The 71,377-nt window shown below is 35.9% G+C and overlaps 8 protein-coding genes across 8 annotated transcripts in view; 5 read left to right on the top strand and 3 right to left on the bottom strand.

Annotated features, from left to right (window-relative positions):
* LOC118053080 (probable disease resistance protein At1g61300) overlaps window positions 1-2,529 on the top strand; it is a 4,552-nt gene extending 2,023 nt beyond the window's left edge. Inside the window, exons 2-3 of the mRNA XM_035064236.2 lie at window positions 1-2,099; window positions 2,228-2,529. The exon at window positions 1-2,099 is cut by the window's left edge and continues 1,279 nt beyond it. Coding sequence (XP_034920127.1) covers window positions 1-1,833 — 1,833 coding nt within the window. The 3' untranslated portion in view covers window positions 1,834-2,099; window positions 2,228-2,529. The remainder of the gene's footprint in view (window positions 2,100-2,227) is intronic.
* A 2,918-nt stretch (window positions 2,530-5,447) lies between these two features.
* On the bottom strand, window positions 5,448-8,830 carry LOC118053090 (rust resistance kinase Lr10-like). Its single transcript, XM_035064247.2, has 4 exons — window positions 7,812-8,830; window positions 7,296-7,340; window positions 6,848-6,883; window positions 5,448-6,746 (listed from the first exon to the last, which is right to left on the bottom strand). The coding sequence occupies exons 1-4, from the start codon at window positions 8,614-8,616 to the stop codon at window positions 5,617-5,619; spliced, it is 2,016 nt and encodes a 671-aa protein (XP_034920138.1). The 5' UTR covers window positions 8,617-8,830; the 3' UTR covers window positions 5,448-5,616.
* Window positions 8,831-13,581: 4,751 nt separating this feature from the next.
* On the top strand, window positions 13,582-15,808 carry LOC118053103 (rust resistance kinase Lr10). The gene is made up of 3 exons (XM_035064266.2): window positions 13,582-14,351; window positions 14,466-14,492; window positions 14,593-15,808. The coding sequence occupies exons 1-3, from the start codon at window positions 13,721-13,723 to the stop codon at window positions 15,708-15,710; spliced, it is 1,776 nt and encodes a 591-aa protein (XP_034920157.1). The 5' UTR covers window positions 13,582-13,720; the 3' UTR covers window positions 15,711-15,808.
* A 17,083-nt stretch (window positions 15,809-32,891) lies between these two features.
* Window positions 32,892-39,278, bottom strand: LOC118053029 (rust resistance kinase Lr10). Its single transcript, XM_073405526.1, has 3 exons — window positions 39,194-39,278; window positions 34,769-35,311; window positions 32,892-34,015 (listed from the first exon to the last, which is right to left on the bottom strand). The coding sequence occupies exons 1-3, from the start codon at window positions 39,276-39,278 to the stop codon at window positions 32,892-32,894; spliced, it is 1,752 nt and encodes a 583-aa protein (XP_073261627.1).
* LOC118053023 (uncharacterized) lies at window positions 38,752-41,504 on the top strand. The gene is made up of 2 exons (XM_035064146.2): window positions 38,752-39,453; window positions 40,512-41,504. Exon 2 carries the CDS (start codon window positions 40,528-40,530, stop codon window positions 41,278-41,280), a length of 753 nt encoding a protein of 250 aa, XP_034920037.2. The 5' UTR covers window positions 38,752-39,453; window positions 40,512-40,527; the 3' UTR covers window positions 41,281-41,504.
* A 3,892-nt stretch (window positions 41,505-45,396) lies between these two features.
* On the top strand, window positions 45,397-50,054 carry LOC140954909 (probable disease resistance protein At5g43730). Its single transcript, XM_073405998.1, has 2 exons — window positions 45,397-47,583; window positions 49,920-50,054. The coding sequence occupies exons 1-2, from the start codon at window positions 45,478-45,480 to the stop codon at window positions 49,920-49,922; spliced, it is 2,109 nt and encodes a 702-aa protein (XP_073262099.1). The 5' UTR covers window positions 45,397-45,477; the 3' UTR covers window positions 49,923-50,054.
* Window positions 50,055-50,682: 628 nt separating this feature from the next.
* The window catches only part of LOC118052989 (LEAF RUST 10 DISEASE-RESISTANCE LOCUS RECEPTOR-LIKE PROTEIN KINASE-like 2.1), a 52,629-nt gene continuing 31,934 nt past the window's right edge, over window positions 50,683-71,377 (bottom strand). The window contains exon 5 of the mRNA XM_073405525.1: window positions 50,683-51,222. Coding sequence (XP_073261626.1) covers window positions 51,215-51,222 — 8 coding nt within the window. The 3' untranslated portion in view covers window positions 50,683-51,214. The remainder of the gene's footprint in view (window positions 51,223-71,377) is intronic.
* On the top strand, window positions 67,555-69,326 carry LOC118053112 (rust resistance kinase Lr10). Its single transcript, XM_035064276.2, has 3 exons — window positions 67,555-67,849; window positions 68,006-68,050; window positions 68,156-69,326. The coding sequence occupies exons 1-3, from the start codon at window positions 67,627-67,629 to the stop codon at window positions 69,271-69,273; spliced, it is 1,386 nt and encodes a 461-aa protein (XP_034920167.1). The 5' UTR covers window positions 67,555-67,626; the 3' UTR covers window positions 69,274-69,326.

Genomic DNA, 71,377 nt, shown 5'->3' with positions numbered 1-71,377 from the left:
TTAATTATTGATAATTTGTGGAATCATTTTCCTCTTGATAAAGTGGGAATACCTCTTAAAACAGATGGGTGTAAGCTGATTCTTACAACGAGATCATTGGACACATGTCGAAAAATGGATTGCCAAAGGATAATCAAAGTGGAGCCTCTTTCTGAGAGTGAGGCTTGGGATTTGTTCATAGACAGATTAGGGCATGGTGTTACCCTTTGTCCTGAAATGAAAAAAACTGCAGTGTCTATTGTGAAGAAGTGTTCTGGTTTGCCTCTCGGAATCATGACAATGGCTGGAAGCATGAGGGGAGTGGATGATGTATCTCAGTGGAGAGATGCATTGCGGGAACCGGCAAGTTCAGAAATTGGAACATGTGACACGGAAACTGATGTATTTCAGATATTGAAATTTAGCTATGTTCAGTTAAAACATAAAGCGATTAAAGATTGCTTCTTATATTGTGCATTGTTTCCAAAAGGCAAGAAGATCAGGAGAGAGGAGTTGATAGAGTATTTGATTGTTGAGGGTATAGTCCAAGAATTGTGGAGTAGGCAAGCACAATTTGATCGGGGCCATACCATGCTTAATCAACTTGAAAATGCCAGCTTATTAGAAGGTTCCAGGGACGATGAAGATTACAGATATGTCAAGATGCATGATTTGATTTGGGATATGGCTTGGAAAATATTGAACGAAAGTGGGGGGGCTATGGTTCAAGCAGGTGCACAACTAACAGAATTACCCGATGTAAGATTGTGGAGAGAGGAACTATTAAGAGCTTCACTCATGGAAAATAGAATCGAGAATATTCCAACAGGCTTTTCACCAATGTGCCCGCGTCTCTCAACATTATTGTTATGCAGAAACTACAAATTGAATTTGGTTGAGGATTCTTTTTTCCAACACCTCATCGGACTCAAGGTTCTTGATCTTTCCGACACAGATATAGAGAAGTTGCCGGATTCTATTTCTCATCTGACGAGTCTCACTGCATTGTTGCTGGGATGGTGTGCAAAGCTGAGTTATGTACCATCATTAGCAAAGCTTAAGGCATTGGAGAAGTTGGATCTCAGTTACACTGGACTTGAAGATTTTCCCAAGGGAATGAAAAGGCTGAAGGATCTCAGGTATCTTAATCTTGATGGAAGCGGGGTGCGTGTTTTACGGTCGGGTATTTTACCCCAACTCTTAAAATTACAGTTCCTCAAGCTTCATCAGAAACCTGAAGTTGTTCTCTCAGTTAGAGGAGATGAAATTTCCAGTTTGTATCATTTGGAAACTTTGGAATGCAACTTCAGTGATCCAGACGATTTCAGATTTTTCCAGTCTGGACGGAGATTTTCACAAATTGCATGCAAGGTTACTGTAGGACGACCTTGTTTCTCTTCACTTGAAGATCTTAATTATTCAAGATCGAAGTCAGGGTTAATTAGAGAGGCTTGGTTTTATGACCTCAAGCTTGACAATGCAAATCGTCTGATCCCGCCCTTCATTACAAAAGCAGTTTTTGTTAGTTGTCAAAACATGAGAATCTTATGTCCATCGTATGAAATTGAAGGGCTTGAGATTCTACACCTTGATGGTCTGATAATCTTAGAAACCCCTTTTGAAGTACCTTCAAAACTAGGTACTGTTGGTGTCTTTTTCAATCTCAGAGAGATGGTGATACATAAGTGTCATAGGATAAAGGTGCTGCTCCCTCGGTTTTTGTCTACACTCAGCCGATTGGAAGTGATTGTAGTCGAAGACTGTTACAACCTGCGGGAGATAATGGGAGGTTGTGAAGTTTGGTACATGGAGAGGAGCATTCCTCTCGTTTTCGTAGTTTTGGTACAAATTTGAGGGTTTTGGTATTGAAGAAATTACCAAATTTGAAAAGCATTTATTCTGGAAGACTTCTATGCAATTCTCTCGAAGAAATTGCTGTGGGTGATTGCCCACAGCTAACGAGGATCCCGATCACTATTTACCGTTCTCTTAAGAAAATTGAAGTAGATCCTGAAAGTTTGTTGAACACAGTTGAGCATGTTTGAAGACCTTGCCTCTTACCCACAAGAAGACGCATTGCACAGTTAGAAGCAGAGCTCTCTGGTGAAATGCCATGACCGGTAAGCAAGCTTCATTTTCTTCCTCTCTACTTTTCGTTTTTTTTTTTTTTTTTTTTTTTTTTTTTTTTTATTGGGAGAGAAGATTTCGGCATCAAATTCACCCATCTGTTTTAATATTCATTTCACAGCACCCATTATGGTCACGGTTTCCAATCCTGTTTGGTATGGTAATGTGTAAATGGTGACGCTAGATCGATGATCATGGGGCTGAACATTGACAAGAAGGCGTTCGTACCCTCTCTCCAAAATCCATGCATCTTCAGTTGTAATTGCAGCGTGTATTTTCCTAATAGTAAATGTAAGGAATCTTATACGGTGTGAAATAAACACAAGATTTGGCAATATTTTTAATATTTAAGGTTTGGCAAAGCTATCAAAACCATTTGCTATCATTCCGGGATGAAATTAGGATTTTATGATTTCTAGGGACTGTTTTGTATTTTGGTATCGGAACCTTTACCTGATAGTAAATATGTAAGGAGTACTTGTGAGTTTGATAAAAAATAATATTTCAGAATTTTTTTAATTTAAAAAAATATTTTTTATTTTTTTTAAATTATTTTTATTATTAATATATTCATTTGAAATAAAAAAAATAATTACTTTTAATAACAAACAGGTACAGTTTAAGTTGTAACTTTTAAATGTTAAATATTTGAAAGTGTGGTTTTGGTTACTTTTTAAAATATTTTTTTGATAAAAAATATATTAAAATAATATTTATTTTATTTTTAAAAAATTATTTTTAAATATCATCACATCAAAATAATTTGAAAATACAAAAAATATTAATTTTAAACAAATAAAAAAATTAAATACCAAAAAATATTAATTTTAAACAAATAAAAAAATAAATTGATGTTGTCTATGTACATAAATTGTCATTAATTTGTTGTTTATATATATATATATATAAGAAAAATCATTATTATTTTTTTGGTGTGTATATATATATATATAGGGAACTTGAATTTGCAGCTGGGAAGCCAATGGTTCAATGAAAAGAATAGGAAAGAGTGATTTGTAGTAAATGTTGACGATAGAAACTCAAAGTCAGCAAAATTATTGAAAGTGATGAAGATGGGGTGATCAACAGAGCAGTTTCTGACGGTTGGGAAAATGACTTGAACAACATTTCCTGCTGAAAACGACATATCTTTCTAACATCTGAAGGTACAGATTACAGTTTCACCTCAACTGATAAATACTCTACAAAACCAATCCGAATGAATTAAATGTTTTATAAACAGTTATTGTTTGAGTCGGATTTGAGTATAATTAAAAGAACTGATAATGAATACTATACATATATAAAAAAATTTAAACTTAAAGGTTGTTCGTTAGTCTCATTCTCAACCGTCTCCATCTGTGAACACACTGCTCTCAAGGTCAACTCTACTGCTTTCTCTTTTCTTGGCCTATTGCTTTCTCTCCATCTGTGGATCGTGCTCCATCTCTATTGGATGATGGATTGGCGCGGATGGATAGGATGATTGGGGGAGAGATTGTGCTTACTGAAGAGACCATGGTTCCTAGCTAGCATACTTATGCCTGATGCACCTGAGACTGGATTGGGAACAGAGCCAGCAGGTCAAGCATTTGAAATGGATATGAATAACATCTCATCTTCCTTGATGAAGGATGTTGAGTCGAGCAGTGGTATAGAGAACATGACTTGGGAATTGATGCAGTCTGTTGCTGAGAGAGGAAGCTCTTCTAACAGGCCTGTAGATAAGAGCGTGCCAAGTTCAAGCAATAACGAGGCAATTAATGCAGCTTCAACTCCTGTGCGGCGTTTAGAAATGGAACAAGAAGAACCTCCTCTTTTTGATGAGAGCCTAGGATGGATGGATATCTGGATCATGGGGGTGACTGGGATTGTTGAGGAACCTAGAGCTCATGCTGTACTTATGCCAGATGAACCCAAGACTAGACAGAGAACAGAGAAAACATGCCAGGCATTTGAAATGATCTTGAATAACATCTCATCCTCATCAACGAGGGATGTTTTGTTAAGAGTTTGTATAGAGAACATGACTTGAGAATTGACACGGTAAGCTATTCTAAAAGGCCTGTACATAAGCGACGTAGGCCTAAAAGATATGTATTCTCGACAACGAAGCTAGTGGGCCAAGCTATTGAAAGAAATATGAAGGATGTCTGGTCTTGGTTGTTGAGTGGTGAGGTCTCATGCATTGGCATTTACGGGATGGGAGGAGTGGGAAAGACAACTTTGGCTGCACATATCCATAATCAGCTTCAAGATAAACCAGACATTTTTTTTCATGTTTGTTGGATTGCTATGTCACAAGAATTTAGCATTCACGCATTGCAGGATCTCATTGAGGAAGCTTTTGGTTTATGTCTTCCGAAAGGAAAAGATGTGACGAGTAGAGCTGGGGAGCTAAGGACAGCATTGAGTGCGATACAAAACCATGTTATCATTCTTGATGATTTGTGAGATGATTTTCATCCTGAGAAAGTGGGAATATCTCGTAGAACAAACGTCATAATTTGAATAGCATTTATTCTGGAAGTCTTCTATGCAATTCTCTTGAGGATGAAATTACTGTGCGTGATTGCCCGCAGCTAACGAGGATCCCGTTCACTGTTTCCCATTCTCTTAAGAAAATTGAAGCAGATCCTGAAAGGTTGTTGAACACAGTTGAGCATTTTTGAAGACCTTGCCTCTTACCCACAAGAAGATGCATTTCACAGTTAGAAGCAGAGCTCTCTGGTGAAATGTCAAGACCGGTAAGCAAGCTTCATTGTCTCCTCTCTACTTTTCGTTTTTTCATTTTTTGGAGAAAGAGAAGATTTCTGCATCAAATTCACCCATCTGTTTCAATATTCATTTCACAGCACCCGTTATGGTCATGGTTTTCAATCCTGTTTTGTTGTGATTGGTTCCTCGTGGCTTATGCAAGATATGGTAATGTGCAAGTGGTGACGATAGATCGATTATCATGGGGCTGAACATTGACAAGAAGGCATTGTTGGTGGAAGAAAATGAAATTAAGCCGCTCTGTTCAGAATCATCCCTATGATAGCAAATAAATCGCTATTTTCTATCTCCGAAGCTACTTGTAGCGGCTACCTATAAATAGAGACTCGTCTTTTCATGCATCAACTTGTTTATATAATCCCTGTGATAGTCTCTTGTTAATTTGTAGCCAAAATATTATTCTGCTGGAGAAAAATATAGGATAATTAATATGTAGAACATGGAACAGTTATCATGGAGGATGTTGCATCCTCGCCAACTGCAATGATTGCCAAACAGAGTGGAAATCTGATAGTTAAACACAATACAGAACATATTTGTATGATGATTATATAGACCAAACCGAAGAAACAAGCCGCAGCTTGAACTCTATAAATTAGCAAAACACAAATCAGATAAAAGCAAGTATTGCAAATTATCATAATGTTTGCAAACTAAATTATCATAACCAAGTCCGAAAGCACCATTATTCATTTTCCCTGCATGTAAGCAGAGCATTCCACATCATATCACTTAGTATGCATTTTCAATCAAACTGGTTGATGCGGTAGAATCACCTGACAACGATGATGACTCTCCTTCAATGTTTGGTGGCGTCACATCTAGGTTGAAGACAGGCTTAGGAGGCAATTGCAAGTTTTCCAAATCTCCTTCAAGCATCTCCACAACATTCTTCATTGTAGGCCGGTCCATGGGTTTCATTTGTATACACCACAATCCAACCATAATCATCTTCTTGACGATCTTACATTCTTCCTCCGTGGCATCGTCTCCGATTTCTATGGCCTTTCCATCAGATACTTGGTCATGAACCCAATATGGCCAGTAGATTTGACTTGAATTTTCTGCCAACGCGTTTACATTTTTCCTTTTACCTGCCATTTCCAATAGCAGCATTCCAAAGCTATAAACATCAGCTTTATAAGAGACACGTCCAATGTTTTTGTAGAACAATTCAGGAGCCATGTATCCTATGGTGCCCCTTGCTGCAGTAAGAGATGTGATGCTGCCATTCGTTGGGTACAACCTAGCGAGCCCGAAGTCAGAGACTTTTGGAGTGAGATTTTCGTCGAGAAGAATGTTGTGAGGTTTGATATCAAAATGAAGTATTTGCATGTCACAGCCTAAATGAAGATAGTCGATACCACGAGCCACTCCAAGGGAAATCTGATGTAGTTTTTGCCAGCTTAAAGAGATTGATCCTTCTCGAGAAAACAAGTGTCTATCAAGAGATCCATTAGGCATGAAATCATATACAAGAGCTCGCTTTGATCCTTCAGCGCAAAAACCGATTAGCTGCACCACATTAGTATGGTGAATCCTTCCTATGGTAGCAACTTCATTTATGAAATCCTGTCCATTAGCTTTCGATTTTCCCAACAACTTTACTGCTGCAAAACGCCCACTGCGAAGCTTTCCTTTGTTATCTGTACCAAAGCCTCCTTCACCTAATTTGTCCTTGAAACCTTTAGAAATCTTCCTGATATCTGAGTAGGAATACCTTACTGGCATAAGGTTATTCTGACCCTGTAGGAATTGTTCAACTGTATCGTACACTGATAAATGTCTCCTTCGCCATTTGTAGATCAAAAATATAATCACACATGGAGTCCCACAAACAACTTTTAGCCCATGAAGTAGTGCTGTGTAGGAAATTTCCAGAAAACAATCAAGTTTTGTGATCTTATTTGTTGTCTCCACTAGAAATTTGTTGCGAAACTAAAGAAATGAAGGAATTTCTTACCAAAGTAACCGGATATAGTTATATAGAGGTAGGGATCTGCAGGAAATGGTGAACAAAATTACAATTACTATTCAAGAAACAACAATCCTTATTTCACAAATATAGAGGTAGGGATCTGCAGGAAATACGATAGTTTATGTTAGAATTAATTTTCAAGTCTACATTTAAAGTATCTTTTAGTTCTCCTAGATGTCTCCTAAATATATACATGTAACTACTTAATTATGTATTTATCTTTTAAGTCTCTTGAATTATTCTAAACTAATATAAATATATATTAAAAATATTGTAAGTCTAAGTCCAAGTCTAGTAGGACTTAGCAGAGTTTACTATGAGACCATATTTCTCATATTCCTATTTTTACTCTTCTTCTTCAAATATTTCTAACAGTTTAAAGAAACACGTAAGAATACACAAACATGGTGAGATGTAGAAAAAGAATTCGCACCTGTCACTATGGAGAGTATAATTTGCCAGTAGCTTTCATCATGAGCTGTCGAGAATTTAGGTTAAAAAACGAGTTCTAATGGTATACGCAACAGTAAATGCAAAAGAAAATAGAAAAGAGCGCGCACAATTTAATAGTGTGACTTGAACTAATTAATGTGTATCCATGGTCAAGTTAAGATGAACCAAACGTTTCACTGTGTCAATCATGAAATTGCAAAAGACCAATGAATCTGTCCAACTACCTTAAACCACATTATAGTCAGAATATTTTACAATATTAACATGAATGAATCTCATGATCAGCCCACTATAGTAGAATTCACAGGTAATGGATGCACAGAATTTGTACATGAACATCAATCTGGGGACAGTGCAATGTTGTGCTAATGCGCAGAAAAAAATGAAAATTCAAAAGTAAGCCAGAGAAAATATATGAAACCACCTCAAATCACAAGTTATTTATAGTCTTATGAATCAAATCTGACGCAACTTAATCATCAAGTGTTACATGTACCATGAGCTGCGGGAATGCAATATTGACGATGGTCTGAGCTGTTGATGTAGCAACCCCTTGTGCAATTTTCACAGTTGATGTTGTACCATGAAAGCTCAAACCCATATGCCAGGTCACTGTGTATTTCTTCAAAGGACTTGTCTGTGTAGTTCTTCTTTGGAAGCAAAAATATTTTCTCTATGCTGCACAGTTCCATCAAATCCGAGGCATTCATGCCCCCAAGAGTCACATAATTCGAAGGAGTCACAAGAGAAGAGTCTGATCCGTAGTTAAGGCCGTAGGGAGCCGTGTCCACATAAAGAGGAGAATTCACCGTATTTTCACAGCTCATGAAAACCATATGCAGCGATAGTGTAGGTAACTCGTTCAACCAATAGTACTCAACGAAACCGTCACTCACTCCCGGCGGCACCTGCTTGTAGTTATACGATGTGTACGGATCTCCGTAACTGAAGTTGTCACGTGCCAAAGAATAACGAGGGATGGAGCAGCAATTATCTTGTACACCAGCATCTACCACTCGGATTGTGAAGTTATCGTAGTCGATTGCCTGCACGTAGTATTTACCTGAATACAAATATAATACTGTAGAAATATTGTTCTCGCAAATCAGAGTATAATTATAGTTTCCGCAGCTTTGTGGATCAGTGTTTAGTCTGAAAGGGAAGCTTATGTTTTGGATATTGCCGCATGAAGAAGGAGCACAATGAGCAGTGATGGTGCTAGAATGGCAAGTTTGGAAGACTAATAGCTGTAAAAGAAAAGCTATGTAGCAAGCAAAAAGGAAGTTCATTCCTCTAAACATGGGGAAGGCTGAAGATACACAGTGTATACGCAATTTTTGCACAAACTGTTCTTCTTTTTTCCTTTTCTTTTTTCTCCAACAAAAACTATTGAATTTCGGGGTGGAAGCTACCGATAATGCAATGAAGAGGTGAAGGAGAACACCCCTACCTGGTCGTCCTTTGAAATGTCAGAGTCATCGGATAGGAATAGTAGCAAAGCAGACAGTGAGTTATTGATCCACCATTCAACACTACTTCACAGACGAAGATAATTTCCCACCTCCTTCGAAATGTCAGAATCATTAACTTTGAAAAGTAAAAAAAAAAAAAAGTCATCAACTGTCAATACCACAAACAACGACATCCAGCGAGCCTGATATTTTTCTTGGAGCATCTCGTCAAAAACCAAAACACCCAATCCAGTCCAAATCCATGAGATATTCTAAGATATGCTTCCTTCGGTTGTAAGGGAAAGATAGTTAAAATGCTGAAAGTAAACTGATTTCTAGAAATTAATTCAACCGGCCGACTAGTTGAGACAAAGCAACCAGGTTAAAAAAGTTGAAGCAGTCTTTTACATAATTCTGGTAATTTCATATAAATTATCAATAATTCTCATCGGTAATAATCACTCAATTTATTCATTTGCTTGATTCTTTTAACATTAATTAAATAGGAAAAAAACTAATGAAGTAAAAGAAAAAAAATCTGAATTAACTGGGTTAACCCTTCAAACCAGGTTAACCCGTCAAATCTGAAATTCGTGTCATGAAAGTTTGATAACTAATTAGGAAAAAAAAATTACGGGTTAACCCAGAATTAGATGGGTTAACCCGTCAAACCCGGAATCCGTGTCATGAAATTTTGATAATTAAATAAAAAAAATTAACATTAACAAACTAAATTAAATGAAAAAATTAATTAAAAAGAAGAAAAAAAAAATCCAGGTTAACTCGTCAAACCCGGAACCCATGTAATGAAAGTTTGATAACTAAATAGAAAAAAAATTAACATTAACAAAAAAAAAATTAAACAATAAAAATTCATTAAAAAAAACAAAGAAAACAAAAAAGCTTAAAAAAAAACAAAGAAAACAAAAAAGCTTAAAAAAAAACAAAGAAAAAAGCAAAAGAAAAAAGAAAAAAATAGCTTAAAAAAACAAAGCAGTAAAAAAAAGATAGCTAAGCATTTCACTGTGGGCTGCACTCAAAAAAATTAATTAAAAAGAAAAACCAGAAAAAAAAAAATCTTTGTTAACCCATCAAACCCAGAATCTGTATCATAAAAATTTAATAACTAAATAGAAAAGAATTTAGCATTAACAAAAAATTTTTTTTAAAAACATTCATTAAAAAAAAACAAAGAAAAGAAACAGCTTAAAAAAAACAAAGAAAAAAAAACAATTTAAAAAAACAAAATAAAAAGCAAAAAAAAAAAAAGAAAAAAACAGCTCAATATTTCACTGTAAACTTGTACAATAAAACATTATGCAGTTTTAGTTATTGTTATAATTGATTTGGATTTTGGGTACATAAATAATGTAATTTTTCATAATAGCCGATTTGGAACTTGTATATGAGTTTGGATTCCTCCTTTTTTTACATTGACGATGAGAAAGTATTTTTCTAGCATTCTTTTTGGTATAACGAAGTTGCGTTTTTCAGTTCCTTTTCCTTTTATCTCGGCCAACTATCTTTCTTTTTCTTTTTTCTTCTTCTTTTTTTGTCTTGTTGCACTAGTCAAGTTGTCCTAACAAATTCAAATATATAAGTTATTCTCTAAAATAAATTTATGCAGTGTGATATTTTTTTTCCTGGCCAATACATATATAGAATTTAGAGAAATTAATAGAAGCACACATAACCAAACCTAATTAGAGCATAGACCATAGTTTTAAGACCCGGCCCGGTGGTCGGCCCAGTCCAAGGCCCGGGTTCCGGGTTTTGACCGGGTCTCGACCGGGTCGCCGGGTCGGCCGGGTCAAAATTTATTTTTTAATTTAAAAAAAAAATCAAAACGACGTCGTTTTAGTAAAAAAAACAAAAAAAAATAAAAGTCAACGGGTTTGGGGCCGGGTCTTGCCGGGTCAACCGGGTCCCGGGTCGACCGGGTCTGGCCGGGCCAATTCCCAAGCGGGTTTTGGCCTTCACCCGGACCGGTCCCATGCCCGGGTTGACCCGCCGGGCCGGTCCGGGTTTTAAAACTATGGCCCAGACCCAGCAAACAAATTTAGATTTCTGTTTCCTTTTCTCTTGTTAATGGTATGTAGCTTTTTATGAAGAAAAGAATTAATAACACAATTTAAATATAATGCATTCAAATATACATGTTGAGAATTTCGCATCCATAATGACTCCTAGTCCCTTCTGGCATAAGCATTAAGAGGGCGACCATTTAGTTAAAATTCATTTCATAGAATCTAGTTTTTCTGCCTGTTCTAGATTTCCAAATTCAACATGTTACCATATGCCTATTCATATTAGCTGTGAATGCTATGTCAACAGAGAGATTATTGCTAGAGGTGAGCATATTAACCCGATTCTTGCTAGAGGTGAGCATAGTAACCCGATTATCTTGAATATTTCTAAACATTGAGCTAAAATTGACCGAACAAAATGGTTTTTTTTTTATATATAGTAATCGAGAATATTATAAATAAAACGCCTCCATTAACGAGATGAGGGCTGCTAAGGAAGATTACATGGGGAATTAAAAAACATTAAGAAAACAAGGAATCTATAGACCTGACTAGTTAGTCCAGTTCATGATACATTCAGGATTCCTATAAAGATCAGAGCCTGTATAGCTGAAATTTTTAACAAAGGACTTCAACCAAAAGGCCAACTGATGAAAGGTGAGGTCAAAAATCACATCCCAGTCTGGAGTTTTGTTGTCAAAGATCATGTGGTTGCGCGCTATCCAAATTGACCAGTATAATCCTTTACAGAGAAGGGTAATTGCCTGACGCTGAAATTTTCCTCTTACCATGTTGGACCACCCTCGTGTCAATGACGATGAATTATACGCTTCTTAGTTATTTCTTGTTGAGAATTTTGCATCCATCACAACTCCAAGTCCTTTTTGGCATAGGATAAATTAGGAAATTAACACACAAATTAAAATAAATGATGAAATGACACAAAAGCAAAAACAATTTGTGAAATAGCACACTTCACCTTATTGCCCTTTAAAAACATGATATTTATTAAATGTCGCTATTCTAAAGCACGACAAAATAGTTGCCACACTTCAGAATAGCGATATTTAGTAGATGTCGCGTTTCTTAAGCAAATGTTATGCTTCTAAAGCATGACAAGATAGTTTTCATGCTCAACCGATCAACCGGTTCATAATGGTTAGTGACACTAGCTGACCGGTTTCGAAAATAACAAGAAAAATTACAAAATTATCAAAATCAAGTGTCCTTGGTGAGATTTTTTATGTCCAAAAATCTAATGGTTCACGTAGCACAGTAAAGTTACTCTAGGTAAAATGTCCACCAAAAAATCCTATAAAACTTTGAGCACGATGCAACAATCAAATCAAAAGTTATGGCCTTTTTGAGTTGTTATTCTGGTCTGGCATAACTAGACCTCCTCTTGGGTCTAGACATGTCTCACTAGTCCATAAATACAACCATCCATGTAATTTGTTTGGAGTAGATCCTTATTTAGTTATGGTAAACTCACATCTGACTACCTAGAATCACTCATTATCATAAGCCCAATTACAGTAACTTTTTAGATTTTTTTTTAGTCTACAAATTGGATAGAGATGTATATTTTAACTCATAAAACATATTTGGAAGAAACAAAATTATAAAATTATCGTTTTGTGTGAAACAATCAACCAGTTAATATAACTGAATCAAACCGGTCGACCAGTAAATTGGAGTTTCATATTGTCATGCTTCAGAATAACAACATTTACTAAATGTCGCTATTCTAAAGAAGGACAACTACTTGCCATGTGTTGGAATAACGATATTTAGTAAATATTATGCTTTTGAAGCGTGACAAGTTGAAAGTAAATTGTTTTGTTAAATCTTTCTCAAACGGTGTTATTCCTTTAAATTTTTATATTTACTCTACTAATTTGACAAAAAAAAAACAATCTTTTTGCATAATTGCGATCATGCAATTAAAATTCATATGATAGAATCTAGCTTTTTTTTGCTAATTCTAGGTTTCCAAATTAAACATATTACCATATACAATGTGAATACTATGTAAATAGAGAGATTATTATTATTAGGGATGAGAACATTAATCATAGAAATTGACCCAAAATTAACCAAACAGTTTTTTGAATTTTGAATTTTTTTGTTGTTAGAAAAATTAAAAACGTTTCAGTTGAGTTTTAATTTTAAATCTTTTTTAAAAATCAATCCAAACCAAATAAAAAAAAAACTTATTAGAAACTAAAGGTTTGTTATAAGCTCAAAACTCATTAAATTAGGTAGTGTTTGGCATTGTGGTAGTGAGTGTTTTTCAAAGTGTTTTTTTACTTAGAAATTAATGTATCAACATATTTTTTATATTTTTTTAAAATTTATTCATAATATTAGCACATTAAAACAATCTAGAAACACAAAAACTTAATTTAAAAAAAATACTTTTTTTTTAAAATATAATGAGGCGGTGTAAACAAGTGCCCCTAAAACTTGTCAAAATTGCTCAATTAAAGGTCCATTAACTCAAAAACAAACAAACAAACACCAATTAATTTGGTTCTTTTATTTGATTCAATTCAAAAAACAATTAACAAAAATTGGTTCTGTTATATATTTTTTTATCCAAACCAAACCGTTTGAACTAAATATTTTTGTTTTAAAAAACTTCGGTTATATATTTTTTTTTATCCAAACCAAACCGTTTGAAATAATGCTCACCCCTAATTATTATCGTGTATTTAGTGCAATGCTTGCTCCCTCACATCTAAATAAAACGGAATAATTGGATCCCACATGTTTGTGAGTGGAGGAATGTCAAAGGGACGAGCATCACACTAGATCGATGGAGTAAATAAATTATCATGCAAGGACGCCCATCTAAGGACTTCATGAGTTTTCTGAAAGGTCAAAACTATATCAGCACATGCAGATAAAATCGTAGGAGTGTGGAGATGATGAATTATTCATCAGAAATGGTTACGTGTTTGTTCTACTTTTTCATTGTCTTCCTTGCAGGCCATGGAGCAAGCTTGAACTGCACAGGATCATGTGGAAACCGTGGCCCTAACATCCGATTTCCTTTCCGCATCATGGAAAAACAACCAGGCCACTGTGGTTTTGATCTATCCTGCTCGGAGGACAACAACACACTGCTTAAGCTGCCAACTGGATTGAGTCTCCACGTCGAAAGAATTGACTATAGACATCGACTTATTTATGCAAGGGATCCTCAAGGTTGCTTTCTAAGGCAACGTTTAAACTTCAGTTTAGGGGATTCTCACTTTCAAATTCAGAAGGATCGGCCGTATGATTGGACCTTGTTCAACTGTTCACTTTCTAGTGAGAGGTGGTCTGTGCTCACACATAAAATCCCATGTCTGAGTACTTTTAACCATGAAGTTTATGCCGTTGAATCAAGTACCACCATCAGTGACTCTGATTTGTTATCTTGTACCAAGATGTACAACATTTATGGAATTCCACATAGTATGTTGCATGCAGAAAATTATGTTCTTACTATGTCTTGGTCCAATCTAACTTGTGAATCTTCTGAAACTGAATGCTACCTTCAGCACACTAAAGGTATGCCTTTCTATCTTCCTTTTTTTCAAATTAAACTCTTTTCGTCTTTGTTGCTTTCATGATTTTACCAATTGCATCAAAGGGAGAAGCTAATAAGTATTCAATCCCTTACAGATGTGCGGCGAAAGCTACTGATTACTGGTTAGTAGTCTGCTCAAATCTCCATCTCAATTTTACACTTGGTTCAATACATTACTTCCCAAAAAAAAGAGTTTCCTGATTCAGAATGTTTGATATGCAGGTGTGATTTTAGGATTCTTCCTTTTTGCAATAGTGATTACTGCACTCTACCGCGCCTATAGCAACGATAAAACACAAAGAGAATATCAAGCCAGGGTTGAAATGTTTTTGGATGATTACAGATCACTGAATCCCACGAGGTACTCCTACGCTGATCTCAAGAGGATCACAAATCAATTCGGTGATGAATTGGGCCAAGGAGCTTATGGAACCGTGTTCAAAGGAAAGCTGACCAATGAAATTGATGTAGCTGTGAAGCTCCTCAATAATTCCATAGGAAAAGGGGAGGAATTCATCAATGAAGTGGGAACAATGGCAAGGATCCACCATGTCAATGTTGTTCGCTTGATCGGTTTCTGTGCTGATGGATTTAGACGAGCTCTGGTTTATGAGTACTTGCCAAATGGTTCATTACAGAAGTTCATAACCTCAGCAGACTCAAGGAACCATTTCCTTGGCTGGGAAAGGTTGAATCGTGTTGCTCTAGGCATAGCCAAGGGGATTGAATATCTTCACCAGGGGTGTGATCAAAGAATCCTCCATTTTGATATCAAACCACAGAATATCCTGCTTGACAACGAATTCAATCCCAAAATCGCCGATTTTGGGATGGCAAAGCTGTGTTCCAAGGATAAAAGTGCTATTTCCATGACGACTGCAAGGGGGACTGTTGGCTACATTGCCCCAGAAGTGTTCTCGAGGAACTTCGGGAGTGTTTCCTATAAATCAGATGTCTACAGCTTTGGCATGTTAGTGCTGGAAATGGTTGGAGGAAGGAAGAACGTCGATGATACAGCAGAAAATGGTGACCAGATATACTTCCCGGAATGGATTTATAATCTCTTAGAAAAGGAAGAAGACCTGCGGTTTCATATCGATGGAGAAGAAGATGCTAAAATTGCGAAGAAACTAGCAATTGTGGGGCTATGGTGCATTCAGTGGAACCCAGCAGAGCGTCCTTCCATGAAAACTGTTGTCCATATGCTTGAAGGGGAAGGAGAAAACTTAACAAAGCCTCCTGATCCTTTTAGCTCCTCTGTCCCTAAGAGAACCAGCGCAGGCCGCATGCCAGCGAGACGTCTTCACCAAGAGTTGGCAGCCATCTCAGAAATAGAGTGATCTGAAATTTACTCTTTTCAGTAATAACTTAATAATGAGCAATAATGAAGGAAATTGTTGTGAGTTGGGTTCAGAAATTTACTCTTTTCAGTAATAACATATTAGGTTCTTCTTCTTCTTCTTCTTCTTCTTCTTCTTTTCTGTCAATTCACCTTTTAAGTTCTTAATTACTAATGCAGTGTCGATTCACAGATTGAGAAGTATCAAATCAACAAATTAAAATGTGTAAATAATTTTGCAAATCCAGCCCTTTATTCATCATATTTAGGCAGTCCAGCCTAACCTACTTCAATTGCGAAGGAAATCAATATAACTGATGTGTTATTTTATTTATTTATTTATTTATTATAAAATATATGGGTCTGGCATCAATAGACTTGGACTTGACAGTACACATAGACTTGGCAGTCATTTTTTATAGATGAGTTTTTTTTAATGTATCTTGAAGGTTTATTATGGTTATTAAGTACATTTTATTTTCATCATTAAAAACATATAATGCAAATATAACTTATCTAGCTATAAAAAAAATTAATAAAAAAATTAAAATAAATTACAATAATCCCTTTGAGATATTATGAAATTTAAAAACCCATCCAAAAGATTAATTACTATTTAAAATAGTTAAACTAACAGATTTAAAAAAATATATATAATTAAAAACTAAATCAAAGAAACAAAATAAGAAAAAAATAAAATACTCTACAAATACTCTTCATCATCGACCTAAGGGAAAAGTCTTTGCCATAAAAGAAACTAAGAGTGTGGACCAATGTTTCTATCATTATTATTAATGCCACAAAAGACTGAAATATAAAATATTGACCGGCTCCTTAACCTCTCAATCGGTATAAAAATATCTTTTTCGTTGTAGCACAGGTTGCACCATAGTGTATCATACACGTGTCAAGCTATAAATGAGTATGTGACATGGGATGGGATCAGATGATATATTTACAGGTAATACTAGCTGCGATTCGCTTTAACGCTAAGGTTTATTTGTTTTAGCATAAAAATATTGAAAAAAATAAATACTTAAAAAATATATAATATATAGATAATTTGCTCTAATGAGTTCAATTGAAACGGTTAATTTAAATAATAACATGAATCATATCTATCTCTTTAAAAATTAAATACATCAAATATTATTTAAAAATAATTACAATATAATTAAAACATAAACCCAAATTTAATTGATAAAATAAATACAAATAATTATTTATTTAAAAAGGAAAACTAAAAATTAAAAAAAAAATCAGGTCAGGTGTTGTTAGGCCTAGCAAGCAAAGGTCAACTTCTTATCCAATAAAATATCTTTGACGATGTACCACAGGTTGCATCAGAGGATGTCAAGCTTTTAATGAGTATGTGACATGGGATGGGATAAGATGATATGTTTGTAGATAGTACTAAATAAGTGGCTATGATATGCTAAGGTTTTTTTTTTAGCATAAAAATATTGAAAAAAAATAAATATTTTTAAAAAATATATAATATATAAGTAATTAGCTCTAATGAGTTCAATTGACTCGGTTAATTTAATAATATCATTAGAAAATAAAATATCGACAAAAATGAAACAGAAAAAAAAAACCAACGATTCAATGCAAATTATGAACATTTGCCAATATTATAGAACTATATATTTCATAAAATTCTCAAAACATCTCAATGATCTTATTTGTTAACAAAGTAAAAAAAAAAATGAGAATAAGATAATTGCGTAGAAAAAAAAATACAAAAAAATAAGATAAAATAATCAATTACTGTTAACTTTTTAAACCGTGATCCAGGTTATAAGATTGAAATCATTATACATGAAAAAAGCATGAGGGTTAAAATCACAGGAAAAAAAACTCAAAAAATCCAAAAATCAAGAAAATACAATAAAAAGATCCGTGTGAAAAGATAAAAACACCCCAAATATTTTAGTGTTTTCTTTTAATTTTTAAGCTTTAGTTTTCCTTTCAAATTTAGAGCATAGGCTTCATCTTATTGTGAGATATTTGAGTTTTATATTTTTTTTATTCAAATGTTTAGAAGTGCCATTAGAATCTTGAAAAACATATTACAAACATCTTAATTACACAAGTGAGGATCAATAAAACTTTAAGGCAATGAATTTATTCTTGACAACAAACAAAAAACTTATTATTTTAAATTCCTTCAACAAGTAAGTATAATTAAAAACTAAATCAAAGAAACAAAATAAGAAAAAATAAATGAAAAGGTGTGTTGTTATGCTTTGCGCTGGAAATTTGTTTTCTTTAATATAATTTAAATAAAGTATAAATAAATAAAAATTTAATCTAAAGCCATTCTCTATTTAAAGAGTAAAAAAATTATTAATAATAAAAATTAATTCTTTAATCTTTTAACCGCGAAAAGAAGTTGATTATCGAGCATTAATTGTACATAGAATTTCCTAGAGAGATCATGTGCTTTCATCCTCCTTCTGTCATCTCTTTTTATTTACCACTTCTACCCTTTAATATGTACGTCTTTCTTGACAAGCACCCCGTGATAGATTGCTACAAGGCACAAGCTTCTCGACAAGAAGGAATAACCAAGAACCCTACAAATACTCTTCATCATCGACCTAAGGGAAAAGTCTTTGCCATGAAAAGAAACTAAGAGTGTGGACCAATGTTTCTGTCATTATTAGTAATGCCACAAAAGACTGAAATATAAAATATTGACCGGCTCCTTAACCTCTCAATCGGTACAAAATATCTTTTTTGTTGTACCACAGGTTGCACCAACGGTGTATCATACACGTGTCAAACTTTTAATGAGTATGTGACATGGGATGGGATAAGATGATATGTTTACAGGTAATACTAGCTGCGATTCGCTATAACGCCAAGGTTTATTTGTTTTAGCATAAAAATATTGAATAAAATAAATACTTAAAAAATATATAATATATAGGTAATTGGCTCTAATAATTAACTCGGTTAATTTAAATAATAACATGAATCATATCTATCTCTTTAAAAATTAAACACATTAAATGTCATTTAAAAATAATCACAATATAATTAAAACATAAACCCAAAGTTAATTGATAAAGTAAACACAAATAATGATTTATTTAAAAAATAAAAGTAAAAATAAAAAAATAAAAACAAAAAAATCAGGCCACGTATTGTTAGGCCTAGCAAGCGAAGGCCAACGTCTTACCCCATAAAACATCTTTGTAGATGTACCACAGGTTGCATCAGAGAGTAGAAAGAAAAATACAAAACAAATAAGATAAAATAGTCAATTACTGTTAACTTTTTAAACCGTGATCCAGGTTATGAAAAAAAACACGAGGGTTAAAATCAAAGAAAAAAAACACAAAAAATCCAAAATCAAGAAAATACAATAAAAAGATCCGTGTGAAAGGATAAAAATACCCTCAAATATTTTAGTGTTTTCTTTTAATTTTAAGCTTTAGTTTTCCTTTCAAATCTAGAGCATAGGTTTCATCTTATTGTGAGATATTTGAGTTTTATAATTTTTTGATTCAAATGTTTTAGAAATACCATTAAAATCTTGAAAAACATATTACAAACATCTTAATTACACAAGCGAGGATCAATAAAACTTTAAGGCAATGAATTTATTCTTGACAACAACAAAAAAACTTATTATTTTAAAGTCCTTCAACAAGTAAGTATAATTTTTTGTTTTGATTTAAATATAGTTAATTTTGTCATTAGCATGTATGTTAGAACTTTGATTTTATATCATTTGCTAGTTTTTAATATTTGCTTAGCATGCATGCGGATAGATTTAAACTTTTATAGAAATAAAACATTCTTAATAAATTAATCTCATTAAATTCCTTTTCAAATTTGTTTTCATCCTAATTATAATTACCTTACAGATCTTTGCAAGAAAAATTACAGATTGTTTTTGCTAACGATCGTTTTAGGTGCAAAATTCAAATTTTGCTGCAATTACGGGACAAAAAATCTTTCAAGCACGCACATGATAACTTGGACTAAAAATCATTGCTTCACTGGGAGAGAGTGGTTTGTGTAAGATCCCATATCGGCGGGTGAGGGATGTGTTCTTGATCTTATTAGTAGTGCTGGTGCTAACATGTTGAACGTGTTTTGGGACGTCAGGCTCAGTAGTGAGCTCGCGTCACCAGAAACAAAACCGTGAGGACGGTAAGGCCTAAAGCGGACAATATTCAGCATGTTGGGTCGGGCTGTTACAGTTTGTGCCTTGAACACTCTATGGAGCATCGACAATTGAAAATTATTTTGGTAAGTCATCATCATGACCATGTCAATGCAATACTAACTATCTGTATATTTATGTGGTTCAAAAATATTTTAAAAAAAAATTAAAAATTTATTTTTTATTTGTGATATTTTTTTTCTAATAAAATTTCAAGATGAATATTTTTCAGATCAAAAAAGATACAAAAACTCCCCAAGACCATGAGCAAATTAACCATTTAGATCACAAATTCTGAGTTCATTGTAGTATTAATAACAAAAATTAATTTTATAATATAATTTGATTGTCTTAATACAAGAGAGTTTATATAAATTTGTAATTTCTTGGTTATTACGCAATAATTTTTTTTAATATTTTCATATCATTTTAATATACTAATATTAAAAAAAATTTTAAAATAAAAAAATATTATTTTGATGGATTTATAAATATAAAACACTTTAAAAAAATAAATAATATTATTCTTTCAAAACACCCTCTAAGACTCCAATTGTATTTTTTTAAATTTCTTGATTTTTTTTATTTTTTTTTAATTATTTTGATATATTAATATAAGAAATTAATTTTAAAAAATATTATTTTAATATATTTTTTAAATAAAAAGCATTTTAAAAAATCAGATTGAAATCTACAACTTGTACCTTTGCTATATGGAATGCTACAAGTGTCATCCCCCCAATTTGTTCCTCACTCCTAACTTAAATGATCTACGCAATATTTTTTTCATAATATAAAAAAGATGGGGCGGCACTTTCAATGACATCTTCAAAGGTCAGGTTTGGCGACCAAAAGAAATATTGCGTAATAACCAAGAACCCTACAATTGTTCATCATTGACCTGAGTGCGCATTGGGGGGGGAAGTCTTCGCCATGAAAGACACTAAGAGTGTGGACCAATGCTTCAATCAATAACTTCTTTAATGTCACAAAACACTGAAATATAAAATAATTGACCAATGCGTCAAGCTTTGAATGAGTTTGTGACATGGATGGCATAACATGATATGTTTACAAGGTAAGACTAGTTAGGGGGGTTGCACCACAAGTACCGATTACTATAAAAATATTAAAAAAATATATTTTTTAAAATAATATATAAGTAATTTTCTCTAATAAATTTAATAAAATTAGTTAATTTAATGATGTTAACAACAAATAAAACAAGAAAAAAAAATAATTCAATGTGAAAGATAAACGTTTATCAATATTATATAACTATATCTTCATAATATTTTCAAAACATCTTAATAATCTTATTTGTTAATAAAATAAAAATTAAAAAAGAATAGAATAATTAAAAAAAACTTTTCGCTAAGAAAATAATATAATTAAATAAAGATTTTATTTAGTTATTAAATCATTTATCCAAATATATTTAAGAATAAAGTCAATAATTAACAATCATATGTCATATAAAATATTTTCACCAATACAAGTTAAGATCTAACATTACTATAAACATAAAAATAATAATTTCATAAATGTAACTTATATATATTTATTAAAATTGAAAGTACTTGGGTTAACAAATTAAACATATGTACAAATCCTATAAACAGGCTCGCCTTCACAAAGCCTATCACTCCACCGATCCAAGATGGAAGTCTCAAAAAGCTTAATTCAACCATGAAGTTTTCTTGACTTTATTAGTGGAAAGCCAGTAACAGTCACTAAAAATTCTTTTAATGGATAACGACTTGAAACTTCAGAACATGAGATAATAACAAATCTTGAAACTTCAGAACATGAGATAATAACAAATCTCTCAATACTCCAACTGCTCAAAATCTCCAATAAATCATCTATCAGGTGAAAGTGCTCAACAATGGTGTTGTATCAATACAACAATAGCTTCGGACTTTTCACTTCCTTTATGAAAAACACAACATCTAGCTCTATTATGTGTACACAAACAATTTCAGTTCCCTTAAAAAACAAGATAAAACAACGTGCAAGCTAGTAGACATGAGAAAACTCATTCTCCAACTCTCTAAAGAAGTCTCTCTCGTTATAAACAACATTCATTAGCAAGTCATATTCACACTATAAGATTTTACAGTTTTATCGACGGAAATATTCTATCGGTGTGTGATTAGGAGTTCGTCGGTAAATTATTTACCGACTATATTACTGACAAAATACGTTTGTCGACTTTTCTTTTATCAGTAATTCTAAATTCCGTCGTTATATCAGTTGGAAAAACAAAAAAACTATTTGTCGACATCAAGATGCAAGAGAAGATCAATAATTGCATGATCTTCAAAGAACAAACAACGATCACCCCTACAAAATAAAAGATTCTTCATTTAATCTTTCAAGTGCTACACACTGATTTCTTCCAATGATTGTGTCTTTGTCACGGCCAACTTGAACGATTACAATGGAATTACAAACTAGAAGAAGCCCAAGATTGCAATCGTGGAAAGCCGGTCCAACTTCATCAATCTTCCTCTGAATCTCGCAGGCAAGCCTCGTCAAAAGAGTTTAAGATGCAAGACAGGATCAATAACTTGCATGATCTTCAAAGAACAAACATCGATCACCCTTACCAAATGAAAGATTTGACATTTTGTCTTCAAGAGCTACACACTCATATCTCCCATTATTGTGTCTCTGTTAGAAGCATCCTAGAGCTTGTAGCCCAAGATTGCAATAGTGGAAAGCCCAGTCCAAGTTCATCACAATGCATGCAATGGCTTCAACAAGAGTTGGCAGCTTCCTCTAAAACAGAGTAATTATAAGTTGAGGTTACCTTCGGTAACTGGTTTGGAGTTCATGTATTAAGTATGTATAACATTTACAAGTCCAAGGGTGTGTTTCCTCTACATAATTTCTTCCTTTCTTTCAATGCAAAATTCCGGATGTTGCACACATAATCGCTAATAACTAAGAACAAGGGTTTCTTACATCCCCTGTTTTTTTTTAGTGTCCATTTCCACAAAGTTTCTACGCTGCCATGACATTGTCCACCAAAAAATTACAAATATTTCACTTTCAAGTTCCATTTGGACCACTAAACATCACACGACTTCCTTCCTCCCCAAGCCAACAGACCCTTATAAAATGACCTAAACAGAGCCTCTCAGCTCATCATCAACCCTAGTGCATTTCCACTGGTCTCTCAACAAAGACACCTGGAACATGTTTTTGGGCCATGGCAACTCATGGGTACTGTCTAGCTGAAGCATATGTACTGTCTCTCTTTTCAGGGAGAGGTAATGCTTGTTGGGTATTTTGGTTTGACACTGCTTCACACCCAAAAAGAAAGGAGCTCTACTTGTTGGCCTTGGGAGAAAGAGACCACTTCGGGAACTCTTCGAGGAGGATAGCCACTCTCTTTACTTTAGAATCATCTTTTTACATGGCTCAGTGCAAAGCAAAGCTCTTTCGTCGAGATTGGCATTAGTGAGCAATTATCTCAGTATAAGATTGAAAAGAATGGAATGCATTGGTATTGCCTGGGGTGAACTGGTTGAAATGAAAGATAGCATCTCAGAGGTTGGATTCTAAAGTGTGATTGGAATCAAAATAACGCTAGCTGATGCATGTATAATTAATTACTTATAATACTAGATTCTGAGTTAACTCCAGAATTTTATTTTTTTTTTCACGTTTTTGTAATGCAATTCCAGATTGATAGAATGAATTGCTTGTGTGTTGTCTTGATTTTATGTGAAGTTTTTTTTACAAAATACTTTGTATGTTTGAGAGTATGCTAACTGTGTTGTATTGAAATAATATTTTTTATTTTTTAAAATTTATTTTTGATATTAATAAATTAAAATAATTTGAAATTATCAAAAAAAAAATTAATTCAAAACAAAAAAAAATTTCAAAAAAATTTTTAAAACATAAAAATAAATTAGTTCTTATATAATAAAAACAGTTACATGTGCCATGATTATAATCGAGAATTGAATGAGAGTACTAATAGTTAATTTCAAGTTAATTATTTCAAGATTTTCAAGTTTAAATCAAAGTTTACTCGGTTGAATTATTTTACTATTTAAAAAAAATTAGAAAGAAAAATATAATGTCATTGTTTTAAGAAAAACAAAAGTTTACTCGGGTGAACTATTTCACAATTAAAAAAAATGTCATTGCTTTAAGAAAAAAAAAACTTTAATAATTAAATTAAATTTTAACTAAGATATTGGATTGCGAGTTAATTTACTGCATCTCTTATTTAACTAAATCAATTTTTACTCTATTTTTTTAACCTAGTTGAAGCCAAATTTTAGACGAGAACTAGATTTTTTATAAATTGATGAATTTAACTAGATTCTAGATTGATGAATCCAGCCAGCCAAGTTTAATAACATCTATTTAAACTATAAATCAAAAATTTAAAAAGTAAATTTTTTATAAATTTCTACCGATCGTTTCTTGCCATATTCTTTGAGACAGAAGGCCTCAAAAATAAATTTTAGGAAATCTATCATAGGCTGTCAGATGGCCCAAGAAAAGTTCAAGAATCATTCAAGAAAATATGGCTAGCTCTAATTTGCCATTTCTCCCAATAAACAGTAGTTTGTCACAGCAACTGGTAAGGATTCATACTTTCAGATCACCAAAAATAATTATAAACCATGGCAGTTCAAATTCTAGCAGCTTATGACTGGACATAAAGTTATCTTTGTGATTAATAATTAATATTAAGGAAATAGTCTGCACTCTGCACATCTAGCAGAATTTTCTAGCCTCCCAAAATAACTATAAAATAAACTAGACTATTCACTCTCGTAATGCTTCGGTAAATTTTTCTTGAATATAAAATAAATATTTAAATGTTGTTTATATTTTTTTAGTAGAAAAAAATTAAATCATGTGAAGATTTATCCAATATAACCCGATTAATTTTAGTAGTCTAAAAACAACACATACAACCCGTGAAAATAATATTTAACTAAACAAAATTTAAGATAATATCTTTTTTAATATTAAATTAACAACATATTAGATTGACCTGGGACAACCCGGGTTAACGTGTTAGATTCATTACTCGGGTTATGAGACTAAATAACCCTATAGAAAGTAAATCAAAATAAATTATAAAACTTAATTTTCAATCAACTCAATATTGAATGATAAAATTAAAAAAAAATCAATTAAAAAAGGAATTAAAAAAACAACCTGAGTTAACATGACAAACTTGCAACTCGGGTTATAAAACTAAGATAACCCTAAGAAAAACAATTCAAAATAAAATATGAAATTCAATCCGCAACCAGCCCAATATTGAAGGATGAGATTAAAAAAATAACATAAAAAAACAACCCAAGTCAATTCACCAAACTCATAACCTAGGTCAACAAACCAAGATAACCTTTATAGAAAAAAAAATTAAATAACTTGATTCAACTCGGGTTAGCTTATCAAATCGATGACTTTGATCTTAAGATTGAGATAACCCCGTAGAGATAAAATCAAAATAGCTTATAAGGCTCGATTTTCAATCACTCATGTCAGGCTAATGTTGAACGATGAAATTTTTTAAAATCTTAATTAAAAAAATAACATAAAAAATAAATCAAGTCAATTTGAGTTAATTGTCGCACGTGGTGCGGCGCCGCGGCGAAAATAAAAGTGTTTGGTTCCATTTTCTTGTCTACAATGTAAATCTATCTATATCTATGTGGATACACGAAAATATCGTCTTTCATGGGTAGAAAATGGAATGGGAGTCGCCACCTAGTATTTTGGTCACTAGGAACCCTAACTGGTCTCAAAGATCGGGTACGGGGACTGGTTGTGTAAAGGGAAGGTATTAACACCCCAAATACACTTTACCTAAGGTAAGCTGCATTGTTTTATTGTCTGATAAAATCTAAGGTCTTTTCGTGTGTTTCCTAATTGTTAGTCTGTCCATGGTTCAAGAAAAATCCTCCTCGGTGAAGAGGTCTTTATCTTATTTGCGTAAAATCCTAACCGTTCTACGGTCTTTACAAAAAATTCTTTTAATATTAGGAATACGTTTTACGTATAAATCCGTAATCCCAAATACTAAAAGAAAACAAAAAGATTTTTTTAGAATTTTTGAAATATTGGCCTAGTTCTCATGGCTTGAATAAACTGGTTATTAAAGTCAAAATGCATGCTAATACATATATTGTTTTGAAAATTTTCTTTTGTTGCGTGAAAGTATGATGTTGTAATATTTATATATATATATTGGAGAGACTAGGCCGTATTTTAAAACAAAAACAATTTTTGAAAAATATTAAATTTTTTATGCTTTGACGAAAAATCTGGTATTTTTAATACTGGGTTTGTATCCTTACGGTATAAAAATACAACCCAATATTAATCCACTTTAATAAAAATATGCAGAAAAATCAACAACATTTTTAGGGACTTTTTAGAATTTTTTTTGAAAGCAAAAACATTTTTTTATTCAAAATCTTTGATATTTTGACGAAAACCGGGTATTTTTAACACTGGTTTTGTATCTTTACGGTATAAAAATACAAACCAACATTAAACCATTTTAACAAAAATATGCAAGAAAATCCACAATATTTTTTAAAGATTCTTCAAAATACTTTTTTTTAATTAATTTTTTTATATAATATATATACACGCATATATATTAAAAATATATCATAATATATAATATATATATATATATTATATTATGGGGGCTGGGCCGGCCCAAATAATTGGGCCAGGCTCAGCCCAAAATAAATAAAAAAACGGGTCGATCTCGGCCCAAAATTCAATTGGGCCGATCTCGGCCCAAGAACTCCTACAGTCTGGGCCAGCATTGGGCTGGCCCACCAACCTCGGCCCAGCAGGGGGGGGGAGAATTAATTTTCTTCCCCCTGCCTCCTGCATGCAGGAGGCAACGCCTGCAAACGAAAGAGAAGAAACTTTACCTGGCGTGGAGGAGGCGGTCACTGGCGGTGCTGCGGTGGCGTGGCTCGTGGACGGTGGCTCCGGGCGGTGCTGTGGCGGTTTCTAACAGTGGCGAAAAATTCTTCTTCCTACCCTCTCCTTCGTTTTTTTTTTCAGTAGCTGTTTGTTCTCGGTTTGGTTTTGGTTTTTTGGTTTCGGTTTCCTTCTTCTCGGTTTGTTTCTGTTCTTCTCTCTCTTTCGGGCCTTACTTCTCTTCTCTCTCTCTCTTCGGTTCGTCCTCTCTCTCCTTCGGCCTCTCTCTATTTATAAGGAAAAAAAGGGACCGGCGTGCCTTTTGTTAGTGCGCCTTCAATCACGCAACGGCTGGTTGGCCATTGATGCTTTCGGTGGTGGTGGTGGGGGCGAGGAGAGAGAGGCGGGAAGGTTTTCAAATTTTTCGTCTTCTGTTGCTGCTAAACCGGGGGGAAGGAAGAAGATGAACAGTGTCGTTCAAAACGACACCGTTCTGGTCTTCCTTTTTTTTTATATATATATATATATGAAACGGCGTCGTTTTGGATAAAACGCGCCGTTTCATTTAAATGGCCAAACTTCAAATCAGTCCTTCAAATTCGGTCTCCGCCCCTATTGTTGGCCGCCTTTTTCACTTTGGTCCTTGACCTCTGATTTATGCAATTGAGCCCTCAATTGATTAATAAACTTTCAATTTCTTCAATTAGGCCCCTGGACCGAATAATTGCAGCCCCTCCATTTACGCGCCTCTTCCAATTTGGTCCCTGGTTTCGGATTTTCTTAATTAAGTCCCTAATTGGCCATTAAACTTCAATATTTATGCAATTAAGCCCCTGATTTGACCCAATAAATTCCTAAAAAAAAATATTTTGGCCCCAGAACTTAAATTTCTTCTAATTAAAGCCCAAATTGACTTAAAAATCAATTTTTCTTGCAATCAAATCCTCTATAAATTCAAATAAAAATCCACTTAAGTCCATAAACATCCAAATTTGGGCTTTTCTCCTCAAAATTTAAATTTTCCTTCTCAATAGGGCTTTCATCCCTCAAGAATATACTGTCAAAAATTCAATCCTTGTATTTTTAAATTCCTTGACCAATTTTCTGACTGTTTTCCGGGCGCTTCTACCTCCTGTTATTTTTTCTAAACTCTTTTGGTCATTTATTTTATTTTTCATGGGGACCCAAAAATGGGTTACAACAGATGCCCCCTCTTTATAATACTTACGGAGCATAGGTTTTGCGCAGTAAGTGTTATAAAGATAAACTCAAAACGGAACTCCCGAAACTGATCTGTTCAAAGCTTAATCGATCTGAAACTTTTTCTTTTACAATAATCCTCCTCAGTCCAAAAACTATGATCAAAACTTAGTCATCTCGAGATCCTTATCCGGCGATCCTCTGAATTCCTGCTTTAGTTTGATCAACATGGAAATCCATCCGAGATCCCATCTGGTGACCTCCTTTAACCTGGAATCCCATCTGGCGATTCCTTTATTATTATATAGAACTTGAGGTCTATAAATAGTCATGTAATCTTAAGCATTATATAGAGATATAGAAAAAAGCTAAAAATATATATATTTTAAGAAAACTCTTAAGAAAATATCATTCCTCTCATTATTTTTCTTGTTTTTTAACTTTATTCTTTAGCTATGTTCTTATAAATTAACTACCACATCCTAATCTTCTTTTTTTTTTTTTTTTTTTTGATAACATCCTACTCTTCTTTTTCAACATACCATTCATGCATCCCATCCTTCATTTTGCCCTTCAAAAGAATCTCCCTTGTACGAAGTTCCTTCGTAAGAAAGGAAAAGGGTAAGAATTCAATGAATGCATTATTTGATAAGTAAAATTATTAAATTTTTCTTCATGTTTGGTACAGTGTTTAAATGTTCTTAGGAGTTGTAAGAAAGGTGGAATCAGTGTGAGTAATGGGGAGACCCGTGTCATCGTCGATCATGATTTCGTCAAAACCATCGTAGGACGCATGAAATGATAAAATGCTTAAGTCGGCAATGACATGATGAGATGCACCATTTTCCAGCAGCAACGTTGGAGTGATAGAAGAGGTGTTGACAGCAAAGTGTGCCCGAGCTAGGATGCCATGGTGTTGGAGAGGTGATCATTGGAGCATTTGTGGTGGTGGGTGTCTGCACTGAAACAAAACGAAATGATGGACACTTCTTGGTTTTAGTTATGTCCCTAAATCCTACAAATTTGGCAGTGGCCAAGATAGAGACGAGGAGGAAGTTGATCATTTTGACTATAATCTGGATGGTGAAGGGAAGCAGAGTGTTGTTGTCTGTTGTCATGGTTGTTGTGCCTAGAGAAGAACAGCAGCAGCAAATTTAATTGCTTTGATCCCATGTGATGAGAACAGGACGAAGAATAGATCGAGCAAAGGCCACGTTCTTCATTCATTCATTCATCGATATCAAGTTACAAGGAATTCAAAAATAATACATATAATCTGACAGAAACAAATTCCTAAAACAGGAATATCTTATCTGATACAATAAATACAGAGAGATTGATGGAGAGGCCGACTGCCTCTATTACCTAAAACAAATACAAGGATAATGAAGGCATGTAGCAGTGAAGTCATTGAGATTGCTATCACATGTAAAGCTTGCACACTTGCCTTCGAAACATGATTAAAAAAAATTAATATTAATATTCAATACTTTTTACAGAAAGGTAACTATGTAAGTATTATATTGTTTTGATTTATATTGTCACTCTTGACTTTTGCCGTCAATCAATAAAAATTTTCAATGAAAAAAAACATGTATATGGCACCTTATTTTTTAGGGAAAAAAATTTATGTTTAAATAATTACCACTAATTATTATGATCATTAAAAACTCTAACTAATCAATAAAGATTTTATGAGAGGGAATTGGTTATGCTAAATAAAAGATATTATCACCCCTTAAGCGTTCTATCTAATGCAGGTTGTATTGCTAGCTTCCTTTAAAATTGATAAGAATTTTTTTTTATTATTATTCTTTCTATTATGTTTCTGACTCTATCGTCAATAAACAGTAATTACAAATATTTTTAACTCTGGCGTTTATAAATATTATACAATCTAAAAATATATAATATTCTTCACTTTAACATTAGTAAATAAGTTCACAAAATTTTAAATTTTGAATAAGAAGAAATAAATTTTCTATGCCTCTCTTTTTGTTTATCCTTACTTATTTTTTATCTACTCTTTTTAGACAAGCTTTATAACTAAAAATAAAGATTGCACAACATATTCGCATCTAATAATAATGGTTAACAGACTGAGCACGTGGCAGAAAACAAAATAAAACACAATAATAAAAATAATATGTGAGGGGTTCACAAATAAATCAATTAGTTTATTTTTTATTGAATTGTTCATGCACGCTTGCTACATAAGCAGAGTAATTAAATTGCAGAGAGAGGGAGAATTGAAAGTGACTTGCCTGTTTTTGCAGCGACCTTGAGCGGCAAAATGCAGGTGCTGGATGAAGCACTCCTCGGACGCCCTTTCTTTTCCTCGGCTTCTCTTTTTTGTCTTTATGTTTTTGCTTTCTCAAGACCTAGTCCTCTCCTCCCTTCTGCTCTCTATTCTTTTTATTTTATTTTTTGTTTTTTATCTCTGTATCGTCTCTCTTTTTCGATCCCCTGTTCTTCCTTCTCTCCCACTTTTATATTGTCAGACCTTGAGAGGGATTCTTATCCTTATATTCCCTGGGATCGTCATCTTGTGTAGAGTGAATTGGCTCCGTGTTTGGGTAGAATGGAAACACCAACAGTCCTGCTGTTTGGATAGAAAAGCATACCTTGTTGGTGGTGCTTATCCTCGCATCAGGGGAGAGTTATGAGGGTGAGGGAGACCAACCAAATCCCATGGGTTCCGTGGGTAGACAATGCGGTCTTGAATTTGGCATGTGTACGGCGATTGATATTTTCCTTTGCAGGGGGTCTCCTCTGCTTCCAGAGGAAGAAGACGACGAATGGAATTGTAAAACGGCGCCGTTTCTAGATTGGGGCGGCCGTTTTTCAATTTAGTCCTCGAGGTTTTAACATGCTTTACACGGACCCCTGGGCTAAATTTTAAGTAGACCCCTGCATTGCGGTGCCTTTTGTACAACGGTCCTTGGACTTTATTTCTTGCAATTTAAACCTAAATCAGCTATTTTTAATATTTTTTCAATTAAGCTCATAATTTTGTTAATTAAACTAATTTTAAGTTTAATTAAGTCCTCAAACTCAGCAATTCTTTCAATTTCAAGCAAGATTAAACCCCAAATTTACAATTCCTCCCTAGTTGATCCTCAAAAACTTTTTATTTGTATTGTCTTGATCTAAATCTTAATTTTTTCTTCATTCATTCCAATTTTCCCACTTCATATTTTTTTTATTTTATAAAGATAAAAATAGAAATAAAAAAAATCAAAAATAAAAAATTAGGTTATGACATATATGAAAAGTGGATTAGCTTAAAACATTGAATTCATTAATTAGCCAAATAAATTTGATATTATTTTATTATAAAATGTCCAAAACCAAAATCTACTTGTACTAATTTAGTGATCTATCAATTTATTTACATCTTTGTATATCTTGAATGTTAACATGTTTAAAATCAATCATGGACCAATAAAAAATTGATACAACTATTTTTATTATATCTATTAAATTATTTATTTAATGTTTGATTAGTTTCATTAAATCTTTTCAAATTCATTGATTCTGCAAATACAATGAATTGTTAGGAATTAATTCAAATTAATTTCGCACCTATTGGCCTCCTATATAAATAGGGGTTGAGAGAATTCATTTCGCTTTCTCATCTTTCTTCACTCATGTCATTTCCTTCCTCTTGCATCAAGTTCTATTATTGTAGAGATAAAATTTCAATATGTTTTATACTTCTTGACAGAAAGCGCATTCTTTTGATATGTTTGAAATTCATCCTTTTTTTTAGAGGATGAATTTTTCAATTTTTTTATTTTTTTTAATTCATTTAATTTTTAATTTAATTATTTAACATTGAGTTTGTTGGAACTTACACTTCATAATTTATTTTGATTTTCTTTTTATGAAATTATTATGGTCTCATGACCAGATAAACAGGTTAACTTAAGTTGACCAAAATCAATCCAATATGTCGATGTCTTAATAAATCATCTTGAATATTTATTTTGAGTTAAATTATATTTTTATTAACCGTCTAGATTATTTTTAGACCTATCAAGTAGATCAGGTCATCTCAAGTCAACCTCATATAATTTAAAGTGTTACTAGAAAAAGCATTAGCAATGTCTAAAAAATTTTTTATCTTAAAAAAAATTGATCAAATATAATGCAAGCCAATTATCTAGTCCCCAACTATTTCATTTTGGAAGTCCTCTATTAATGCTCCCGGAACACAAAAGGGACTTGCCTCTATTAAGCCAATTAACTAGTTTTTTTAGGTAAAAAAGATGAGTGTTAGTTTTTTTAGGGAACACCTCTTTCATCTTCTTCATCTTTTTTACCTAAAAAAACTAGTTAATTGGCTTAATAGAGGCAAGTCCCTTTTGTGTTCCGGAGAGATGAGTGTTAGTGTAAAGATAAATGTTCTTTGTGTCTCTCAACACTAGCCACTTGCCACATACAGCATTTACCCTAGCCACTCTTAGTTTTTTTTTTCTCAGCAGTTCAACAATCAACCACCATCAACAACCCTAATTAATGACAATCTAGAGAATTTAAAAAGTCTTTGAGTTGAATAATATTAGTATAGGTATGGGCTGCTAGTCAGCCTAGATACAGAATAAGGATAATACTTCATACTTCATACTTCTGTAATAGTAATCTGATAGTTAAACACAATACAGAACATCTTTGTATGATTATTATATAGACCACACCGAAGAAACAAGCCGCAGCTTGAACTCTAAATTAGCTAAACACAAATCAGATAAAAGGAAGGACTTTAAATTATCATAATGTTTGCAGACCAAATCATCATAACCAAGTCCGAAAGCACCATTATTCTATCATTTTCCCTGCATGTAAGCAGAGCATTCCACATGATATCACTCAGTATGCATTTTCAACCAAACTGGTTGATTCGGTAGAATCACCTGACAACGATGATGACTCTCCTTCAATGTTTGGTGGCGTCACGTCTAGATTGAAGACAGGCTTAGGAGGCAATTGCAAGTTTTCCAAATCTCCTTCAAGCATCTCGATGACATTCTTCATTGTAGGCCGATCCATGGGTTTCATTTGTATACACCACAATCCAACCATAATCATCTTCTTGACGATCTTACGTTCTTCCTCCGTGGCATCGTCTCCGATTTCTATGGCCTTTCCATCAGATACTTGGTCATGAACCCAATATGGCCAGTAGATTTGACTTGAATTTTCTGCCAACGCGTTTTTCCTTTTGCCTGCCATTTCCAATAACAGCATTCCGAAGCTATAAACATCAGCTTTATAGGAGACACGTCCAATGTTTTTGTAGAACAATTCAGGAGCCATGTATCCTATGGTGCCTCTTGCTGCAGTAAGAGATGTTATGCTGCCATTCGTTGGGTACAACCTAGCGAGCCCGAAGTCAGAAACTTTTGGAGTGAAATTTTCGTCGAGAACAATGTTGTGAGGTTTGATATCAAAATGAAGTATTTGCATGTCACAACCTAAATGAAGATAGTCGATACCACGAGCCACTCCAAGGGAAATCTGATGCAGTTTTTGCCAGCTTAAAGAGATTGATCCTTCTCGAGAAAACAAGTGTCTATCAAGAGATCCATTAGCCATGAAATCATATGCAAGAGCTCGCTTTGATCCTTCGGCGCAAAAACCGATTAGCTGCACCACATTAGTATGGTGAATCCTTCCTATGGTAGCAACTTCATTTATGAAATCCTGTCCATTAGCTTTCGATTTTCCCAACAATTTTACTGCTGCAAAACGCCCGCTGCGAAGCTTTCCTTTGTAAACTGTACCAAAGCCTCCTTCACCCAATTTCTCCTTGAAACCTCTAGTAATCTTCTTGATATCTGAGTAGGAATACCTTACTGGCATAAGGTTATTCTGACCCTGGGGAAATTGTTCAACTGTATCGTATACTGATAAATGTCTCCTTCGCCATTTGTAGATCAAAAATATAATCACACATGGAGTCCCACAAACAACTTTTAGACCATGAAGTAGTGCTGTGTAGGAAATTTCCAGAAAACAATCAAGTTTTGTGATCTTATTTGTTGTCTCCAGTATAAATTTGTTGCGAAACTAAAGAACTGATGGAATCCCTTACCAAATGAATAGAAGAGGTAAGCTGCAGAAAATGGTGAACAAAATTACAATTACTATTCAAGAAACAACTATCCTTATTTCACAAACATGTCGTTTGAAGAAACACTTAAGAATACACAAACAAGGTGAGATGCAGATAGAGAATTCGCACCTCCCACATCATAGAGTAGACTTTTCCAGTAGCTTTCACCAGAATCTGTCGAGAATTTAGGTTTAAAAAGAGTTCTAATGGTATACGCAACAGTAAATGCGAAAGAAAATAGATAAGAGCACACACAATTTAATTAATAATGTGACTTGAACTAATTAATGTGTATCCACGGTCAAGTTACGATGAACCAAACGTTTCACTGTGTCAATCCTGAAATTGCAGAAGACCAATGAATCTGTCCATATTATAGTCAGAATATTTTACAATATGAACATGAATGAATCTTATGATCAGTCCACTATAGTAGAATTAACAGGTAATGGATGCACAGAATTTGTACATGAACATCGATCTGGGGACAGTGCAATATTGTGCTAATGCGCAGAAAAAAATGAAAATTGAAAAGTAAGCCAGAGAAAATATATGAAACCACTTCAAATCACAAGTTATTTATAGTCTTATGAATCAAAGTGATGCAACTTAATCATCAAGTGTTACATACCAAAGCATCGACGATTGTCTGACCAGCTGACGTAGCAACCCCATGTGCAATTTTCACAGTTGATTTTGTACCATGAAAACTCAAACCCATATGCCAGGTCACTGTGTATTTCTTCAAAGGACTTGTATGTGTAGCTCTTCTTTGGAAGCAAAAATATTTTCTCTATGCTGCACAGTTCCATCAAATCCGAGGCACTCATGACCTCAAGAGTCACATAATTCGAACGAGTCACAAGAGAAGAGTTGGAATAATTTACTGATCCGTAGGGAGCCGTGTCCACATAAAGAGGAAAATTCACCGTATTTTCACAGCTCATGAAAATCATAGGCAGTGATAGCGTAGAATGTAAATTGTACCGCCAAGAGTACACGGAAATTCCACGCGGCACCTGCCTGTAGTTATACCATGTGTACGGATGTCCGTCACTGAAGTTATCAGGTGCCAAAGAATAACGAGGGATGGAGCAGCAATTATCTTGTACACCAGCATCTACCACTCGGATTGTGAAGTTACCGTAGTTGATTGCCTGCACGTAGTATTTACCTGAATACAAATTTAATACTGTAGAAATATTGTTCTCGCAAATCAGAGTATAATTATTGTTTCCGCAGCTTTGTGGATCAGTGTCTAGTCTGAAAGGGTAGCTTATGTTTTGGATGTTGCCGCATGAAGAAGGAGCACAATGATGAGCAGTGAAGTTGCTAGAATGGCAAGTTTGGAAGACTAATAGCTGTAAAAGAAAAGCTATGTATACGCAAAAAGGACGTTCATTCCTCTAAGCATGGGGAAGGCTGAAGTGATACACAGTGTATACGCAATTTTGCATAAACTGTTCTTCTTTTTTCCTTTTCTTTTTTCTCCAACAAAAACTATTGAATTTCGGAGTGGAAGCTACCGATAATGTCAAAGTCATCGGATAGGAATAGTAGCAAAGCAGACAGTGAGTTATTGATCCAGCATTCAACACTACTTCACAGACGAAGATAATTTCCCACCTCCTTCGAAATGTCAGAATCATTAACTTTGAAAAGTCAAAAAAAAAAAAAAAAAAAAAATATATTTTGACTCATAAAACATATTTAGAACAAAAAAATTATAAAATTATCATTTTTGTGTGAAACAATCAATTGGTTAATACAACTGGATCAAACCAGTCAGCCAGTAAATTAGAGTTTCATATTGTTAGGCTTCAAAATAACAATATTTACTAAATATCGCTATTATGAAGAAGGACAACTACTTGCCACATGTTAGAATAACAACATTTAGTAAATATTATGTTTTTGAAGTGTGACAAGTTGAAAGTAAGTTATTTTGTTAAATCTTTCTAAAACAATATTATTTCCTTAAATTTTTATGTTTATTGTGCTAATTTAACACAAAAAAAAAAAAATCTTTTGGCATAAGCATTAAGAGTGTGATCATGTAATTAAAATTCACATGATAGAATCTAGTTTTCTGCTAATTCTAGGTTTCCAAATTAAACATATAATTACCATATACAATGTGAATACTATGTAAATAGAGAGATTATTATTATTAGGGATGAGAACATTAATCATAGAAATTGATCCAAAATTAACTAGACCAAACAGTTTTTTGAATTTTTGAAATTTTTTTTGTTAGAAAAATTAAAAACATTTCAGTTGAGTGTAAATTTTAAATCTTTTTAAAAACTCAATCCAAACCAAATTATATCAATCTAAATCAAACGAAACCAAATAAAAAAGACTTATTAGAAAATAAAAGTATGTTATAAGCTCAAAACTCATTAAATTAAGATAGTGATTCCTTTTTAAAATGTTTTTTTATTTGAAAATGTATTAAAATAATTTTTTATTTTTTAAAAATTTATTTTTGATATCAATATATTAAAACAATCCAAAAATACAAAAACTTAATTTAAAGAATTTTTTTTTTTTTTTTGTAAAATATGATGAGGCCGTGTAAACAACTGCCTCTAAAACTTGTCAAAATTGCTCAACTAAAGGTCTATTAATTTCAAAAAAAATATTTAAAACAAATCAAACTAAACCAATTAATTTGGTTCTTTTATTTGATTCAATTAAAAAAAAAACAAAAGGTTCTGTTATAAACCAAACCGTTTGAACAAATTTTTTTTTTTAAAAAAAGCTTCGGTTTTGATATATATTTTTTTATACAAACCAAACCGTTTGAAATAATGCTCACCCCTAAATAAAACGGAATAATTGGATCCCACATGTTTGTGAGTGGAGGAATGTGAAAGGGAGGAGCATCCCACTAGATCGATGGAGTAAATAAATTCTCATGCAAGGACGCCCATCTAAGGACTACATGAGTTTTCTGAAAGGCCAAAACTATATCACCACATGCAGATAAAATCTTAGAGGAGTGTGGAGATGATGAATTATTCATCAGAAATGGTTACGTGTCTGTTCTTCTTTTTCATTGTCTTCCTTGCAGGCCATGGAGCAAGCTTGAACTGCACAGGATCATGTGGAAACCCCGGCCCTGACATCCGATTTCCTTTCCGGATCAAGGACAAACAACCAGACCACTGTGGCTATCCTGGGTTTGATCTATCCTGCTCAGAGGACAACAGCACAGTGCTTAAGCTGCCAACTGGATTGAGTCTCCACATCAAAAGAATTGACTATAGACATCGACTTATTTATGCAAGGGATCCTCAAGGTTGCTTTCTAAGGCAACGTTTAAACTTCAGATTAGGGGCTTCTCAGTTCCAAATTCAGAACGATTTGCCGTATGATTCAACCTTGTTCAATTGTTCACTTTCTAGTGAGGGATCCTCAAGGTCTCGGTTCGCATATAAAATCCTATGTCCAAGTTCATCAGAATGCATGCAATGGCTTCAACAAGAGTTGGCAGCTTTCTCTAAAACAGAGTAATTATAAGTTGAGGTTACCTTCGGTAACTGGTTAGGAGTTCATGTATTAAGTATGAAAAACATTTACAGGTCCAAGAGTTTTCTTCCTTTCTTCCATCTAAGGACTCCATGAGTTTTCTGAAAGACCAAAACTATATCAGAACAGGCAGATAAAATCTTAGAGGAGTGTGGAGATGATGAATTATTCATCAGAAATGGTTACGTGTTTGTTCTTTAATCTTTTAACCGTGAAAAGAAGTTGATTATCGAGCATTAATTGTACATAGAATTCCTAGAGAGATCATGTGCTTTCACCCTCCTTCTGTCTTCTCTTTTATTTACCACTTCTACCCTTTAATATGGACATCTTTCTTGACAAGCACACCGTGATAGATTGTTACAAGGCACAAGCTTCTCGACAAGAAGGAATAACCCTACAAATATTCGACCTGAGGGAAAAGTCTTTGGCATGAAAGAAACTAAGAGTGTGGACCAATGTTTCTAACATTATTATTAATGCCACGAAACACTGAAATATAAAATATTGACCGCCTCCTTAACCTCTCGATCAGTATAAAATATCTTTGTCGTTGTAACACAGGTTGCAGTAGAAGGTATCTTATACGTGTCAAGCTTTAAATGAATATGTGACATGGGATGGGATCAGATGATATTTTTATAGGTAATACTAATTAGGTGGCTATGATATGCTAAAGTTTTTTTTAGCATAAAAATATTTAAAAAATATATAATATACAGGTAATTAGCTCTAATGAGTTAAACTAAGTCGGTTAATTTAATAATATTATTAAAAAATAAAATATCAATAAAAAATAAAATAAAAAATATATATTAATAATATTTTTTTAAGGATTTTGAAGGTCCTTCTTTCATCTCTTCCCTTTGCCATTAACTATTTAAAAAATATATAATATACAGGTAATTAGCTCTAATGAGTTCAACTAAGTCGGTTAATTTAATAATATTATTAAAAAATAAAATATCGATAATAAATAAAATAAAAATATATATATTAATAATATTTTTTTTAGGATTTTGAAGGTCCTTCTTCTTTCATCTCTTCCCTTTGCCATTAACTTCTACCCTATAAGTGCATCTTTCATACCGTGATAGATTGTTACACGGCACAGACTTCTCGACCAGAGGAAATAACCAAGAACCCTACAATTCTTCGTCATTGACCTGATCAGGGTGGTGGACCAATGTTTCAATCGGTAACTTCATTGTTATTTCTGGAAATTAACTCTTTTTTAAAAAACTAGCAAACAAACAGGTACTCTCCCTCTCTGTTGTCTCTCATCCTCTGTCTCTTTTTCCTACCACCTACAGAAAACACAAACCTCTCCATTTGTGAAGATACCGCTCTCTAGGTCAGCTCCACTTCTCTCTCGGTCGACTCTGCTCCCTTTTCTTCCCTCGGCCTACTGCTTTCTCTTCTGCTGTTTTGTGGTGGATCGTGCTCTTTCTCATCGTTTGCAAAGTTGGCGTGCTGTCCACCACACGAGGAGACTATCATCAGCCACCGCCTACCCCCACACCTTCACTAGAGCACCCCTCGCCGTATCCGCTTCCTGGAAGACCAACAACATGTCCATATGACATCCATGAACGACAGAAATCCATTTTACTTTTTTTCACTGTCATCTGCTTCTCTGACTGTCTGAATCTATCCTTATCCACAACCACACAAGCCGAAGCTCTATCACGCGTCTCCAACACACTTACTCTTCCCCGTCCATCTTCTTTCTTCTGATTTAATCAAATAATTGGATAACATCTTGCTGCATCTGCTGCTCAGGTAATTAAGTTTGATTAATTTTAGCTCTAATTTCATACCATTTCTTTTCCAACTCATGTAGTTTGATTCTTCTAAGCAAAAAGAAACATCCTGGTTATTAAATTACTGATATGACCAGTTGTAGAATTATTGGGAAAGTAAAAAGAAAAGAACACTATGATCTTTGGAGTGGTTTATGTAGGGACTACGGACACCACTTATCTCCACATTGGTATGATATTGTCCACTTTGGGCCTAAGCCCTCATGGATTTGCTCTTGAGCTATACCCCAAAAGGCCTCATACCAATGGAGATATTTGTCCATCTTTATATACCCTTGATCCTCCCCATTTCTAGCCAATGTGGGACTTTGGTTGCATACCCAACAATCCTCCCCTCAAACAAAGGACCACCGAGCCTCCCCTCAAATAATCATTCATCCGTCCACTCTCTATCAACCATGATTCTTCATTCTCCACTTCACCGTGTTGGGTTTAGGACACGTCCATGAAGCATCCGGAGAGCACTACCTGACTTGAGAGTTTGCTCTTTCTAGGTCAACTCCTCTTCACCGTGTTGGAGCCAGGACATGTCCGTGAAGCACCTGGAGCACACCGCCTATCCAATAGAGCTGATCCACGGATTACATCGTGATTTGCTTGGGGGGGCCCACCACCTTTTGTTCGGCATTCCGAGGATTCATCCATCATGGCTAACTCCGGGGGCAAGGCTCTGATACCACTTGTAGGGACTACGGACACCACTTATCTCCACATTGGTATGATATTGTCCACTTTGGGCCTAAGCCCTCATGGATTTGCTCTTGGGCTATACCCCAAAAGGCCTCATACCAATGGAGATATTTTTCCATCTTTATATACCCTTGATCCTCCCCATTTCTAGCCAATGTGGGACTTTGGTTGCATACCCAACAGTTTAACTTGACTTTGGTTTAGACAGTGAAACACCTGTAATCAATTTTTCTTTTTATCTTAAACTTAGCTTCTTCTTTTTTTCAATTAGTTTAAGTTCCATTTTAATTCAATATTCTGAAAGTTCTTTGTTATGTCTGTATGTAGGGACACAGAAGAAAAAATGGCTGGAGGAAGTGATCCATTTCAGAGTTATTTTGAGAAAGTGGATGGTGGTTTATTGAAGTGCATTTTTTGTGAGAAGACATTGGCTGGAAGTACTTCCACTACAAGGATGAAATATCATCTGGCAAGAGTTGGAGGTGGAGGTGTTAAAATTTGTGAAAAAGTAACTCCAGATGTTCAACGAGCAGCGTTTGATAAGCTTCCTGACAGAATGCGTGGAAGCATGCCAAGTTCAAGCAATAATATAATAGTTACTGCAGATTCAGATCCTGCGCAAGATTTAGAAATGCAACAACAAGGACAATCTCTTTTGGATGATTTTTCATGGATGGATAGCTTGACTTGGGAAGAGATTGTGCTTCCTGAGGAGACCATGGTTCCTAGCATGCATATGCCCGATGCACCTGAGACTGGATTGGGAATAGAGCCAGCAGTTCAAGCATTTGAAACGGATATGAATAACATCACATCTTCATTGACGAGAGATGTTGAGTTAAGCAGTGGTATAGAGAGTCGGGAATTGATGCAGGCTGTTACTGAGAGAGGAAGCTGTTCTAAAATGCCTGCAGATAAGAGTGTGCCAAGTTCAAGCAATAACGAGGGAATTAATGCAGCTTCAACTGCTTTTCGGGGCTTAGAAATGGAACAAGAAGAACAACCTCTTTCGGATGAACGAGGACGGAAGGGTTTTCGGATGCAGTCTGTTGTTGAGAGACGTGTTGGTGGGAGAAACCACTGGTGGTGGCTTTGAAACACTCAGAGGGGATAAAACACACTGGTTTTATTACAAAATCCGAAGCTTACAATTAACACAAAACAAAAGCTTAATACACGCCCTCTCTCTCTCTCTTTCTCTTTCAAGTGTTTCTCTCTATTCTCTCCACTCAAAATAACATAACTGAGCACCCTATTTATACATAAATTCAGAATACGAAAATCTACTGTTCCAGGTGTGAAGGCGGCTGTTGACCGGCGGTGTGAAGGCGGCTGGCGGCTGCGGCTGGTGGTTGGCGGCTGGTCGGTGGTCGGTGGCTGGTGGCTGGTTGCCTTCCTTGACTGGAACCTTCTGGATTGAGTTTAATTATTCAACAAATCTCCCCTTTAAACTCAATCGAGGGATGTCATGCCAAGCATGAACACTTCTTCCTTCAATGCCTTCTCTCTGCTTGTAGCCTTTATCCACTAATTTGGCTTTCGTCTTGTAGACCTTTTTGACACCTATTGCTTTCTTCTTTTCTGGTGGATCCTTATCTGCATGGAAACAAAATAGAGTTGTATCTTCCATAACCTGAGTGGTATCATACAACTCTTCAAGATTCCGCATCTTTCTTGGTCCTTCTGATGAGGATGCTGATGGTGGTGTTGATGATGATGCTCCTGGTGTGTTCCTTCTGTTGAATACAGGGAATCTGTGTACCGGACTTTGTGGTTCAACTGCTGGTATAAACACTGGACTTTGTGGTTCAGCTACTGGCACAATCAGTTCTTCTACAAGTACTGTTGGTACTTCTTCACTTTCAAGGATCAAATCAAGATTGATCCATTTGATTGCTTCTTGATCATCATTCCATGCCCAAGATTTATCTTCTTCAAAGATAACATCTCTACTCGTAATCACCTTCTTCGTGATGGGATTATACAGTCTGTATCCCATCCTTCTTTCACCATATCCGACAAAGATGCATTTCTCGCTCTTATCATCGAGCTTTCTCCTTCTTGCATCTGGGATCTTTGCATATGCCACACAACCAAAGACTCGTAGATGAGTTACACTTGGTTTGTGACCACTCCATGCTTCTTCTGGAGTGACTCCTTGCAAACTTCTGGTTGGGCAGCGATTCAGTAGATACACTGCACATGATACAGCTTCAGCCCAGTATTGCTTGGGCAGCTTCTTTGCTTTGAGCAAACTTCTGGCCATGTCAAGAATCGTGCGATTCTTCCTTTCTGCTACACCATTCAGCTGTGGTGTATAAGCTGGTGTCGTTTGATGTCTGATGCCTTGTTGTGTACAATAGGCTTCAAAGTCGTTGGCTGTATATTCTCCACCTTGATCAGATCTTACGGTTCTGATCATGTAACCACTTTGCTTCTCCACAATTGCTTTAAAATCTTTAAAACAATTGAATACTTCTGACTTCCTCTTCAGAAAGTATATCCACGTCTTTCTACTAAAATCATCAGTAAAAGTGAGGAAGTACCTATTTTGTCCAGTCGACATAGGCGTTATTGGGCCACACACATCTGTGTGTACTAACTCCAGTGGCCTCTTTGCTCTCCAGTTGACTTCTTTGGCAAAACTGGATCTGTGATGTTTGCTGAGGACACAACTCTCACAGACTTCATCTGGATGATCAATGTGAGGCAAACCTTTGACCATCTTCTTGCTTGCTAGCATCTTCAAACTCGTGAAATTCAGATGTCCAAGCCTCAGGTGCCAAAGCCATTCTTCACTGTTGGTGATGGCGCTCAAACACCTTGCTGCATCATACTGGATGTTCAAAGGAAACATCCTATTCTTGGACATTTTTACGTAGGCCATTAATCTCCAATTGTTGTCTCTAATTGCTAGATGACAATTCTCCGAGTAAAAAGTATAGCCTCTCTCCAAAAGTTGACCTAAGCTGATTAGGTTCTGTTTTATGGCTGGGACATAATAGACATCGGCGATGTAGCTGGAATCGCCATTCTTCATCTTGACTGGGATGTTGCCTTTACCTTTGAATGGAACCTTTGTGGTATCTCCAAAAGTAACTAGACCTTGCTTGGTCTCATCTAGATTACTAAATAACTCTCGGTAGCCGCACATGTGATTGCTGGCTCCAGTATCTAGATACCATATGTCCTCCTTTTTCTTATCATGTCCTTGTTGGACAAGAAATGCAGTTTCTTCTCTGTCATCCTTCTCTACATAGTTAGCTTGCTCACGTATCTCCAACGGAGCTTTCCATCGGCATTCAGCGCTATAGTGCCCAAACTGATTGCAACTATAACATTTGATATTCCTCTTGTCACGGTTATTGTAACCGCCTCCTCTTCCTCTGGGAGTGAATGCTTGTTGTCCTCGGCCTCCTCTGGTGGTGTTTCTGCCACCTCTTCCTCTAAAACTTGTATTCCAAGAACCTCTTCCTTGGAATTGCTGGAATCCTCCTCTGGATTGTTGACTTCCTCCTTGAGTGGTGTAGCCACTTGATGAAGTCTCCCCTTGCTCATATCTGTCCTTGAGAGACAACTTTGCTTGTAAGGCATGCTCAATTGCCTTATCTCCGTTTCGCTTTACGATCTTCTGCTCATGAGCTTGTAAAGAACTCATAAGCTCATCAACCGTCAACTTGTCCACATCTTTGGACTCTTCAATTGCGACAACAACAAAATCGAATTTTGGATCTAGGGATCTCAAAATTTTTTCAGTAATTCGAGCATCGATGATGGCTTCTCCATTTCTCCTCATCTGGTTGACTATCACCATAATCCTTGTGTGATAATCAGAAATAGACTCCGAGGACTTCATTTGCAATAACTCAAATTCTCCTCGCAAAGATTGAAGACGAATCTTCTTGATTCTGTCAGCACCTTTGTATTTCTGTTGGAGAGCCTCCCATATATCATGTGATGTTTCAGCGGAAGCTATGATCTCGAATGTATCTTCATCAAGACCTTGATAGATGATGGTCTTTGCCTTGTTGTCCTTCTTTCTGTTGACTTTGAGGGCTTGCTTCTGTGCCTCTTGTAAAGCATCTTCTCTTTCTTTAGACTCTGGTTCATCATAACCAGTTTGTACAATATCAAAACACTCTTGTGACCCAAGGAATGCCTTCAATCTGATGCACCAACTATCATAGTTGTCTTTGGTCAGCTTTGGAATGAGTGTATGTGTACCTTCTGTAGTCATTTTCCTCTTTGAATGACTATATCACCTTTCTGGGAGCCGAATTTGGACAAACGGACACTGTAGATCGATCCGGAATGGTCCAAATAGTAGGGAACCGGTCTGACTTTGTTGAAATCGGGTCAGAAAATGGGTGAACCGGTCAAAAAATCACTTCTGTACGGCGGGCGGTTCGCTGGGTTGAACCGGGAATATTCTGTGGAATATTCGGGAATATTCCTTCGGCTCGGCTGAGGCTGGAAAGCGGCTCGGCTCGGCGCGAGATACGGCTCGGCTTGTGGCTCGGCTGGACTCGGCGTATACGGCTCGGCTAGGACTCGGCGTATACGGCTCGGCGCGACTCAAAATATGGCGCGCGTGTGGCTCAGTCGTCTTCAACCTCGGGGCGCGTGGGATGCGCGTGGGCGATCTGGCTGAATATTCAGGCGGCGCGTGTGTGCTACCCCGAACTCCGATTTGGATGATTTTTGCGGCAGTGAGTTCGTCTTGATGAGCTCTACACTTTGGAATGATCAAAACTTGTTTTTGACAATTTTGAAAATTCGGATATACCCCAAAACACTTCTGTTTTTCCGACGAACGGGGCTCTGATACCAATTGTTGGTGGGAGAAACCACTGGTGGTGGCTTTGAAACACTCAGAGGGGATAAAACACACTGGTTTTATTACAAAATCCGAAGCTTACAATTAACACAAAACAAAAGCTTAATACACGCCCTCTCTCTCTCTCTTTCTCTTTCAAGTGTTTCTCTCTATTCTCTCCACTCAAAATAACATAACTGAGCACCCTATTTATACATAAATTCAGAATACGAAAATCTACTGTTCCAGGTGTGAAGGCGGCTGTTGACCGGCGGTGTGAAGGCGGCTGGCGGCTGCGGCTGGTGGTTGGCGGCTGGTCGGTGGTCGGTGGCTGGTGGCTGGTTGCCTTCCTTGACTGGAACCTTCTGGATTGAGTTTAATTATTCAACAAGACGGCCCTCTTCTAAAAGGCCTGTACATAAGAAACGTAGGACTGGAAGTTATGTATTGCCAACAACAAAGCTAGTGGGCCAAGCTATGGAAAGAAACATGAATGATGTCTGGTCTTGGTTGTTGAATGATGAGGTCTCATGCATTGGCATTTATGGGATGGGGGGGGTGGGAAAGACAGCTTTGGCTACACATGTCTATAATCAGCTTCACGAGAAACTAGGCATGTTTCATCCTGTTCGTTGGATTACTATGTCACAAGATTTTAGCATTCATGCATTGCAGGGTCGCATTGCTGAGGTTTTGGACTTAAAACCTTTGGATGAAAATGATGCGATGGTGAGAACTGGGGAGCTGTTGACAGAGTTGAATGTGAAAAAAAAAGGTTTTTTAATTCTTGATAATTTGTGGGGTCATTTTCTTCCTGATCAAGTGGGAATACCTCTTAGAACAGACGGGTGGAAGTTGATTCTCACAACGAGATCACTGGAGATATGTCGAAAAATGGATTGCCAAAGGATAATCAAAGTGGAGCCTCTTTCCGAGGGTGAGGCTCGGGATCTGTTCATTGACAGATTAGGGCGTGGTGGTGCACTTTATCCTGAGATCGCAGAGTCTATTGTGAAGGAGTGTGATGGTTTGCCCCTTGGAATCATGACAATGGCTCGAAGCATGAAGGGAGTGTATGGTGAATATCGTTGGAGAGATGCATTGCTAGAACTGAGAAGATCAAAAGCTGGACCAAGTGACATGGAAACCGATGTATTTCGAGTGTTGGAATTTAGCTATGCCCAGTTGAAAAATTCAGCACTGCAAGAGTGCTTCTTACATATCACACTATTTCCAAAAGGCAAGATCATCTTGAGAGAGGACTTGATAGAGTATTTGATTGACGAGGGTATAGTCAATGAAATGGGGAGAAGGCATGGACGATTTGATAGGGGCCATACCATGCTTGATCAACTTGAAGATGCCAGCTTGTTAGAAGGTTCCAGGGACGATGAAGATTACAGATATGTCAAGATGCATGATTTGATTTGGGATATGGCTTGGAAAATATTGAACGAAAGTGGGGGGGCTATGGTTCAAGCAGGTGCACAGCTAACAGAATTACCCGGTGTAAGATTGTGGAGAGAGGATCTGTTAAGAGTTTCACTCATAGAAAATAGAATCGAGAATATTCCATCAGGCTTTTCACCAATGTGCCCCCGTCTCTCAACATTATTGTTATGCAGAAACTACAAATTGGATTTGGTTGAGGATTCTTTTTTCCAGCACCTCATCGGACTCAAGGTTCTTGATCTTTCCGACACAGATATAGAGAAGTTGCCGGATTCTATTTGTCATCTGACGAGTCTAACTGCATTGTTGCTGGGATGGTGTGCAAAGCTGAGTTATGTACCATCATTAGCAAAGCTTAAGGCATTGGAGAAGTTGGATCTCAGTTACACTGGACTTGAAGATTTGCCCGAGGGAATGGAAAGGCTGAAGGATCTCAGGTATCTTAATCTTGATGGAAGCGGGGTGCGTGTTTTACGGTCGGGTATTTTACCCAAACTCTCAAAATTACAGTTCCTCAAGCTTCATCAGAAATCTGAAGTTGTTCTCTCAATTAGAGGAGATGAAATTTCCAGATTATATCATTTGGAAACTTTGGAATGCAACTTCCGTGATCTAGACGATTTCGGATTTTTCCAATCTGGACGGAGATTTTCACAAATTGCATGCAAGGTTACTGTAGGACGACCTTCGTTCTCTTCACTTGAAGATCTTAATTATACAAGACCGAAGTCAAAGATAATTAAAGAGGCTTGGTTTTATGACCTCATGATTGACAATGCAACGTCTCTGTCCCTGTACTTCATTACAAAAGTAGTTTTTGTGAGTTGTCAAAACATGAGAAGCTTATGTCCATCATATGTATTTGGAGGGCTTGAGATTCTACACCTTGATGGTTTGATAATCTTAGAAACCCTTTTTGAAGTACAGGGACAGGGCTTGGGATTCTCCCCTTCAGAGCTAGGTTGTTCTGCTGTCTTTTTCAATCTCAGAGAGATGGTGATACATAAATGTCATGGGATGAAGGTGCTGCTCTCTCCTTGGTTGATACATAAGGAACCTTCAAAATCATGCTTGTTGGGCCGATTGGAAGTGATTGTAGTCGAAGATTGTTACAACATGCAGGAGATAATGGTAAGTGATGAGCATTCCTCTCCTTTTCGTAGTTTTGATAAATTGCGGGTTTTGGTATTGAAGAAATTACCAAATTTGAAAAGCATTTATCCTGCAAGACTTAAATGCGATTCTCTCGAGGAAATTACTGTGGGTGATTGCCCGCAGCTAACGAGGATCCCGATCGCTATTTCCCCTTCTCTTAAGAAAATTGAAGTAGATCCTGAAAGTTTGCTGAACACAGTGGACAATGTTTCATGATTTCTAGCCATATGCTATTATTCCGGGGATGAAATTAGGATTTTATGATTTCTAGGGATTGTTTTGTATTTTGATATTGAAACCTTTACCTCATAGTAAAGGTATGACGTCATCCTATTTAGGTAAGGAGTGATCGGGAGGGTGATAGAAATAAACGTTTCAGAATTTCAGCATCAACTTAACTTAAACATTTCATATTTATCCAGTGCTGATAATGTTTTTTCCAGTTGTAAAGCTTAGCTTTCTTCTCTTTTCTTTTCTTTTCTATTATTCATTTAGAAGATTTTTCTAGTTCTAAAAAAGCATCTCAGTGATATTATTCAATTATTTTGATTTACTAATATTAAAAATAAAATTAAAAAATATTGTTTGATTTATTTTCAATTAAAATTATTTAAAAAAGTATCTTTAATGCATACCAAACACAAATTAAGAAATGGACTAAGAAATGAACCCGAGACTAGACAAAGAACAGAGCAAGCACACCAGTCATTTGTTGAGAGAGGACGCTCTTCTAGAAAGGCCTGTACACAAGTGTTCCTGGACTAGAAGATACGTATTGGCAGCAGCGAAGCTAGTGGGCCAAGCGTTTGAAAGAAATATGAAGATGATGAAGTTTAAAAATTCAAGAATATAAAATAAAAAGATATTTGATGTTAGGGATAGTGGTTTATTAATATGTTAAAATATTTGGATTTTTTTTATATTCTAAAATAATTTAAATTCACCAAGAAGATCTTGGATGCCTGCAACAAAATAATTTTAATTGGGGGATTTAAATATCATCTGATAAAGTTAGTATTTTTTGAGAGAAATAAAATACAAGAATATTCTAAAATGATACTCTGAAAATATAAATCCAGTAGAAAATTAAAAATTGTAAACCTTTGTTATGAAGCTTTCAATATGTATTTATAACCTACAAATCTTATTCTTTTATAAAAAGAGCCCGCTGTATAATTATCTTGATAATATTTAATGAGAGATAAATATATCTTATTTGATAGGAATGTGGTGTATCTTTGAAAAACTTTTATACATCTAAAAAGATGTAGAAATATTAGAGTTTAAGACGTTAAATTTAGCTAAGCCTATAAAGACCAGGTTCTTTTCTGGGGTTAGATTCAAGGGAGGTTGGTCATTCCTTTAGACATGTCAAGGGAGGATAGTCATTATCTTGAATGTGTCTAACTGCCAGGTCTAAACATGCATGCCAGACCCACGCTACCTTGGGTCTTGCAAGCATGTCAGGCCCATGCTACCATTCATGTTATCTTAAACTTGACTGATTGTTGAGTTCAAACATCTTGGGTTTAACATGTGTGTCAAACCTATGCTATCCTAGACTTGACACATTATCAAGTCTAAGTGTCTAGGAGAATTGCTTTTTTAATCTAGCTCTACTAAGAGACAACTCAAAGTCCAAAATTTTTAAGAAAAATAAAACAAAACATACAATAATGCAAGAAATTTGAAACACCCTAGGAAAAATAACAAAATTTGCCCACACAAGAGCATCCAGGCTTGAAACCTAATTTTGGAAGATCAATCGGTGTAAAGACAATCGCTTCTTGTAGGAAAATTATCTTTTTAATCACTTGAAAAAATTTTAAGTTTGATTCAACGACTGGTTCTCTAGATAACTCATTTTTAAGAGATTAACATAGCCTGAAATAATCAAACCTTAGTTTAAGTTTAGGCTTGTCCTACTTAAACATAAAAATATCTGTTAGACCATCTAACTAGAAGATCAAATCCATACATGAATGCTCATAACCTTTTATTTCTAAAAGCCTGGCATATCTTTCTAACATCTGGAGGTACAGATTACAGTTTCACCTCAACTGATAACTACTCTACAAAACCAATCCGAATGAATTAAATGTTTTATAAACAGTTATTGTTTGAGTCGGATTTGAGTATAATTAAAAGAACCGATAATGAAAACTATACATATATACTGCTCTCCATTTGTGAACATACTGCTCTCAAGGACATCTACTCTAATGCTTTCTCTTTTCTTGGCCTATTTCTTTCTCTCCATCTGTGGATCGCGCTCTTTCTCATCGTTTGCAATGTTGGCGTGCTGTCCACAGTAAAAAAGGACAACCTCTTTTGGATGATGGATTGGCGTGGATGGATAGGATGATTGGGAGAGAGATTGTGCTTACTGAGGAGACCATGGTTCCTAGCATGCTTATGCCTGATGCACCTGAGACTGGATTGGGAACAGAGCCAGTAGGTCAAGCATTTGAAATGGTTATGAAAAACATCCCATCTTCATTGATGAGGGATGTTGATTCAAGTAGTGGTATAGAGAACATGACTTGGGAATTGATGCAGTCTGTTGCTGAGAGAGGAAGCTCTTCTAACAGGCCTGTAGATAATAGCGTGCCAAGTTCAAGCAATAACGAGGCAATTAATGCAGCTTCAACTCCTGTTCGGTGTTTAGAAATGGAACAAGAAGAACCTCCTCTTTTTTATGAGAGCCTAGGATGGATGGATATCTGGATCAGGGGGGAGACTGGGATTGTTGAGGAACCTAGAGCTCATGTTGTACTTATGCCAGATGAACCCGAGACTAGACAGAGAACAGAGAAAACATGTCAGGCATTTGAAATGATCTTGAATAACGTCTCATCCTCATCAACGAGGGATGTTTTGTTAAGAATTTATATAGAGAACATGACTTGAGAATTTACACGGTAAGCTAGTCTAAAAGGCCTGTACATAAGCGACGTAGGACTAAAAGATATGTATTCTCGACAACGAAGCTAGTGGGCCAAGCTATTGAAAGAAATATGAAGGATGTCTGGTCTTGGTTGTTGAGTGGTGAGGTCTCATGCATTGGCATTTACGGGATGGGAGGAGTGGGAAAGACAACTTTGGCATTTTTTTTCATGTTTGTTGGATTGCTATGTCACAAGAATTTAGCATTCACGCATTGCAGGATCTCATTGCCGAAGCTTTTGGTTTATGTCTTCCGAAAGGAAAAGATGTGATGAGTAGAGCTGGGGAGCTAAGGACAACATTGAGTGCGATACAAAACCATGTTATCATTCTTGATGATTTGTGGGATGATTTTCATCCTGAGAAAGTGGGAATATCTCGTAGAACAAATGTCATAATTTGAATAGCATTTATTCTGGAAGTCTTCTATGCAATTCTCTTGAGGAAATTACAGTGGGTGATTGCCCGCAGCTAACGAGGATCCCGTTCACTGTTTCCCATTCTCTTAAGAAAATTGAAGCAGATCCTGAAAGGTTGTTGAACACAGTTGAGCATTTTTGAAGACCTTGCCTCTTACCCACAAGAAGATGCATTTCACAGTTAGAAGCAGAGCTCCCTGGTGAAATGCCATGACCGGTAAGCAAGCTTCATTGTCTCCTCTCTACTTTTCTGCATCAAATTCACCCATCTGTTTCAATATTCATTTCACAGCACCCGTTATGGTCATGGTTTTCAATCCTGTTTTGTTGTGAATGGTTCTTCGTGGCTTATGCAAGATATGGTAATGTGCAAATGGTGACGCTAGATCGATTAACATTGACAAGAAGGCATTGTTGGTGGAAGAAAATGAAATTAAGCTCCTCTGTTCAGAATCATCCCTGTGATAGCAAATAAATCGCTATTTTCTATCTCCGAAGCTACTTGTAGTGGAAGGATTATTCTAGAGACTTGCCTTGGATTTGTTGTTACCATATATGTATACAATTAGGACTCTTAATATTAACTATCAAAGATTATCTTATCATAGACTCCTTGTATAGCAAAATAACCTTCTATGTAGACTCCTTGTATGGCAAAACAACTTGCAATGTATAAAAGGCTCCTTGCTGCCGAGTGCAGAGGGAGGGAGGCTAAAACGTTAATAAATTGATTAACTCTTTTGGTACTCTAGTTTTGAGCTTGAATATATTATCATGGTATCAGAGCCTCTTCCAAGTCCTTGCTCGCCTCTGTCTTGAATATTCCTTTGGCTTCTGCTGTTGTTGCCTTACTCATCTTGGACCCATCCTTTTCATATTACTCTCGGTGGAAATTGGAAATTGTGCAGGCGAGAGAGAAGGAGTGATTGTTGGATCTTTATTTCCAACTTTGTGTTATTCTTATTTTCTCTGCTGCTATTCTTGACAGTTCTTGGTTTCAAAATCTGCAAATCTGTCCTGCTTCTCTGGTGTTATTTTTGGCAGCTTCAGATCCTCTTTCTTTGGGGGTGTTCTCGGTAGTTTCAGAATCATTCTTCTTCGTTTCAGATATTGGGTTTGTAGTGCATCTCTTGGCTGTTTCAAATCTTGGTTTTCTGTTGTTATTCTAAGAGTTTCAGATCAATCTTTTTACTGCTATTCTCGGCAACTCTTGGCTTCAGAATCTGGTGTGTATCCCTCTTCCATTGCACTAATTCCCTGTCAGTTTCAGTTTCAAAATCTATTTCTTTTCAGCTTTATCATGTCTTCCGATAAACTAGACTTGTTCCATATCCGTCTTAATGGGAAAAATTATTCTGCTTGGGAGTTTCAATTTCAATTATTCGTCAAAGGGAAAGAACTATGGGGGCATATTAATGGGAGTAATCCTGCACCTACAGATGCCGATACTTTGTCTAAATGGGAAATCATGGATGCTCGGGTTATGACTTGGATTCTTAGCTCAATATAACCTCATCTTGTTCTCAATTTGAGGCCTTATAAAACTGCTGCTGCTATGTGGAATTATCTAAATAAGGTTTATAATCAGGATAACACAGCTCGGCATTTTCAATTAGAGTATGAGATGGCTAACTTCACGCAAGGGAGTCTCTCTATTGAGGAATACTTTTCTGGTTTTCAAAATCTTTGGGCTAATTATTCAGATATTGTTTATGCTAATGTTCCTGCTGCAGCTCTCTCTGCTGTTCAAGCAGTGCACGACACAAGCAAGAGAGATCAATTCTTGATGAAGCTCCGTTCTGATTTTGAAATTGCACGCTCTAATTTGATGAATCGTCATCCTATACCATCTTTAGATGCCTGTTTGAGTGAACTTCTTCGTGAGGAACAATGTATCGTAACTCAGGCAGCTATGGAACATAGGGCAAATGTTAGTGCACCTGTTTCTATGGCTTATGCAGCACAGGGGAGAAATAAAGGTAGAAATATGCGTGTTGTCCAATGCTTTAGTTGTAAAGGTTTTGGTCATATTGCTCGGGATTGTCCCAAGAAATTTTGCAACTACTGTAAGAAACATGGTCATATCATCTCTGCTTGTCCTATTCGACCTGAAAGGAAACAAGGAACTGCTTATCATGCCTCCATCGGTGCCTCTAATTCTGCTGCATTGCCTATTGCCTCACCTATTGTTCCTATTCCTACTCCTACGGGTTTAGCAAACCCGAATACACTCACTCCTGAAATGGTAGAACAAATGATCATTTTTGCTCTTTCTGCTCTTGGATTCTCAGGTAATCATAAACTTCTTTTTAAGCCATGGTATTTGGACTCTGGTGCCTCTAACCACATGACCAATACTACCGTTCCTCTTTCCAATGTCAAAAATTATGATGGAAATCTGAAAATTAGTACCGCTAATGGCAGTTCTCTGCCTATCAGTGCAGTTGGTGATCTTTCTCCTTCCTTCACTAATGTTTTTGTGTCTCCTGACCTCTCCACAAATCTTATTTCTGTTGGTCAATTGGTTGATAATAATTGTGATGTTCATTTTTTCCATTCTGGTTGTGTTGTACAGGATCAAGTGTCAGGGAAGATGATCGCGAAGGGGCCTAAAGTGGGACGACTCTTTCCTCTTCATATTTCTCATTCCACCAGTATTTCTAGTTTTCCTTTATTTTCCTTTGCATGTAATTTTATTGGTTTTGAAAATAAAAGATGGCATAAATGTTTAGGCCATCCAAACTCTGATGTACTTCGCACTTTGATTAATTCTGGATTATTGGGAAATAAAACATGCTCTTCTCTTGATCTTTCTTTTGATTGCACATCATGCAAACTTGGTAAAAGTAAAGTTTTACCTTTTCCTCATCATGCATCTCGTGCCTCCAAATGTTTTGATATTATTCATAGTGATGTTTGGGGGATTGCACCTGTTGTTTCTCATGCTCATTAAAAATACTTTGTTACTTTCATTGATGACTTTAGTCGTTTTACGTGGGTTTACTTCCTCCGAGCTAAAGCTGAAGTTTTTTCAGTTTTTAAGCGATTTCTTGCACTTCTTGAAACTCAATTTTCTGCCAGCATCAAAGTCTTGCGCTCTGATTCTGGTGGTGAATACATGTCTAATGAGTTTCAAGGCTTTCTTCAAAGTAAAGGAATCATCTCTCAGCGTTCTTGTCCTTCGACACCACAACAAAATGGTGTAGCTGAGAGAAAAAATCGTCACCTTCTTGATGTAGTAAGAACTCTTTTACTTGAATCATCTGTTCCTCCTCGTTTTTGGTGTGAAGCTCTTTCTACTTCAGTTCATTTGATTAATCGTTTACCTTCTCCTACATTAAATAATGTTTCCCCTTTCTTTAAGTTATTTGGTCATTCTCCTTTATATTCTGATCTTCGTACATTTGGTTGTGTTTGTTTTGTGCATCTCCCTGCTCATGAACGACATAAACTTATTGCTCAATCCGTTAAGTGTGTTTTTCTTGGTTATGCTATCCCTCAAAAGGGTTATGTTTGTTATGATCCTCATGCTTGTCGTATACGAGTTTCTAGGAATGTGATTTTCTTTGAAAATCAATATTTCTTTCCATCTCATGTTGAATTGCCATCTGCATCTTTACCTCTTTTACCTAGTTTTTCTGATTCCACAACAATGATGGAAAGGTTCACACCTGGTTTTGTTTATGAAAGACGTCGTCGACATGAGTCTGATCCCACTTCCCTTGTGCCCCCTTCCGATCTTGACCCGGTGCCTGATCCTGCTCCTATTTCTACCACTCTTCGTCGGTCTACTCGTCTTTCTCGACCCCCTGATTGGTATGGATTTTTCACTCCTGTCTCTCTTGTCACTACTTTATCCACTATTTCTATTCCCTCTTGTTACAAACAGGCCATGGAACATACATGTTGGAAAAATGCAATGCAAGCAGAACTTCAAGCACTTGAGGAGAATCATACTTGGGATATTGTTCCTTGTCCTCCTACAGTCAAACCTATTGGGAGTAAATGGGTCTTCTCTGTAAAACTACGTTCTGATGGGTCTTTAAAACGTTACAAAGCTCGCCTCGTAGCTCTGGGTAACAAGCAAGAATATGGGGTTGACTATGAGGAGACATTTTCTCCTGTTGCCAAAATGACCACGGTTCGAACCATCTTAGCTATTGCTGCTTCACAGTCATGGCAACTGCATCAAATGGATATGAAGAATGCCTTTCTTCATGGTGATCTCCAAGAAGAGATTTACATGAAGCTCCCCTTTGGTATGACTACTTCTTCTCCTCACAATGTCTGTAAATTGAGACGTTCTTTGTATGGGCTTAAACAGGCTCCCCGAGCTTGGTTTGAGAAGTTTCGCAGTGCAATTCTTTCATTCAGTTTTACACAAAGTCAGTATGATCCTTCTCTCTTCTTCCACACATCTGTGTCTGGTATAGTCCTTCTATTGGTTTATGTGGATGATATTATCATTACTGGCACTGACTGTGGTTTGATTACTAAGCTTCAACAGCAATTACATGTAACTTTTCATATGAAAAATCTTGGTCAGCTCACATACTTCTTAGGATTAGAAGTTCATCACCGACCCAATGGTATTTTCGTGAATCAGCATAAGTATATTCAAGATCTTATCACCTTGGCTAATATGGAGGACACTTCTTCTGTTGATACTCCTATGGAAGTAAATGTTAAATACAGAAAAGATGAGGGGGACTTGCTAGATGATCCTACTCTATATAGGAGCCTGGTTGGAAGTCTTATATACTTGACCACCACTCGACCTGATATATCATATGTTGTCCATCAGGTCAGTCAGTTTATGTCTTCTCCTCGGCATCTCCATCTTGCTGCAGTTCGACGCATCATTCGCTATCTTCGAGGCTCACCTAAACGTGGGTTGTTCTTCCCTACTGGCTCCTCTCTTCAACTTGTTGCCTATAGTGATGCTGATTGGACTGGATGTCCAGATACGCGTCGATCTACTACGGGTTGGTGTATGTTTTTAGGTAATGCCTTAACTTCTTGGAAATGTAAGAAACAAGATCGTGTTTCTAAATCATCCACTGAGGCTGAGTATCGTGCCATGTCTACTGCTTGTTCTGAAATTGTATGGCTGCGCGGTCTTCTCGAAGAGCTTGGGTTTCCTCAAGTCACTTCTACCCCACTTCATGCTGATAATACTAGTGCTATTCAGATTGCCACAAATCCTGTTTTCCATGAACGCACCAAACATATTGAGGTTGATTGTCATTCTATTCGCAACACCTTGGAAAATCAGGTGATATCTCTTCCTCACGTATCTTCTGATCTTCAAATAGCTGATGTCTTCACTAAAGCTATGACTCGACAGCGACATCAATTTCTTGTTGGCAAATTGTTGCTGGTTGACTTACCAACATCAATTTGAGGGGGAATGTTACCATATATGTATACAATTAGGACTCTTAATATTAACTATCAAAGATTATCTTATCATAGACTCCTTGTATAGCAAAATAACCTTCTATGTAGACTCCTTGTATGACAAAACAACTTGCAATGTATAAAAGGCTCCTTGCTGCCGAGTGCAGAGGGAGGGAGGCTAAAACGTTAATAAATTGATTAACTCTTTTGGTACTCTAGTTTTGAGCTTGAATATATTATCATTTGTGGTCTCCGAAACTACTTGTAGTGGCTACCTATAAATAGAGACTCGCCTTTTCATGCATCAACTTGTTAATTTGCAGCCAAAATATTACTCTGCTGGAGACAAATACGATAATTAATATGTAGAACATGTAATTAACAGTTATCATGGAGGATGTACCATCCTCGCTAATTACTGCTATGATTGCCAAAGAGAGTGGAAATCTGATTGTTAAACACAATACAGAACATATTTGTATGATGATTATATAGACCACACCGAAGAAACAAGCCGCAGCTTGAACTCTAAATTAGCTAAACACAAATTTGATAAAAGGAAGTATTGCAAATTATCATAATGTTTGCAGACTAAATCATCATAACCAAGTCCGAAAGCACCAATACAGAGCATTCCACATCATATCACTTAGTATGCATTTTCAACCAAACTGGTTGATTCGGTAGAATCCCCTGACAACGATGATGACTCTCCTTCAATGTTTGGTGGCGTCACATCTAGATTGAAGACAGGCTTAGGAGGCAATTGCAAGTTTTCCAAATCTCCTTCAAGCATCTCCACAACATTCTTCATTGTAGGCCGATCCATGGGTTTCATTTGTATACACCACAATCCAACCATAATCATCTTCTTGACGATCTTACGTTCTTCCTCCGTGGCATCATCTCCGATTTCTATGGCCTTTCCATCAGATACTTGGTCATGAACCCAATATGGCCAGTAGACTTGACTTGAATTTTCTGCCAATGCATTTACATTCTTCCTTTTGCCTGCCATTTCCAATACCAGCATTCCGAAGCTATAAACATCAGCTTTATAGGAGACACGTCCAATGTTTTTGTAGAACAATTCAGGAGCCATGTATCCTATGGTGCCCCTTGCTGCAGTAAGAGATGTGATGCTGCCATTCGTTGGGTACAACCTAGCGAGCCCGAAGTCAGAGACTTTTGGAGTTAAATTTTCGTCGAGAAGAATGTTGTGAGGCTTGATATCAAAATGAAGTATTTGCATGTCACAGCCTAAATGAAGATAGTCGATACCACGAGCCACTCCAAGGGAAATCTGATGCAGTTTTTGCCAGCTTAAAAAGATTGATCCTTCTCGAGAAAACAAGTGTCTATCAAGAGATCCATTAGGCATGAAATCATATACAAGAGCTCGCTTTGATCCTTCAGCGCAAAAACCAATTAGCCGCACCACGTTAGTATGGTGAATCCTTCCTATGGTAGCAACTTCATTTATGAAATCCTGTCCATTAGATTTTGATTTTCCCAACAATTTTACTGCTGCAAAACGTCCACTGCGAAGCTTTCCTTTGTAAACTGTACCAAAGCCTCCTTCACCCAATTTGTCCTTGAAACCTCTAGTAATCTTCTTGATATCTGAGTAGGAATACCTTACTGGCATAAGGTTATTCTGACCCTGTAGGAATTGTTCAACTGTATCGTATACTGATAAATGTCTCCTTCGCCATTTGTAGATCAAAAATATAATCACACATGGAGTCCCACAAACAACTTTTGGCCCATGAAGCAGTGCTGTGTAGGAAGTTTCCAGAAAACAATCAAGTTTTGTGATCTTATTTGTTGTCTCCACTAGAAATTTGTTGCGAAACTAAAGAAATGATGGAATCTCTTACCAAATAAAATGGATATATAGAAGAGGGAAGCTGCAGAAAATGGTGAACAAAATTACAATTACTATTCAAGAAACAACAATCCTTGTTTCACAAATATGTCGTTTGAAGAAACACTTAAGAATACACAAACAAGGTGAGATGCAGATAGAGAATTCGCACCTCCCACTTCGAAGAGTAGTCTTTCCCAGTAGCTTTCACCAACATCTGTCGAGAATTTAGGTTTAAAAAGAGTTCTAATGGTATACGCAACAGTAAATGCGAAAGAAAATAGATAAGAGCACACACAATTTAATTAATAATGTGACTTGAACTAATTAATGTGTATCCATGGTCAAGTTAAGATGAACCAAACGGTTCACTGTGTCAATCCTGAAATTGCAAAAGACCAATGAATCTGTCCAACTACCTTAAACCACATTATAGTCAGAATATTTTACAATATTAACATGAATGAATCTCATGATCAGTCCACTATAGTAGAATCCACAGGTAATGGATGCACAGAATTTGTACATGAACATCTGGGGACAGTGCAATATTGTGATAATGCGCAGAAAAAAATGAAAATTGAAAAGTAAGCCAGAGAAAATATATGAAACCACCTCAAATCACAAGTTATATATGGTCTTATGAATCAAAGTGATGCAACTTAATCATCAAGTGTTACATACAGCTGCTAATGCATTGACGACGGTCTGAGCTGTCGATGTAGCAACCCCTTGTGCAATTTTCACAGTAGATGTTGTACCATGAAAGCTCAAACCCGTATGCCAGGTCACTGTGTATTTCTTCAAAGGACTTGTATGTGTAGCTCTTCTTTGGAAGCAAAAATATTTTCTCTATGCTGCACAGTTCCATCAAATCCGAGGCTGTCATGCCCCCAAGAGCCACATAATTCGAATGACTCACAAGAGAAGAGTTGGAATAATTTCCTGATCCATACTTAAGGCCGTAGGGAGCCGTGTCCACATAAAGAGGAGAATTCACCGTATTTTCACAGCTCATGAAAATCATAGGCTGTGATAGTGGAGGTAAGAACCAGTGGCCCCAGTAGTACACGAAACTTTCACTCACTCCCGGCGGCACCTGCTTGTAGTTATACCATGTGTATGGATCTCCGTCACTGAAGTCATCAGGTGCCAAAGAATAACGAGGGATGGAGCAGGAATTATCATGTACACCAGCATCTACCACTCGGATTGTGAAGTTACCGTAGTCGATTGCCTGCACGTAGTATTTACCTGAATACAAATATAATACTGTAGCAATATTGTTCTCGCAAATCAGAGTATAATTATTGTTTCCGCAGCTTTGTGGATCAGTGTCTAGTCTGAAAGGGAAGCTTATGTTTTGGATATTGCCGCATGAAGAAGGAGCACAATGAGCAGTGAAGTTGCTAGAATGGCAAGTTTGGAAGACTAATAGCTGTAAAAGAAAAGCTATGTAGCAAGCAAAAAGGACGTTCATTCCTCTAAACATGGGGAAGGCTGAAGTGATACACAGTGTATACGCAATTTTGCATAAACTATTCTTCTTTTTTCCTTTTCTTTTTTCTCCAACAAAAACTATTGAATTTCGGAGTGGAAGCTACTGATAATGCAATGAAAGGTGAAGGAGAACACCCCTACCTGGTCGTCCTTTGAAATGTCAGAGTCATCGGATAGGAATAGTAGCAAAGCAGACAGTGAGTTATTGATCCAACATTCAACACTTCTTCACAGACGAAGATAATTTCCCACCTCCTTCGAAATGTCAGAATCATTAACTTTGAAAAGTAAAAAAAAAAAGTCATCAACTGTCAATACCACAAACAACGACATCCAGCGAGCCTGATATTTTTCATGGAGCATCTCATCAGAAACCAAAACACCCAATCCAGTCCAAATCCATGAGATATTCCAAGATATGCTTCCTTCGGTTGTAAGGGAAAGATAGTGAAAATATCGAAACTGATTTCTAGAAATTAGTTGAAGTGGTTGTCTAGTTGAGAAAGAGCAACCAAGTTAAAAAAGTTGAAGCGATCTTTTACATAATTCTAGTAATTTTACATAAATTACCAATAATTTTTATTGGTAATAATCACTCAATTTATTCATTTGCTTCATTCTTTTAACATTAATTAAATAAACAACATAAATCTTTAAGGAAAACTAATAATTACAAAAAAAAGGTGATGAATCACCTACCTTCTACTCGTGATGACATAGCTCCTCTTGTCTGATAACCAGCTCTAGACACAACTCCTAAATCAATCAAATGTCATTATATCCTTAGTTCATTAATATTTTTCTTACGTGCTGAAATGCAAAGCATGTAATATTTTTTAAAATTCCTTATGATAAAAAGTCATTCTCAAACATAACATCATCATTTCACATACAATCACATATTTGTTTATTTAATCGATGTTAAAAGAATGAAGCAAATGAATAAATTAAGTGATTATTACAAATGAAAATTATTGGTAATTTATGTGAAATTACCGGAATTATTGATTTGCTAACAAAAGAGGTTAGTTGGATGCTGGGTAATTCATATGGAATTATTGGATTGATTTTGGCAACAAAAATGGGTTACCCAAATTTCTTGGGTAATTAAGAGAATTACCCGGTTTATTAGTTAACCAAGAGGTTAACCGGATATGTGGTAATTTATATGGAATTACCAGATTGATTGGCTAACAAAAGTGGTTAGTTAGATGATGTGTAATTTAGATGGAATTATCGGATTTACTGGTAACCGAGGAAGAATAACCAAATTTGTGGGTAATTATATGAAAGTGTTAGAATTATTGGTAATCGAGATGAGTTCGCTGGATGTAAATTAATTGATTGAAGTTAGAAGTATTAAATTTTAAAAGTTAAGAGTAAAATAATTAATATATGACTAAGATATTGAGTAAATTAATTAATGTGGTTATTGTTGAAATACATACACCACGAGATGATGCAGATCGTTAGATGTAGGATTTTTTCTGTTTATGAATTATCATTTTAAAATGTAACATTTATATGTCTTTATTTTCTTTGAAAACCTTTGTGGTGTAAAAATCAAATAGAAGATGTGTAGGATGTAATGGAGGTATTATATATATGTATAGATGTTAGTATGGCTAAATCATTTTCAAAATGATAAGATAAGTTTATAATATAAAATGTAGAATACATTAGATGTTTTAAGACAATATGACTCTTAATCTTAATATTGTATTCATTTAGGCTTCGTTTGTTTGCTGGAAAGTAGTTTTTTTTTTTTAAAGTGAATTCCGGGAAAGTGAATTATTTTCTGATGTTTGGTAGTGTAATGGAAAATAAGTTGTAAAACATTTTCCAGTATTTGGTTATGTCATGAAAAATAAGATATAAATTAACTTATTAATGTTTTATTTTTCTCAAATTTATTAAAATAACGAGGAACAAATCTTACAAATTAAAAATTTGAATGAGAATGAAATTGAAAAAAAATATAATTTCATAAATTATCTCAAATAAAATAAATAATAATAAAAAATAATATAAATCAAAACTAAAAAATATAAAAATATAATATAATTTTTTAAAAAATTGTATTAACTCAGACTTTTAACCAAGCAACTCTATTGCCGCGTCTTATAAATATACAATTTTTCCCAATAACATCAAATAAAATGAATGGGTCCTCATGCGAAGTTTCGCGTAGGAGAGCTACAATCTCGTGTAACCTCCTCTAGTCTAATTACAAAAATATATATGGACCGTTTCGTTCACGGTATCTCGAGCAAGACAACAGGAAAGAGCCCTTTACTTTTCTTTCCTCCCTTCTCAACTGATAGCGAGTTGGCCAAGTAGACAAACAGGACTTAAATACTGCTTAAGAGGTTAAAGGACTTAAAAAATATTTGAAGACTCGCCCATCTAAGGACTTCATGAGTTTTCTGAAAGGCCAAAACTATATCAGCACATGCAGATAAAATCGTAGGAGGAGTGTGGAGATGATGAATTATTCATCAGAAATGGTTACGTTTTTGTTCTTCTTTTTCATTGTCTTCCTTGCAGGCCATGGAGCAAGCTTGAACTGCACAGGATCATGTGGAAACCGTGGCCCTGACATCCGATTTCCTTTCCGAATCAAGGACAAACAACCAGACCACTGCGGCTATCCTGGGTATGATCTGTTAGCGTGAGCTGTACAGTTTAGGAATTAATGTTAGCATGGGCTGTAGAATCCAATATAGGAATTATATTTCAATATTCTATAATTGTATATCTCCCGATATATATGGGATTAACGTAACTTACCTAGAAGGTTATCTTGGGAAGGGTTTCTCTATATAAGAGAACTTCTCTGTAACGTTTTGTTTTCAATAAGAAAAAGAGAAATACAGGGCGGCTGCTTTCTGAATTATCATGGTATCAGAGCAACGTTCCGTTCTTTGTTTCTTGAAGATCTGACAAACAGCCTAAGGAGAATAAAGCATGGACACACCAATCGACTTGATTGAACGAGAGCAGCCGAATACAGCTACAACTGATCTTGACAACCTCACGACGAGGATGACTCAAATTGTAACCCAGAACCAGACCCAGACCCCATCAGTAATCTACGATACTGGTGCTGTACCGATTGGTATCAAACTTGATGGTACCAACTATGCATTATGGTCCCAAATTGTGGAGATGTATATCTCAGGAAAAGATAAGTTGGGATACATAAACGGTGACCTTTCACAACCAGAACCGAATGATCCCCACTTCAGAAGATGGAGAACATAAAACTCTATTGTGAAGGGATGGCTTATTAACTCAATGGAGCCGTCTCTTATAGGAAACTTTATCCGATTTTCCACGGCCAAACAGGTATGGGACTCGATTGCCACTACTTACTTTGATGGATCCGATACTTCTCAGGTGTATGATTTGAAGCGACGAGTAACACGAATGAAACAATCAGGAGAGTCCATTGAAACATACTACAATTGCCTCCAAGGTTTGTGGAGGGAAATTGATTTCCGTAGACCAAATCCTATGGAATGTGTTGTTGATATCCAAAAGTATAATGGTTTGCTTCAAGAGGATCGAGTGTATACTTTTTTGGATGGACTAGATGATAGGCTGGACAATATACGCAGTGATGTACTCCAATTGAAACCCTTCCCAACGGTTGAACAAGCTTATGCATATGTTCGAAGGGAAGCTATTAGACAGACAGTTATGCTCACCAGTAATGGAAATTCTACTGCTGCAGCAATGGTTTCTAAAGGAGGGAAAGCCTACTTACCTCGACAGCCAACACTCCAAATAACCAGATCAGGGATGTCTTCATCAGGAGGGCGCAACACCTATCACCTAGCAAAGACTAAAGGACAGGTGGAGAGTGAAAGCAATGGCTGTTCTCATTGTGGAAACATGAAGCATACAAGGGACACTTGCTTCAAACTGCATGGCTATCCTGAATGGTGGAATGAATTAAAAACACGGAAGCAAAAGGCTGGTGCTGGAGACATGGGACAAGCATCTTTGGCAGACACTAAGGCACAATTATCATTAGCTCCACTTGTAGAATCTGGAGACGATGCCATAATTATGCCTAAGGATCAAGGTAATACAGGAACTAAAACTGATTGGATAATGGACTCTGGTGCAACGGATCACATGACTTTTTGTTCAGGAGACTTTGCGAATACTACAGAACCAAGGCGAATCGGTATAACCAATGCCAATGGGGTTGTCTACCCTGTCACAGGAGCTGGAACAGTGCACATATCACCCTCCATATCATTAAACAATACTTTATTAGTGCCTTCTCTATCAAATAAATTGTTATCTGTGAGCCAAGTTACTGAAGACCTAAACTGTGTAGCACTAATGTATCCAAAATTTTGCCTTTTTCAGGATATTCTCACGGAGGAGATCATTGGGCGTGGTACTAAAAGAGAGGGGTTATACTACATGGATGACTTCAGTTCTGGCAGAGTCAACACCGTGAGTCGATCTTCGCTTACAAAAGAAAACCAGATTTGGCTATGGCATTATCGATTGGGACATCCATCTTTTAGCTACATGAAGTATTTATTTCCGAAATTGTTTTTGAATTTGAATTATTCAGACTTTAAATGTGAAACTTGCATCCTTACCAAGAGTCATCGTGTATCCTTTCCGATTAACTTGAATAAAAGTGATACTCCTTTTGCCTTGGTTCACTCTGATGTTTGGGGACCATCTCCCATTACCACTGTCTCTGGCATACGTTGGTTTGTTACTTTCGTGGATGATTGCACTAGGATGACATGGCTCTATTTACTGAAGCGCAAAGATGAAGTTTTTGATGTGTTTCGTATGTTTCACGCTATGGTTCATAATCAATTTTCAGCCAACATCCGGATTCTTCGATCGGACAATGGGGGAGAATATGTGAATAATAATTTTTCAGCATTTTTCCACAGGAACGGTATTCTCCATGAATTATCCTGTAGTCATACTCCACAACAAAATGGAGTGGCAGAACGGAAAAACCGACATATTCTGGAAACTGCACGGGCATTATTATTTGGAGCACAGGTACCTAGTAGACATTGGGATGATAGTGTTACCACTGCTGTCTATTTATTGAATCGAATGCCTTCAAAAACCTTGGACTTCAAGACTCCTCTACAGGTTTTGTCACGACATGTTACTCTACCATCTATACTGTTACTTCCACCACGTGTGTTCGGCTGCGTGACATTTGTTCACATACATAAACATCAACGAACAAAACTTGAACCATGTGTTGTTCGCTGTATGTTTCTTGGGTATGGCTTGAATAAGAAGGGATTCCGCTGCTATGATCCTAAAACCAAACGACTCTATACTACAATGGATGTTACTTTTCTAGAGTCTGAATATTTCTACTCACCCACGGCATCAACTTCTCCTCTCCAGGGGGAGACATGGGATGAAGAGAAGAAGTGGTGGACAACTGAAGCTGTTGAGAATATGGTCACGGTTCCAACTCCAGATGAGAATATGGTCACGGTTTCAACCCCAGCTGAGACTGAAGATGTTGAGAAATTGGTCACGGTTCCAGCTCCAGCTGAAGATGTTGCAGTAACAGAGTGCATTAAAACCCCCTCTCTTCAAGTACCCGACAATGACACTCCTTTGCATGAGGATATTCCTGAGGTAATTTCTCCTACACCATCCACCAGTAATATTTTGGATTCTTCCGCTAGCTATCACTTACCTTTCAGGCAGAACAGAGGCAAGCCTCCAGCCCGATACTCACCAGATATTGCAGGAAAACAATCAAAGTACCCCGTCTCAAATTATGTATCCACACAAAGACTACCTATGCCTCTCAAGGCCTTTGCATACAAGTTGTCCTCCTGCCCTGTCCCCTATGGAATTCATGAAGCATTAGCAGATCCCAAATGGTCCCAAGCAATCCAAGAAGAAATGGCAGCCTTAGAAAAGAATAGAACGTGGGACATTGTCACGTTACCACCAGGGAAGAAAATTGTTGGGTGTAAGTGGGTATTCTCCACAAAATATAAAGCAGATGGATCCATTGAGCGACACAAGGCAAGATTGGTAGCGAAGGGATACACACAGACTTATGGGATAGATTATCAGGAGACGTTTTCTCCAGTAGCAAAATTGAACACAATCAGAGTTTTGCTATCCTTGGCTGCAAATTTAGATTGGCCATTACACCAATTTGACGTCAAAAATGCCTTCCTTCATGGAGACCTTGAGGAGGAAGTGTATATGGATATCCCACCAGGATATATTTCAACCACACCTGGAACTGTCTGCAGATTACAACGGGCTTTATATGGATTAAAGCAGTCACCACGTGCATGGTTTGGTCGATTTAGCATGGCTATGAGAAAGTATGGTTTTCAACAAAGCAACTCAGATCATACCCTCTTCCTGAAGAAGCAACGAGGAAAGGTAACTATCTTGATAATTTATGTAGATGATATGATCATTACAGGAGATGATGAAGAAGAAATTAAAAGATTGCAAGAGCAGCTATTTACCGAATTTGAAATGAAGAACTTAGGTGGACTTAAGTACTTCTTAGGGATTGAAGTGGCGAGATCAAGGCGGGGAATTTTTCTATCACAAAGAAAGTATGTATTGGACCTACTGACTGAAGTAGGAATGCTTGACTGCAAACCAGCAGACACTCCAACCATTCAGAATCAAAAACTTGAAGTGTATCCTGATCAGGAACCAGCTGATAAATACAGGTATCAACGATTGGTAGGTAAACTGATTTACTTATCTCATACTTGTCCAGATATTTCTTACGCTGTCAGCCTAGTTAGCCAATTCATGCATTGTCCTAGCAAGGATCACATGGATGCAGTTAGTCGAATACTTCAGTACCTAAAATCAGCTCCAGGAAGAGGACTTATGTTCTCGAAGAATAGTCATTTGGGTATTGAAGGTTACACAGATGCTGACTGGGCAGGAAATGTGTTTGATAGAAAATCTACATCTGGCTACTTCACTTTCGTTGGTGGTAACTTGGTTACATGGAGGAGTAAAAAGCAGAAAGTAGTAGCTTTGTCGAGCGCTGAGGCTGAGTTCAGAGGAATGGCTAAAGGCCTTTGCGAACTTCTTTGGATTAGAAGACTACTCTCTGAAATTGGTTTCACTCCTAAGTCAGGAATGAACCTGTACTGCGATAATAAAGCTGCAATTGCCATTTCTCAAAATCCAATTCAGCATGACCGGACGAAGCATATCGAGATAGACCGACATTTCATTAAACAGAATCTTGAAGAAGGAGTGATTTGCTTTCCTTTTGTCAGATCAGAAGACCAACTTGCTGATATGCTCACAAAGGTTGTTTCCAATAAAAACTTTTGTGACTCACTTAACAAGTTGGGCATCGAAGATATCTTCGCACCAACTTGAGGGGAAGTGTTAGCGTGAGCTGTACAGTTTAGGAATTAATGTTAGCATGAGCTGTAGAATCCAATATAGGAATTATATTTCAATATTCTATAATTGTATATCTCCCGATATATATGGGATTAACGTAACTTACCTAGAAGGTTATCTTGGGAAGGGTTTCTCTATATAAGAGAACTTCTCTGTAACGTTTTGTTTTCAATAAGAAAAAGAGAAATACAGGGCGGCTGCTCTCTGAATTATCATGATCTATCCTGCTCAGAGGACAACAGCACAGTGCTTAATCTGCCAACTGGATTGAGTCTCCACATCGAAGGAATTGACTATGGACATCGACTCATTTATGCAAGGTATCGTCAAGGTTGCTTTCCAAGGCAACGTTTAAACTTCAGTTTAGGGGCTTCTCCCTTCCAAATTGTGAACAATTGGCTGTACTATGATCAGACCTTGTTCAATTGTTCACTTTCTAGTGAGAAAAGGTCTCCTTCGTACATGTATAAAATCCCATGTCTGAGTACTTTTAAGCATGGAGTTTATGCCGTTGACTCAAGTGTTCCCATCAGTTACTCTGATTTGTTATCTTGTACCAAGATGTACAACATTTATGGAATTCCATATAGTATGTTTCAGGAAGAAAATTATGTTCTTAATATGTCTTGGTCCAATCCAGCTTGTGGATCTTCTGAAACTGAATGCTACCTTCAGCACACTAAAGGTATGCTTTTCTATCTTTCTTCCTTTTTTCAAATTAATAATTGGCATTTGAATATGTAAATAACAAAACACTAGAAACTCTTTTCGTTTTTGTTGCTTTCATGATTTTACCAATTGCCTAAAAGGGAGAAGCTAATAAGTATTCAATCCCTTACAGATCTCCATCAGAATGTTGATGTGCGGCGAAAGCTACTGATTGCTGGTTAGTAGTCTGCTCAAATCTCCATCTCAATTTTACACTTGGTTCAATACATTACTTCCCAAAAAAACAGAAAAGAGTTTCCTGACTCAGAATGTTGATATGCAGGTGTGATTTTAGGGTTCTTCCTTTTTGCAATAGTGATTATTGCACTCTACCGCGCCTATAGCAAAGATAAAACACAAAGAGAATATCAAGCCAGGGTTGAAATGTTTTTGGATGATTACAGATCACTGAATCCCACTAGGTACTCCTATGCTGATCTCAAGAGGATCACAAATCAATTCGGTGATGAATTGGGCCAAGGAGCGTATGGAACCGTGTTCAAAGGAAAGCTAACCAATGAAATTGCTGTAGCTGTGAAGCTCCTCAATAATTCCATAGGAAAAGGGGAGGAATTTATCAATGAAGTGGGAACAATGGCAAGGATCCACCATGTCAACGTTGTTCGCTTGATCGGTTTCTGTGCTGATGGATTCAGACGAGCTCTGGTTTATGAGTACTTGCCAAATGGTTCATTACAGAAGTTCATAACCTCAGCAGACTCAAGGAACCATTTCCTTGGCTGGGAAAGGTTGAATCGTGTTGCTCTAGGCATAGCCAAGGGGATTGAATATCTTCACCAGGGGTGCGATCAAAGAATCCTCCATTTTGATATCAAACCACAGAATATCCTGCTTGACAACGAATTCAATCCCAAAATCGCCGATTTTGGGATGGCTAAGTTGTGTTCCAAGGATAAAAGTGCCATATCCATGACGACTGCTAGGGGGACTGTTGGCTACATTGCCCCGGAAGTGTTCTCAAGGAACTTCGGGAATGTTTCCTATAAATCAGATGTTTACAGCTTTGGCATGTTAGTGTTGGAAATGGTTGGAGGAAGGAAGAACGTCGATGATACAGCAGAAAATGGCGACCATATATACTTCCCGGAATGGATTTATAATCTCTTAGAAAAGGAAGAAGACCTGCGGTTTCATATCGATGGAGAAGAAGATGCTAAAATTGCAAAGAAACTAGCAATTGTGGGGCTATGGTGCATTCAGTGGAACCCAGCAGAGCGTCCTTCCATGAAAACTGTTGTCCAGATGCTTGAAGGGGAAGGAGAAAACTTAACAAAGCCTCCTGATCCTTTTAGCTCCTCTGTCTCTAAGAGAACCAGCGCAGGCCGCATGCCAGCGAGACGTCTTCACCAAGAGTTGGCAGCCATCTCAGAAATAGAGTGATCAGAAATTTACTCTTTTCAGTAATAACATTTTAGTGAGCAATAATGAAGGAAATTGTGAGGAAATTTACTCTTCTTCTTCTTTTCTGGATTATGTGTAAGGAAATTTACTCTTCTTCTTCTTTTCTGTCAATTTACCTTCTAAGTTCTTAATTACTAAAGCAGTGTCAATTCACAGATTGAGATGTATCAAATCAACAAATTAAACTTGGCAGTCATTTTTTATAGATAATTTTCCAAATCCAACCCATTATTCATCATATTCAGGCAATCCAGCCTAACCTCCTTCAATTGCGAAGAAAATCAATGTAACTGAGAAGTTATTTTATTTGTTTGTTTATTTATTTAATATACTTGAACTTGGCAGTGCATATAAACTCAGCAGTCATTTTTTATAGATGAGTTTTTTTTATGTATCTTGCATAAATGAAAAGGTGTTTTGTTAAAATTTGTTTTCTTTAATATAATTTAAACAAATTATGAATAAATAAGAAATTAATCTAAAATAATTTTTGATTTTTTTATTTAAAGAGTAAAAAATTATTAATAATAAGAATTCTTTAATCTTTTTAACCGTGAAAAGAAGTTGACTATCAAGCATTGTAAATAGAATTCCTAGAGATATCATGTGAGTCCATCCTCCTTCTGTCATCTCTTTTATTTACCACTTCTACCCTTTAATATGGACATCTTTCTTGACAAGCACCCCGTGATAGATTGCTACAAGCTTCTCGACAAGAAGAAATAACCCTACAAATATTCTTAATCGTTGACCTGAGGGCGCATGGGGAAAAAGTCTTTGCCATGAAAGAAACTAAGAGTGTGGACCAATGTTTCAATCAGCAACAAAACACTGAAATATAAAAATAATTGACAACAAATTATTTTAATGAGTATGTGACATGGGATGGGATGGGATAAGATGATATGTTTACAGGTAATACTAGCTGCGATACGCTATAACGCTAAGGTTTATTTGTTTTAGCATAAAAATAATGAAAATAAATAAATACTTAAAAAATATATAATATATAGGGAATTGGCTCTAATGAGTTCAGTTCACTCGGTTAATTTAAATAATAACATGAATCGTATCTATCTCTTTAAAAATTAAACACATGAAATGTCATTTAAAAATAATCACAATATAATTAAAATATAAACCCAAAATTTATTTTATAAAATACACACAAATAATGATTTATTTAAAAAGAAAAATTAAAAATTAAAAAAATAACATAAAAGAAATCAGGTCAGGTGTTGTTAGGTCTAGCAAGCGAAGGCCAACGTCTTACCTAATAAAGCAATGGTTAGCACGCGAGACTTTATTTTTTAAAAAAAATTGTATGTAAGGGGCTGGAAAAATGACGCATCCTCTACGCAACCCAGAATTCAGCCACTATGGTGACTGGAAAAATACGGTTTTTTTGTTATTTTTTATCCAAAAAACTAATTTTCAATCTATTTTTTACCCAAAATACCCAGAAAAGACCCTAGAGATCTTATTAAGTTAATTCATGGCCACCAAAACCCCCTACAAACCACCCTAAAACACCTAGAAAAGACTCTATAGACCATTGTTAAGTTACTCTTTTCATTTTCAGTAGTAACATATTAGTGAGCAATAATGAAGGAAAATGTTGTGACCTATGAGATACGTTCATGGATTATGTGTAAACTTATTGGTTTAGTACTAGCTTCTTTTTCTTCTTCTTTTCTGTTAATTCACAGATTGAGATGTATCAAATCAACAAATTAAACTGTGTAAATAATTTTGCAAATCCAACCCTTTATTCATCATATTTAGGCAATCCAGTCTAACTTACTTCAATCGGGAAGAAAATCATTGTAGCACATAATTTGGAAGGAATTGCAGGGAGGATGGATGGATTTTGATGGATAGGTTAGCATTCATCCTTCTTCTTTCATCTCTTCCCTTTGCCATTAATTTGAATTATTATAAAAATCATATTATTTATAACACCAAATGTAATGATATTTTAGAGATTAATACTATTAATTATACTAAAAAATAATATTAATAGAACAAATAATAATAATTTTGAGATCAACACTATTAATTATACTAAAAATACTAAAAGTAT

This window comes from Populus alba, chromosome 17, assembly GCF_005239225.2.
Source record: "Populus alba chromosome 17, ASM523922v2, whole genome shotgun sequence".
Taxonomy (NCBI): domain Eukaryota; kingdom Viridiplantae; phylum Streptophyta; class Magnoliopsida; order Malpighiales; family Salicaceae; genus Populus; species Populus alba.
This window is presented reverse-complemented; position numbering and strand designations above follow the sequence as displayed.

Coding starts and splice junctions, on each gene's coding strand:
- LOC118053023 (XM_035064146.2), top strand. CDS start 40,528: ATGGCTGGAGGAAGTGATCCATTTCAGAGTTATTTTGAGAAAGTGGAT.
- LOC118053103 (XM_035064266.2), top strand. CDS start 13,721: ATGATGAATTATTCATCAGAAATGGTTACGTGTTTGTTCTACTTTTTC. Junction 14,352..14,465: donor CTACCTTCAGCACACTAAAG/GTATGCCTTTCT, acceptor AATCCCTTACAG/ATGTGCGGCGAAAGCTACTG. Junction 14,493..14,592: donor GCGAAAGCTACTGATTACTG/GTTAGTAGTCTG, acceptor TTTGATATGCAG/GTGTGATTTTAGGATTCTTC.
- LOC118053029 (XM_073405526.1), bottom strand. CDS start 39,278: ATGGATTTCTGTCGTTCATGGATGTCATATGGACATGTTGTTGGTCTT. Junction 35,312..39,193: donor CGAGGGGTGCTCTAGTGAAG/GTGTGGGGGTAG, acceptor ATTTGTATTCAG/GTAAATACTACGTGCAGGCA. Junction 34,016..34,768: donor AGACAATCGTCGATGCTTTG/GTATGTAACACT, acceptor TTTCCTACACAG/CACTACTTCATGGTCTAAAA.
- LOC140954909 (XM_073405998.1), top strand. CDS start 45,478: ATGGAAAGAAACATGAATGATGTCTGGTCTTGGTTGTTGAATGATGAG.
- LOC118053090 (XM_035064247.2), bottom strand. CDS start 8,616: ATGTTTAGAGGAATGAACTTCCTTTTTGCTTGCTACATAGCTTTTCTT. Junction 7,341..7,811: donor TTGCATTCCCGCAGCTCATG/GTACATGTAACA, acceptor AATTCTCGACAG/CTCATGATGAAAGCTACTGG. Junction 6,747..6,847: donor AACTATATCCGGTTACTTTG/GTAAGAAATTCC, acceptor TTTCCTACACAG/CACTACTTCATGGGCTAAAA.
- LOC118053112 (XM_035064276.2), top strand. CDS start 67,627: ATGTATAAAATCCCATGTCTGAGTACTTTTAAGCATGGAGTTTATGCC. Junction 67,850..68,005: donor CTACCTTCAGCACACTAAAG/GTATGCTTTTCT, acceptor AATCCCTTACAG/ATCTCCATCAGAATGTTGAT. Junction 68,051..68,155: donor GCGAAAGCTACTGATTGCTG/GTTAGTAGTCTG, acceptor GTTGATATGCAG/GTGTGATTTTAGGGTTCTTC.